The sequence below is a fragment of the Macrotis lagotis genome, chromosome 1 (assembly GCF_037893015.1).
Source record: "Macrotis lagotis isolate mMagLag1 chromosome 1, bilby.v1.9.chrom.fasta, whole genome shotgun sequence".
In the NCBI taxonomy this organism is placed as follows: domain Eukaryota; kingdom Metazoa; phylum Chordata; class Mammalia; order Peramelemorphia; family Peramelidae; genus Macrotis; species Macrotis lagotis.
This window is the reverse complement of record NC_133658.1, coordinates 85613556-85685644: the sequence shown is the minus strand read 5'-3', so window position 1 is coordinate 85685644 and position 72089 is coordinate 85613556. Positions and strand designations below refer to the sequence as shown.

At 36.6% G+C, this 72089-nt stretch overlaps 1 protein-coding gene across 1 annotated transcript; it reads right to left on the bottom strand.

Annotated features, from left to right (window-relative positions):
- Positions 1-18241: 18241 nt before the first annotated feature.
- QPCT (glutaminyl-peptide cyclotransferase) lies at positions 18242-57465 on the bottom strand. The gene is made up of 7 exons (XM_074203967.1): positions 57299-57465; positions 40613-40759; positions 37169-37447; positions 24747-24923; positions 23170-23266; positions 21550-21666; positions 18242-19893 (listed from the first exon to the last, which is right to left on the bottom strand). Exons 1-7 carry the CDS (start codon positions 57437-57439, stop codon positions 19748-19750), a joined length of 1104 nt encoding a protein of 367 aa, XP_074060068.1. The 5' UTR covers positions 57440-57465; the 3' UTR covers positions 18242-19747.
- Positions 57466-72089: the final 14624 nt, after the last annotated feature.

The following is a 72089-nucleotide window of genomic DNA, read 5'->3' as shown; positions in this document are numbered from 1 at the left end:
GACTAAGGCAGACAGAGCTTAAGTGATTTTCCCAGATTTTAAGCATATGTAATTTTTTTTCCTAAGAAGGTTGAAAACATCAAGTCTACCCAGAAACATATATTCAATTAAGGATCACATATTAAAGTTTCTACAGACTCATAGATCTATCACCTGACTACAACAATGGTTTAAGCATATATAAATTTTTTTTCTAGAAAAATTGAAAGCATCAAGTCTACCCAGATAGGTATGTTCAGTTGAGAATCACAGATTCAAAGTTCTACAAACTCACAGATATATCACCTAACTACAATAGTTGTTCCAGCATATGTAATTTTTAAAAATTTTTTATTATTTAAGGCAATGGGGTTAAGTGATTTGCCCAAGGTCACACAGCTAGGTTATTATTAAGTTGTCTGAGGCTGGATTTGAATTCAGGTCCTCCTGACTCAGGGCTGGCGCCCTGTCCACTGCACTACCCAGTTGCCCCTTATCTGTAATTTTTTTCTAGAAAGTTTAAAAACATCAAGGTAATACATGTTCAGTTAAGTATCACAGACTCAATATTGGGACTCTCAAGGTCATTTTGTCCTTTATCCCCGGACTTGAAAATCAGGAAATTGAAGCCCAGATTGGAAAAGGGATTTTCTCCAAATCACACCAGTAAGAAGTATCAGAGAGAGAATTTAAGCAAGGCTCTCCGACTCTCAAATCTTCTATTCTTTCCAAGGCAGCCTTAGATTTTACTAGGGGTGTTATCAAAACCAACACTAGAGTATCAAGTAGACAAGCAGATATTTCTCTCAAATAACTCTCATTTATGTCAATTATTAGGGAATATGATTGAAGTTGGAAGCCAAGCACGAGTGGCTCAGAGGGGACTCTAGTTAAAATTGTTTTCATCCAAGACTTTTAGAAATTCTTATAATTTGAGATAAATAGGTCATTCTTGCAACCTTGAGGCTAATACACCATCTGCTGGCCATATGCAGCCTTAGCAACACTCCCAAAGCTTGACTGCCTTGACCAACATGAGAAAATCTGAGCCTGAATAATCATTTTATATCTGCAAAGTTCTCTCTCTGACCAGGTAAAGAGAATGAGTTTCTCTTAAAGGGAACACTAAAATAAGTAAATTAAAGTCAGTACTTCAGAAGTCATGATCTAAGAGAATATAATCATGGATGTGTGTGTATACCTTTATTCAGGAATAGACCAGTCACTGTATAGAAACAGTAATAATAATTAATATTAAAGCACAAATTATTGATTATAATATAGTATAATATAGAATATAAAATAATATACAACTACATATAATATAGAATAATATATAATACAGTATAATATATACATACATATGTAATATATGCAGGGATATGCTAGTAACTATATAACAAAAGTAATATGAATTAATATAATATGTGTATTTATATTTTATTTATGTACATGTATGCAGGAATATGCTAATAACTGTATAACAATAGTAATATTATTTAAAATTATAATATACCTACTTGTACTATATATATATATATGTACTTGTATTCAGGGATAAACTGATAAATATATAACAATATTAGTGTTAATCAACATTATAATATATAATAGTTATCAATGAATATTAATAATATTCATGAAACTCCAGAGGAAAATGTGCACAAGACCCACTTTTAGATTCAATTTGCATTTTTGATATGTTCTCCCTCAATTTCTTAAACCTAGACCATCAGTGAAACAATAAATCAAACTCTGATCTATAGAGCTGACCAATTTCCAAGGTAGAATGCTCATTCTGAAAATTTAGCGATTCATTCTCCTTGACAATCTAACCAATCTATTATTTCTTCTTTTATATATAATCCCTAGGAATATCCCCAACTCATGTAAGGACTTCTCCAGAAGAGGAACCCTGAATTCAAGGTATTCTGTAGGAATACATCTGCTTAAAAATATTGTTCATCAAAGAATTGGAAATTGAGTGGGGAATGGCTTAATATACTAGTTTATTAACTAGTGATGGATGTGATGGAACACTGTTCTATTAGAAACCAGGAGGGATAGGAATTCAGGGAAGCCTGGAAGGATTTGCATGAACTGATGCTGAGTGAGATGAGCAGAACCAGAAAAACATTGCATATTCTAACAGCAACAATGGGAGTGATGATCAACCTTGATGGACTTGCTCATTCCAACAGGGCAACAATCAGGCGCAATTTGGGGGTATATGCAATGAAGAATACCATCTGTATCCTGAGGAAAAAATTGTGGATTTTGAACAAAGACCAAAGACTATTACCTTTAATTGTTTTTAAAATGCTTTCTTATTATGTAATTTTGCTATATTTCATACTTTATGTTTCTTCCTTAAGGACATGATTTTTCTCTCATCACATTCAACTTAGATCAATGCATACCATGGAAACAATGTGAAGACTAATAGACTGACTTCTGTGGGGGAGAGGGAAGCAAGATTGGGGGGAAATTGTAAAATTCAAAATAAAATCTTTCTTAAAAAGTAATTCATAAGACCCTCCTGAGGCATTTACTTCTATTAGTCATCCAAAAGACACAATTTCAAGTAAAGCTATTTAATGAAATAGCATAGTGAGAAAAGGAGAAATGGAATATTTCCTCACAGAATATGGTGTACATTTCTACAAATGTATACAATATCAATGGGAAGAGTAGACACATCCAGGGAGCAGGTGTAGATGGACACATATATATTGAACCTTTGTGACCAGGATGCATATATAAAGAGGTGAATACATATAAGTAGCACATATCTAATAGCAAACATAGCCAGAGACTTCATAAAGAATGTACGGCAACTCATATCTCCATGTATCCAATACCGATACCTTCTGATGATGTTATCACACCTTTCCCACTGAGCCTTTTTTCCTTTCTTCCTCTCATATACACATTGCCAGGTTTATAATTTCTGTCTATAGGTGTTTCATGAAGGCTTTGCTGGACATTGCTCCCTGCTCATCTTAAGTGGTTACAACTAGATCATGTTTTGTTGCTCCCATGTCAGCTTCTAGGAGTGACTCCAATATGGTTCTTTGTGTTTCCAACTTTGGGAATTGGCTGGAGCCTTCATCTTTGCTGATCTCCATATATGAGAAAGAGTGGGGTTCTATTGCTTTCTTAAGTTTAAATTTTAGAAGTTTAAGCTCCGACTCTTAGAAAATCAGGACCCTCCCATACCCAGTTATCAGAATAAGAAAAAAATAATCTGCCTTTCCACTCCCACCCCAACCCTGCCTTTTTAAAATTCCTCAAGGAAAGCCTGTCAATTCTTGTAGCTTAAAGATTTTTTCTCTCCAGAAGGAGAGCTTTTATCCCAAGGGTCAAATTCTATAGACCTGGTCCCTTTTAGATCCAATATCTGCAGTTCTATCATCTATGATCTTCTGAGCACAACACCTAATTAGTATCCATAGAGCTGTAATCTCCACTCCCTGCTTTACTAAGATCAAAGCCCTTGCCTCTATTCAAAGTCCCTTTATGATTTAGAGTTAGAAAATCCTTGTAACTTTTTACTTAATGTCTGATGGCCAAATGACACCCATTGTTTTAAAGACTTCCTTTCCAAGGGTTGCTTAAGCCTGAGATAACTCATGATTTCTTTGCTCTTCTATGCAAATAAATCAAGGGGAAAGGCAGAGGAATGAAAACGCAAGTGGTACAGCTTGAAGTAAGCACTCTCTACCTGAATTAACCCTATCCTGTTCTGCATTTGTGCTTTTTCTTTTAGATTTGTAATATAACCTTTTCCATTCTGTGAACCTCACCCTACGTATAAAATGGACCAGTTGGACTTAATACTCTCTAATGACTCTTCCATGTCTAAATCTTATGATCCCATTACCATGTCCTATCAAGCTATACAGACTTGATCTCCAGGATCTAGAAACAGAATGTTCATATGGAAAAGGGATTTACCTTGTTCCATCTGGACCTAGAAGACAGAATTAGAAACAAGAACACAAATTGCAAAGAGGCAAATTTAATGTCAGGAAAAACTTTCTATCAATTAGAGCTATCCAAAAGTGAGATTGCCTGTCTGGAGAGGCAGTCGAATCTCCTTCCTTCAATCAGAAGCTGGTCTGCCACTCAGCTGATATGTTATAATGGGTATTTCTTTCATGTCTGCTAAGCAGTACACTAGACAATCAGAAAGACCTCATATCAAATTCTGCCTCATGCATTTACTAGCTTTGTGACCCAAGACGAGGGACTTAATTTCTCAGGGTCTCAGTTTCCTGATTTGTAAAAACAGATGTATAATAATAGCACAGGATTGTTGTATGAGGATCAAGTGAATTAGCACATGTAAAATGTTTTGTGAATCTTAAAAAGCTCTATAGATGGCAGCTATTAAAATTATTATTATTATTTGGAGGAGTTGGACTAGATGATTACTAAAATCTGTGATTCTGTACCTGCAATAATTCTATTTCTTTGTTCCTTTTCACTAATTTTTTGCTGTTGTTGTTATTGTCCTAAATATATATATATATATACATGCATACATACACATATATGCACTTTGCAAGCCACTTCAGATCTTTTTGTTCTTTAGAAAATAGGTTCTAAATCAATTTTATTTCTGTAACTTTTCTGTCATTATTATATATCTTGCATTATCCACAGAACCTAGTATGGGTGAGGCTCCTTAATGAATCCTTATGTTTCATAAATTGTTGAATCTTAGCACTAGAAAACAGTCTTAGAGACTCTGTAGCTGATATTCTAATTTTATAGATGAGTAAAGAGATGTTGACTTACCCAGGACTCAAGAATCAGTAAACAAAATCACAAACTGACATTGCAGAGCATCCGTGTATCTTTTATAACCCTCTAAGCATGTACTATTCAAAACTAATCTAGTCAACAAGCCTGTATGTCTACCAAAAGGAGATGTCAGATTCATGACAATGTGATTGTGGGGAAAGCACCATGCCACCATCATCAGTGCACATACTCCCACTATGACTAAATATAATGAGGTCAAAGAAAAATTTTATGAAGATCTGGAGATTCTCATCAGATGTGTGTTGAAAAAAAAGAGAACCTTATAATTCTAAGTGACTTTAATGACAGAGTAGACATGACTATCAGACTATCAGACATGAACAGAGAGAACTTGGAAGGAATGGAGTCAGCAACAACACCAGTCACTTACTACTGAAGACTGGGGTATGTCATGACCTTCTCATCACTAGCACTGTGTTATATTTGCTTAAACACAACAAAACTTCATGAATATATCTTTGCAGCAAACGTTCCTTTACCTGGAAGATGGTCATCTATCCAAAAGTTAGTGTGGCTTCAGAAAGGACCAAGGAATATTCAACACAGTGTTTGCTGCCTAATGACTCCAGGAGAAATAGCAGCAGCAGAATAGAAGTGTGTACATAAAATTTATTTATCTACCAAGGCCTTTTGTGTTGTCATTTGCAAGGGATTATAGACAATCATGGCATTTGTAAGGAGAAGAGACAGACAGAATATGAGGGTGACAAAGGCAGTGTATGGCACAATGTTGGAGCAAAAATAGATTTAACCTCTTCAAACTACATACTTGTATTCAACAGAAGTAGCATCCCCAAGGCATGACTACTATATAGCATCAGCAGATTAGATGTTTCTCCTTACATACATAATTTGTTGCTGACTTGGAGGGAAAGGTGAGCCAGTACACAGTTGACAACAGTGGAGCAGAAAAAGAGTGGGCACTTTTCAAAGATTTGGTGTACAGAATTATATTTATCATCTAGGTCAAAATACTCACAAACATCAGAATTGGTTTGATGAAAATAATGGGAAAATTCAGTTTGCTAAGAAAAACAAGAACTCCACAAGGTTTATCAGCAGATAGTTCAAGAAGTTCTAAGAAGGCATTGTTTAACTCCATCAAAAGTAAAGTACAAGAGACCTTAGGGAGGTACTGGATTCTTGGCTCAGGAAGAAGTCAGATGAGATTCAGTTTTATGCTGACAATAGCAATTCAAAGCACTTTTATGATGCCCTGAAGGTTGTGGGCCAAAGACCTATAGTGTATCTCAATTATTCAGTGCTGATGGAGCCACATTGATTAAGGACATAATTGTGGAAAGACGGGCTGAACTCTTCCATAGTGATCTCAACAGATTATCATTAGCCAGTGCTGATTCCCTTGACGTTATACTTCAGATTGAAGTCAATCTCTGTCTAGCCAAAAATCCAACTGAAGAAGTTTTGAGTGCTTCTATAACAAAGCACCTGATGCTGATTCTATTCCAGCAGAGATTTGCAAGACAGGGAGTCCATTGTTCATATATAAACTGTCTGAAATCTTCCAGGTTATATGGAAAGAGGAAGCTATCCTCTAGGAGTTCAAGTATCCACTGATCATCTCTATAAAAGCAAAGGAAATAGATCTTTCTGTGACAATCACAGAGGGAGTCTCTTTCTTAGCCACAGCTGACAAAATTCTTGCCAGTGTCCTCCTTAATTATCTTATCCTTTGTCTGAAAAATGGTGAACATCCTGAGAGCCAGTGGGGCTTCTGAAAAGGCCAAGGAATGGTCAATATGGTGTTTGCTGCTCACAAGTTCAAGAGAAATGCAAAGAATAGAAGTATATACACAATGTTTGTCAATCTGACCAAGAACTTTGATACTGTCAGTCATGAATGCCTGTGGAAGATCATGGAAAAATTTGGTTGCTCAGAGTTCATAGTGCATGCTTACTCAAGTTCTGGATATTGGACAATGTTCTCATCTTCTCAGTTATCGATGGAGCATGCTCCCATGCTTTTTTAGCATGATGTTTTCAGTGATATTATCAAGCACCTTCAACAAGGACAAAAATGGCATCAAGCTTTAACTACCATACAGTTAGTAAATTATTAACTTGAAAAGTCTAAAAGCCAAGACTAAAATGGAGAGTTGATGTGTGACTTTTCATTCACAGATTGATTGTGCATTCAGTGCAGCCTCTGAAGTTGAGATGCAAAAAAGTATGTATCAATTCTCTGCTGCTTGTGCTAATGTTGTTTTGTGCATGTGTGGAAAGGTTCACTTAACTTGGTAATATATCTTTCAGGATTTCACCCATAAATGATGAGTTTGACACATGAGTTGTTAGAAGTAGCTTAGCATTTGTGAAGTTCTGAAATTAAGTATGGGAGAGAAGTAATATTAGGCTGCCTACCAAGCTGAATGTCTACAGATCCACTGTGCCAAGTTCATTACCATAAGCCAGTTACTAAGAATTCACATTACACAGGCACTCACAAAGAGGTCAGAAGAAGTGATATAAAGACACTCAAGGTCTCTCTAAAGAACTTTGTAATTGATTATGCAGCACGGGAGACAATAACTACAACAACCTTCTGCCTAAATTTCTTGCCATTTGTACTGCCTGTGGCAGCCCATAGAATTTCAAACCCATTTCTGGTCTTAAACTCAGATTTGAATAGACTCAGATCCCTTGGACCCAGCTCCTTTCCCCAGGTCTGTGTTTTCTGAGCATGTCGGAGACCGGGAGAACTATATCTAAATTAGCTGACCCTCCTAGTGTACCAGTTTCATAATATTTTCATATCTCTTAGAAATGGCATTTGGAGGTCTTCATTTGTATGAAGTGCTCTGAACACTCCTTGGAAGAGGGCTGCTAGAATGTGAAATGTCCATGGCAAGCCAAACACACCTCCCTTCCTTTGGCAACACAGACTGGGCTGGCTTCATTCGTCCCTGTTGCAGACAGAATGTCTTGGACTAATATCCTTCCATGACTGCCAACCCCCTGAAGGGCAGACATTTATATTCTTCAGTCAATTTCTAATGATTGCCAGTCTCTTTCGGAGGTCTAAGCTCTGTGACTATTGCCAGGGTGCCATGTTAACAGATTGCTAGACAATCCCAAAACTTCTCTAAGTTGAACCTTTCCCAGCTCTATCGACATACACATAAATGTTGGAAAAGAAACAAAATAATCTTTCATTCAAAAAAAAAAGCCAAGGTTAGTTGAAGCCAGTTCATTTTCTTTTTGGCAAACTCTTAATTTTCTGATGCCAGGAGACAAATGTAAAGCAATGGAGCTCAAGGAGCCACACTTTGGGAAATCTTACAGTCCTTTTCTCAGACCCCTAAGGCACTGTGTATTCTTGTCAAAAAAAAGGTCATGGATTCCTCTGAGACAACTTCAATAATTTGCTTTTTTGAATACAGTTGGAGAGAAGTTGCTTATCCATTCTAGGAGGCTCATGATAATAAATTATATATAATTTAGAAAAAAATTCAGTTGAAACTAAGAAATGTGACAAAGTGGAAAAAATACTGAAACCAGAGGAATGTAGTTACTGTGAGAAATGTCCTTAACTCCCCATGCCTTCTTTTCCTTAGCTGTAAAAGGGATATATAGTAGCAATTAAAATGTTACCAGATCTATCATATTTTATGGTTTTCAAAGCACTTTCACTTGTTAAGCTTACTTAAATCTCATACTAACTACCTGATATGGAGATCATTAATTCTATTTTACAGATAAACTGAGGGGTTTGGTGACTTGTCCAAAGTCACAGCATAGGAAAGAACTCAAATTCATCTATACTAACTTCAGCTATTCTAAATTCAACTATGCTAACCAAGCTTTTTCTACTGTAGGTCAGGGTCCTTCACCTTGTTTGAATATAGACCCCTTTGGTAGTTTGGTGAAACCTATGAACTCTTAAAGGTATAAAATATGTGGGATCACAATGGGGGAAGGGAACAAGTATTTATTAAGCTATTACTCTGTTAAGTACTTTACAAATATTATCTCATTCTAACCTCACCACATCCCTGGGATATTTACTGTGTTGCTACTATGATTATCCTCATTTTCAATTGAGGAAACTAAGTCAGACAGAGGCTAAGTGACTTGCCCAGGGTCATTCAGCCAGTAATTATCTGAGACTAGATTAGAATTCAGGTTTTCTTGACCCCAGAATCAGCACTGTGCCATCTATTCCTTTGAAATAGTTGTTGATTTTTTTAACTTTGGACTCCCAAGTTAAGAACCATTGTTCTATTTTAATATAGTTATGTATTACTGTATAGTCAGGGGGAGGGGTGAGGGAAGGGAGGCAGGGAGGGAGAAAAATGTGAAACTCAAAACATTACCAAAAAATGATTGTTGAAAGCTATCTTTGCATGTAGTTAGAAAAATAAAGAAATTATGAAAACAAAAAAAGAACCATTCCTCTATTTAGATTAGTACTGGGTTAGAAGAACTCAACTGAGATCCTATATATACCAGAATAAGTGAAAGGGACTCCCACTAAACCTGGTAGGGAAGGAGCAAGTAGGGAAGTCAGTTTTGCATTGTCTTTTGGGACTGGTCAAAATAGCCCATCCTTTGCCTGAATCACTCTATGGTGTGTAAGAGATTGAGAAACAGATGGCAGGTAAGATGGCAGGTGAGATGTTTTCATCTGACTACTCATGTGGGTCTTGGATCTCTCCTTCAGTGCTGTGGTATCTAGCCATGGCTGCTTCTACAAGGGAAGAGTTAGGAGCTTATGGACTTTGTATATATTTCTCTGGCTGCCTCTCTTGGTGCCCTATTGAGCCCTGTACTTCTTGGGAGTACAACTTTAAGAAGATCTGAGCAATATTGACATGTCTGGCAGACATTATAGTCAAAATAGGTGACTTTCCAATACAGATCACATTAGATAGTGGGTCACTATTCATGACAAAATTCAAAACTTTCCAGAAAATATTAAAAATTAGTTTACCACCCTCAGACCAACAACTATAAAAGTTTTACCAAGAGACAAAATAATTCTTGTGCTTTATCTTTTTTTTTTCAAAGCAATGGGGTTACATGGCTTGCCCAAGGCCACACAGCCAGGTAATTATGAAGCTTCTGAGACCGGATTTGAACTCAGGTACTCCTGACTCCAAGGCAGTGCTCTATCCACTGTGCCACCTAGCTGCCCCCTTGCTTTATCTTCAATACTAGATCCTATATTTGCCCAGATGTGAATTTTCTCAAAACATACGTTTGTTTGAACATGTCCTCAAAGCAATGAGATGGTTGAGTATTATTTATTTCACACCTGTTATATGCTTTGTGCTAAATGCTGAGGATATTAAAAAAAATAAAAGCAATCCCTGCCCTCAAGGAACTTATAGTTTAAAAGGGGAGATAACATGCAAACTACTCTGTACAAAAAATATACTTGCTGAATAAATTAAAAATAACCTCAGGAATAAGACATTAAGATTAAGGACAATTAAGAAAGTCTTCTTGCAGAAGATGGAATTTTAGCTAACATTAAAAGGAATCCATAGAAGTCAGGAGATGGAGATTAGGAGAAAAAGTATCCCAAGGATGGGTAAAACTCAGAAAAGATGCCTAGAATCTACAGATGGAGTATCTTATATAGAGCAGGAGGGAAGCCAGTGTCACTGGATCACAGAGTATGCGTTTAGGAGTAAATTAAAGAAAAACTGGAGGAGGAGTAGAAGGTAAAATTATGAAGAGTTTTAAATGCCAAAAAGATTTTATTCTGCAAACTGGAGATAATAAGGGAGCTACTGGAATTCAGTGAATAGTTGGTGGGGTAAAGTTAGATTTGTACTTTAGAAAGACCACTCTGATAGAACACCAGCCCTGGAGTCAGGAGTACCTGAGTTCAAATCTGACCTCAGACATTTAATAATTACCTAGCTGCAGGCCACTTAACTCCATTTGCCTTGCAAAAACCTTTAAAAAAAGACCACTCTGACAGCAGAGTGGAGAAGAGAAGGGATAGGGAGGCAGGTAGACCAGGTTTGGACCAGGCTGGTGGCAGTGTCATAAGTATCAAGGGAACAGAAGATAGAAATGAAAGGACTTGGCAACTGATGTGATTTAGTGGCAGGATTGAAGGGAGGGGGAAAAATGAGGATTTGAGCCTGGGGGACAAGAAGAAGAATAATAGTGCTCTTGAAAGTTAGAGAGGAAATTGGGGTTGTGAACTGGATAATCTTTAAGGTCTCTTTCAACTTTGTTGATCTGACATTCTTAGTTTGAAGCAAGATATTGGGCCAGAAATTTCCCAGGAGTCTAGGATGACACCTAGGTTGTGAGCTGGGTAACTGGGAAAATGATGAGATACTAATAGGAAGCTAGGATGTGGGGAGGATTTGGATGTACCTTGAAACTCAGTTTAATTTATATTTTGGAGACACAGAACTTTTTTTTTTTTGCTTGAAAGTCTGGAAACTATATCTACATGTGGGTCTCCATGCAATTCAGCAGACCCTAGTCCTCTCACAGGAGGAGACCAATGCCAGAAGAAACAATGCAAAGTGAACATTCCATTTCTGGGTCCAGGTGACCATGACTAGAGAGTAAAAGGACCTCTATAAAAACCTCTCATTTATAAAGCATGTATCTTGTTTGGAGGGGCAACTGGATGGTACAGTGAATAGAGTACTGACCTTGGAGTTAGGAGGACTAGAGTTCAAATCCAGCCTCAGAAACTTCCTAGCTGTGTGACCTCGGGCAAGTCACTTAACCCTGATTGACATCTCCAGCTGTCCTGATTCATATCTGGCCATTGGACCCAAATAGTTCTGGAGAAGAAAGTGAGGCTAGTGACTTAGCACAGCACCCCCCACACACTCAAATCTAATTTATGTGCTTGTCATGGCATCACCTCCCTGATGTCATGGTCTTCTTTGAAAATGAAGGACAGGGGCAGCTAGGTGGTGCAGTGGATAAAGCACCTGCCCTGGAGTCAGGAGGACCTGAGTTCAAATTTGACCTCAGATACTTAATAATTACCCAGCTGTGTGACCTGAGGCAAATCACTTAATCCCATTGCCTTTAAAAAGCAAAAAAGGAAAAAGAAAAAGGAAAAGAAAAGGAAAGGAAAGGAAAGGAAAGGAAAGGAAAGGAAAGGAAAGGAAAGGAAAGGAAAGGAAAGGAAAGGAAAGGAAAGGAAAGGAAAGGAAAGGAAAGGAAAGGAAAGGACAGGACAGGACAGGACAGGACAGGACAGGACAGGACAGGAAAGGAACGGAAAGGAACGGAAAGGAAAGGAAAGGAAAGGAAAGGAAAGGAAAGGAAAGGAAAGGAAAGGAAAGGAAAGGAAAGGAAAGGAAAGGAAAGGAAAGGAAAGGAAAGGAAAGGAAAGGAAAGGAAGGAAAGGAAAGGAAAGGAAAGGAAAAAAGAAAGTAAAGGACAAATATCATCATCATCATCATCTTGTTTGGACATAGTTGTTTGTATGCTGTCTCTCCCATTAAAATATAAACTCCTTGAAAACAATGACTGTTTTTTGTTTTTATTCCCAGTGCTTAGTATAGGATTTACATATAGTGCTTCAGAAATGCTTGCTGACTTACTGCCTAATTTAAAACAGTCCCTCATTCTACAAGTCAGGACACTCAGATCCAAACTGATTAAATAACATGCCCAAAGTCCCAGAGGGTAGCAAGCACAGAGCAGGAATTCAAACTCAAATCCTGTGACTCCAAGTTCCATGCTCCTTCACCCACACAAGACTGCCTCTGGGGTTTGGGGTGCAATTATTTTCAAAGCCTAAGGTTAATGTCATCTCTTTGAAAAACTTTGGTATCACTTGTAAGACATGGGAAACCCTGGCACAGGACTATCCAGCATGGTGTGCCCACATCAAAGAAGACACTGTGCTCTATGAGCAAAACAGAATTGAAATAACTCAAAAGAAATATGAGGTGCGCATATTTAGGGACCTCTCCTTCCCAAATGGCCATAGGGACTATTTGTTCCTAACTTGTGGTAGAGTCTTCTGAGCTCATATTGGTCTGATCACCTACAGCCAAACACATTGTACATTGACCCTGACTGACATCATGATGTCATTTTGGTCCACTTTATTTTTTTTTACTTAATTTATTTATTTATTTTTCTAAAAGATAATATCAATATTCATTTTTGTAAAGTTTTCTCCCTTCTACCCATCCCTTCCTTCACCCTAGAATAGCAAGTACTCTGATATATGTCATACATGTACAATTATGTTATACATATTTCCATATTAGTCATACTGTGAGAGGATTAGAACAAAAGGGAAAAACCATGCAAAGGAAAAAACAGAAAGCAAATTTTTAAAGGTGAAAATAGTATGCTTTGATCTGCATTCATATTCCATAGTTATTTCTCTGGATGTGGATGGCATTTTCCATCACAACTCTTTTAGGTTGTCTTTGATCAATAGACTAAGTCTAACATAGTTGATCATTACATAATGTTGCCATTAGTATACAATGTTCTGGTCCTGCTCACTTCACTTAGTCTCAGTCATGTAAGTCTTTCCAGAGTTTTCTGAAATCTGACTGCTTGTTTCTTTTGGAGCAATAAGATTCCATTTTATTCATAGACCACAAATTGTTCAGTTATTTCCCTTTTGATGGTCATCTCCTCAAATTCCAATTCTTTGCCAACATAGAAAGAGCTGCTATGAACATTCTTATACATGTGGATCTTTTCATCTTTTTTGTGGTCTCTTTGGGATACAAATCCAATAGAGGTGGTAGCGAATTCACAGTTTTATTGCTTTGGGGGCATAGTTATTTTAGTCCTTTTCAGTCAGGAAGGAAGAACAACAGTAACCATGGAAACAATTGATTATCACATTTAGCAGGCTACTTTAGTTTTCCCCAAAACTGCAGCTCCCTACTTTTTCACCTCTTCCTCTTAATTTGCATGACAATCCTCACTTTGAAAATATATGGCTTTCATTAATGGCCACGTCTTTCTCTTAATTTCTAACTTTGTTCACACCTTAATTTTTTATGAATTGGTATAGGGCTTACAGTATACTGTCCAAAAGTAACACAACTCAGTGATTTCCCATTCTCCCATCCATAAATTCCATTGGAAGTTAATGATGACTAGGTGGTGTACAGAAGTCTCTTACCACCTAAGGTTTGTGGGCAAAATCACTGCCCCTAGGAATTCCATGAAGTTCAATTAGCTGGTGATGGCAAAAGAGTTTCCCAGATTATAGGAATTTAGAAAAATTGTATCTAATCAAGCTTAAAATGTGTGTGCCTTTAAATAAGACTTTGAGTAAGGCATTCTACATTCACTTGTCTTGCCTAGCTCCACTCTCACTTGTCCATAGTCATTAAATCCTTTGATCCTAAAATCTTGACTTTGCCTCTTGTTGGCCCCCTCTAAGATAGCTAGTAAATCTCTGGTTTCTGCCATGCCTCTTACTTACAATATTTCTAGCTATTGACTGGGCTTTCTAGTTCTTGGTGTTGGTACATTTCTTCATGGTTCTCACCTTTATCTGCAATGGAATCCTTCTATATTCTTTCTTCTCTATTTTCAGAGCCAAGGATGAAAAGTTCAATGCCCGCTATGAACTCTGAGCAGAGTCTTTCCCCATCCTCAGTCTAGGTAGCACAAAGGGGCCAGTTATAAAGCAAACTACAATCAATTATTTTCTATGAAAGGAAAGCTAGAGATTATAAAAATATCCTTCTCAGTTCAAGTTTCCATATAATATGAGGAGCAAGGTTAGCATTTAACATTCAAAAAACACTATTCTAAGGGCGGCTAGGTGGTGTAGTAGAAAAAGCACCGGCCCTGGAGTCAGGAGTACTTGGGTTCAAATCCTGCCTCAGACATTTAATAATTACCTAGCTGTGTGGCCTTGGGCAAGCCACTTAACCCCATTTGCCTTGAAAAAGAAAAAGCCTATTCTAGATATTTGACAAGTCAATGAAAGAAATATGACCTGGATGATGATGTTAATCCTTTATTCTCAAAGAAGACCATGATATCAGGGAGATAATGCCATGACAAATACATGAGTTGGATTTGAGTGATGGGGAACTGTGCTAAGTAAGGGAGGTGCTTGCTAAGTCATCAACCTCATTTTCTCTTCCAGAGCCATCTGGATCCAGTGGCCAGATATGAATAAGAATGACTGGAGATGATCCTGGATGCAGGGAAATAAGGGCTAAATGTTGCCAAGGTCACACAACTAGTAAGTGTCCAGGGTCTGAGGCCAAATTCAAACTTCTGACCTCCTGAATCTAACCACTGTGCTACCTAGCATCCCTGACCCAGGCCAGGCCTACCTGTTGAAGTTACTGCCCACTCCCAGAAGGGCTCTGAGTTGGAACCTCCAGCAAGAAGGGAAAATGGTAAATAAAATCAGACAAGTCCATAAAACTTGTTGAATCCAAATCATTCTGGTCAGTCTTCACAGTACCTTCCTTCTGAGATTACCTTCAGATATAGACTAAGTCTTTATTTTGTGTGTTTGTATATATACCTGATTTGAATATTGCTTTTACAATTTCCCATTAAAATGAGAATTTCTTGTTTTGACTTGCTTCATGTTGTCTAACACAAAGTTTACCATAACGCAGTGTTTAATCAATGTTTGTTGATTTGCTGACAGCATATATAATCTCAATGAGGAGGAAGGTAACCTAGCTATAGTTGTAATTTATCAAATAAAACTAAAAACAGTAGTCTGGGAGAAAATGAAAAATTAGTAAGAGATTTGCAGTATGGGAGGGAGTTGAATTATTTTTAGAAAATAAGGTTGGAGTTGAAATAGGGGAAAGAGAGAAATTAAACAGCTTAGATGGCTGAGTCAGTCATCACGATCTGGGACACTTTGGTCTTTCCAAATCTTTGACTCATTTCTGATTCTGCTACAGAGAATAAAGTGATACAAATGTACCTTTCAGCTCCCCAAAGAGACTTCAAATAGTCTAATCTATACCTGAAAATGTTCTTCACTGTAACATATTTGACAAGTGATGACTGCCAAAGGTTTTATGAAATTCAATGCTGCTTAACATATTTGAGAATGACCTAGAAATTATTATTCATGGTATAGAGGGTATATCACCACTTTAAAATTTTCTCCTTTTTTGATTCCAAACCTAGTGTTCTACCACCTGGCTGACAAGTGCAATTATAATAATATTATCTTACATTCTTATAGTTTTTTACAATTAACAAATAACTCTCCTTGCAACAACTCTATGAGGTGATTCCTCCAAGTATTATTGTTCACGATTTTCAGTTAAGAAAATCGAGACTCAAGAGAATGGCAATACCTTGCTTAAGGTCACCCAGCGACAAAGCTGGGGGGCGCAAACTCAATTCTCCATATCAATGCTTAAAATGTTCCCTTATTAATATTTTCATTTGAACTAATTTTCCCTTTAAACGTAAAAAGGGCTCTGTTTATCATAGACTTGAAGATAATATAAAATTGTCCTCTTTTGAGCTATAAACTGCTAAAAATGCACACAGAAATCTTTGAAATATAGTATATTTCTTACATACTGCTTTTATAGCTATAAAGAAAAAATAGTAATTTCTCTGGCATGAATTACATGGAGCTTATTTCAGATATTAAAATCAGTGTTACCAACTTAACATTTCTCTATTTAGGATGTTTTTCTACATTACTGCATAGTTTTACATAATAAAATTTTAGGAAATGCCATTTGTACAATAAAGCAGTAAGCTACCATCTAAGCTGCTTAATTTCTCTCTCTTTTCTCCCTATTTCATCTCTGGCCTTATCTTCTAAAAATGATTCAACTCACTTTAACTCAATGGATTACTCCAAATCTCTTACTAATTTTTCATTGCTTCCCAGACTACTGTTTTTAGTTTTATTTGATGAATTACACTATAACTAAGTTACCTATTACATATCCTTTTCAATTTTATTTTAATATCAGCATTTTTAAAGTTTCCCAGAATGTAAAAACAGTAATGTATTATCCTTGAAACTACTCCAAATGTTCCTCTTCTCAAACAAGGATTTAAGGGTAAGCCTCCTTTAATCCTATCCCATAGCTTAGATTCTTTAGCCCTGGAATCATCTGTTGATATGTACTATGCCTGTTCTGATAAGATAATACCTTTTCTTTTGGTAGAAAAAGAATTCTAAACACAGAAATTCTATGGTTTGGAGACAGGCAACATATGGGATTAAAGAGGTCATTTAGTGCATATTATTCTTAAGATAAGAAAACTCAAGGCCTAGAGGTCTTGTGACTTGTCCAAGTTAACACAGGTATAAAGTGGCAGAAATGGCACTTGAACTCAGTAGATCTACCTTATTTTCCTCTATATTCCACTACTTCTAAACAAAATATATATTTAACTTTTTCATGACAAAGAAGAAATTATAACATTTATTTTATAAAACAACATTATATGGATTTCTACATCTTCTAAAGCAAACTTGCTTTTAAAAATTGTGGGTTCTGTATAGGGCTAGGATTCAGGAACTCCATATTGTGTAGAGATCCCCAATCTTTTATATAATGTGCAATTCCCAAATCCCAGCTTCCAAATGTAGTAAGTGAGAACTCCTGAACACCATCATTCCAGAACATAGAAAAGGATTCCCTGTACAATATCAGCTTTGGGGCTTGCCTTTCTATCAATCCCAGCTTTAAGAGTTCTAGAATACACCCTTCAAGCAGAACCACATTAGTCCTGAGAAATGCCAGCCTCTGGGGGTTGGGGGGGGGTGGGTAAAGGAGGGGAAGGATGTGCACATGACCCTTGAAGATGAATGGAAAAACATCAAAAAAAATCCTGTGTGAGAGAGCAAAAAACATGGTTTTTCCCTCTGACATTACAATAAATTATTTATGTTACCGTGTGGTAATACTCTAAAGCTGAATATCTTATATCCATATCATCTGTGAAAGAGGACTCATTGGAATGTTGGGTTTTTGTCACTCAAGCAGCAAAGGTGAATCCACAACATAGAATAATGCTGGATCTGGAGGACTGTATGTATTCCTGTGATTTACTAGACTATTGTGAGGCTATCCCATTAGCAAACCCAAATTTGTCTCTCTTCCATGAAAATACCAGACTAGAAGGTGATGATAGAAGTATGCAGAATTTTAGGACCCTGGGGAAAGGTAAGATTCACCAGAGAGAAAGGATAGCGATATTCTTATATATATAGCCTTATACAGTGTTGGAGTTAAGGGATATAATTTATAACTCATGTGATAGTGATAACATATATGACATGTGGTAGCTTGTGTTTTATGTATTTTATGTGGTTTGGGAGAAAAAGGTCAATCCTACAACTGGTGTATAGATTATTATAACTTGAGAGCTTATGACCTAAGAACCCTTTTATTCACATCTGTGGAGATTTATACATATGTATTTTAATTATATTTAAAGATTTCTTGAATGGGGGCACATAAAGCTGAAAGCCCCTCTCCCTCTATTAAATGTGGTCCATGTAACTACAAGGTTGGGGGATATTAAATCACCAAATTACATGAGCAAATAAACTTTTATAACTGTCCTCTGAATCAGTTTTATGACAATTTCTGAGTCCCACTTTTCACTGAGAACAGCCTCCAAAGAACAAAAAATTCTTCAGGATATGAGATGCCTATCCAATGACCTTTGTCTTTCCTGATCTGATGTTTATTGACAGCATAGGACAGAGACAGTGTAAGAGTGAGAAAAAGAAAACACCAAAAGAGAAACCATGGCTTAATGCAGCTGTGATTATTTCTGGTCTCAGGATTAATGCTTCTCTTCTGATTGAGAGGCATTTCAGGTCAGGGGAAAGAAGACTGAATCTGAAATCCAAACATCTTAGTTCAAATCTTCTCTCTGCCATTTATAGCCCAACACCTATCAGTTTTTTTCATATGATCCAATGATACTCCTGTCCAGCAGCATTAATGAAATTAGCATTTTTAAGAGACCACTCTAAATGGCAAGAACAAGGTTCAAAGTACTTTGTGGCTCCAGGATTCTGATGGTAGTCCCAGTGGCCTCAAAGCTGCCTATGTGGCAAGATTTCAGAGATCATAAAATGAATCAAATGCATAATTTAAAAAATTCAATTTCTATTTCTAAATTTCCAATAGACAGATGTCTGTATCTGTCTATAGTGCTATACTTGAGCATGGAAAACTTCTTCTAAAGAAATGTACTTTATTTCAGCTTGAATATATTTTACAGTAATTATAAAAACTTTACTTAAGAGGAAGCAAAGAGTAGGGGTAAGAGGTTTGGACTTACTAGGTTTTTGTGACCTTTGGCAAGTCATTTCTCTTCCTGAGGCTTCAGTTTTCTTATCTGTAAAGTATTAGACTAGATGATATTTTCCAACTCTAAATCCTAAATCCTAATAAACAGGGGAAAAAATAGTTCACAACTGCTAAAATTATGCAATTTAATTCTCCAGTTTAAAAAAATTCACAACTCAGGATTTAATTCTGATTTTAATTTTCACATACATATACACTCCTAAAAACAAAACCCCACAATGATTTCTCAGAGAATTTGTGCCTTCAACTATACCTCTACTTTGTGACATATATGAAATGAATTTCAATGTGTGAAAAAAATCACAAAACTAACTATGATTTGCACATAACCATCACCATTCAGCATTATTTTGGAGACCTTGGAACTGAATGTGTGCACTTTATTTTGTCCAGTTGTTGGATGTCTGAGGAGATGTAAGGTCATTCTTTTGAATGCTTTATATCTTTACCTCTAGGAAGAAACTAAGGAATGAAGCTCACTTAGGACCCAGAAAGAGTATAGGTTTTAAGGACTACACACTCAGGAGTATCTAGAGAATAAATTTCTATGAGACTTATCCACATAGAACTTTCATAGGGTAAGAATTTAAAATTGAATACAATTGTCTGACACCGTATTCAAAGTAATTAATCCCCTCTCTCCATAAAGTGCACAGCATTTACAAATGAAGGTACTCTGACACAAAGACTTGTATGATTTTGTTGAGATTGTCTATAGTTGACTTATCCAAATTTTCTTCATTGTCATCCATCGTATGCCAGACTTCAGGAAAAGGGAAGGGTATCAAATGTAGAATTGGAACACCTAAAAAAAAAAAAGAATTGATTTGTAAACAAGTGAGTATTTCACACAATGAGAAAACTAAAGAACTGTTCCACTACAAGTGGAGTTTTAAATAGGGCTACTTAAAGGACATAAAGACAGCAGTTAACATAGATAACATTCATTCCTTCACTCACATACACAAGATCATTCTTATATCCCTGATGGCAGGGACATAACAGTTTCTTTTTTTTACAGAACTGAATGAAAATGTTAATTGCCTACTATGTTCAAAACACTCTGAAATGCTCTAAAATATAGATTAATAAAATACTTCCTGACCTCACAGTTTAGAACCTAGTAATAAGAATAGTTAAAAAGCATTCATATATCACTTTGCAAAGGCTATTTCATTTTAATTTTGACAGCCCTAGAAGTGAGTGTTTATATTATTATCCTTATTTTACAGATGAAGAAACTGGTGGTCAAAGATTCTTGATCCTATTAGGGGTTTTCTTGGCAAAGACACTAAAGTAGTTGGTCATTTCCTTCTCCAATTCATTTTACAGATGCAGAAATTGAGGCAAAAAAAGAGTAAAGTGACTTGTGCTGGGTCACATATATTAGTGTCTGAGGTCAGATTTGAACTTAGCAAGATGACTCTTGCTGACTCTAGGTCCAGTGCTCTATCCATAGTACCACTTAGCTGCCCCAAGCCAGAACTATCACTGACAATTTACATGATACAGTGACTGACCAAGCAGATCATGAGAAAGACTAAGAAACTTCAGTTCCTTCCTTTTAAGGCATTGGATCTCCAGCATCTTCTCCCTATAAAAAGGGTTTCTATATCTTGCCTTCACTAACAGAGCTATACACTAACTTTTGTCATCTAAACACGTGGCATCTCTTGATATTTTCCAGAAGCTTTCCATTAACCCATAAGTTTTATTGGAAAAATGACACATTATAAATTCCCTCTTTGAAGACCTTTGTGTATGAGTAGAAATTGTGGTATTTGACAGTTATTGCTGGAATAACTGGAATTCTTCATGAGAAATCTAGTCATCGAGAGGCTTCTGAGAAGTCAAACAATTGTTTGCCTTCTAGGGAAGTCTACATTGGCCAGAGCTGGGCAAGTAACAGGATGATCATGTTGGTCCCTCTTTCCATACACTCTCTTCTGGAGTGGATAAGGATTGAGCTGATATGGAAAGGAGATAATTTCTACCCCTCATTCTAAGCTCATTCTCTCTAGCCCATCCCCAGCTATGCCTTTTCAGCAGCTAAACTCTTCATTGGCAAACCATCAACCACCATATGGCAACTGAAGCTGAGTCAAAAATATTTAATTTCAATAGTTCCTTATTAAATCTGTGTTCTCTGCTGTTGTTTTATTGTGTTATCATTCAAATCTTGTTAGAATACTTTGTACAGTTAAAATGTTTATATGTTTTTATTCATCAACTTGTGATATTAATTTGAATTTTGAATACATTAAAATTAGTTCTTTTCTTTAAACTGTGTTCTTTTCTTTAAACTAACTATACTTTCCAGTACCATCTAAAAACTACTATATCTGGTTCCACCAACTTTGTTTTGGTTTTATTTGTTATGGAAAATTTATGTGCCAATCACAAATCATAATCTGAATCCTAGAATAAAATGGAGATTAATAATGTTATAAAAATGTGTTACCTCTTCTTAAAAATGGAATATGGTCATCCTGGATTTGTTCTCGGTACATATGACCCTGGAAATACTGTGTCTTCACAGAATGATCCTGAAGTAATCCCAATTCATGTAGCTTTTTTTCTGCAGATCACAAATGGAACACTAGTTAAGCAAGCTGCAGGAAAATCCATTCAGAGCTTAAAGTGAGTTCATAAGCAGGAAGATTTGTATCTCTTCAGTAATCCTGACATTATTCTGAAAACTTTTATTATAAATAGATAGCATGATCAACCTCACTACAATAACCACATGAGGGTTTTTACTTAGAATAGACTCTTAACAGTTTTGTGTTGTGGACAGACCTTTGAAAGTCGAGTGAAAATATGGGCTCCTTCTTAGAATAATACTTTAAAAATGCACAAAAAAAATCCAGAATTACAAAGAAACCCAGTTATATTGAAAAAATATATGATTATATTTTCTACCCATGTTCAGGGACTTCCTAAAATGTAACCACAGACTCTTCATGGATTCCAGGTTAAGAACCCCTGAATTAGAATGATGGTAGTGGGAGAACACAAAAGATATCAGATTAATAATGCATACATATAGAAAAAAACCAATGGTTTATTTTTCAGGTTATAACAGATTACTAGATGGACGGTCCATTGAGTTATCAGAGGCACTAAGATATGTGAATCCCAACAGAAAGACCATCAGTTCAGAAGAAAAAGTGATCTAAAGAATGACAGGTTTGCATTTGGAAAATTTCACAGTAGTCTTTATTTTTTTCAAAACTGGGTCTCCCATCTCACCAAGATGATAGTGTAGCTGCCATTTTTAGATCTAATTCCACTGATGATAAGCAGAAATGCTTTGAGCATTTGACCATTTCCAATCCACACCAATTTACTTATTCTTAGACATTCTAATATCTGCCTATTAGAATTGTGCTCTCTGAAGTTCATTTAAATGCTTGGAAGTTCAGTTCAAGAGAGGACCTCACTGTCCAGAATCTTATCCTGACAGATCATCTTCCTAGGACACTTCAAACAGAAGTAGTTTCATTTCCTGCCATGGCACTGGTAGACCATTCAGGTTTTATAGGCATACATTGATGAAGTTAGAATTATTGGGAGTTAAAGGAAGTTAAGGAAGCCAGTAGGTGGGGATAAGGAGGGAGATCATTTCAGTGAGGGGGGTCAACCCAAGAAAATGCCCAGAACCAAGAAATGGACTGTGTTGTTTGTGGAATAACCAGGAGATGTATCACTGGATTATAGAAAATATGGCAAGGAGTAACATGTCAAAAAGAAGATGACCAAAAACAGGAGGGGGGGAAGGAAGGAAAGAAAAGTCAAAGAAGATGACTGATCACAAAAAGAATGGTTAGACATTCTATGCTCTCCATTGCTGCCCTTTGGATGTGAGGAAAGCTCAAGGAAGGTCCTTATCACATTGGGTAGGACTCCTGGGTCAAACTTAAGGATATGGACAAGAGTCCTACAAAAAGATAAAAATGAACACTTTGAGATCCATATCATTGAAAATAACACCATGCTAATGAAATCCCATCCACTTGAGCAATGATTTGTTTAGTAAGAATCTGTCTCATTTTAATATGGAATGCTAGAAGCATCTTACCAATTGCTTGAAGTCTTCCAAACCATCGAGAATTTTGAAAATATTTAGGAAACCTTGGGTGTGGTGCACCTATTAAATCCAGTAATACAAGTAAATCCTATGAGAGGGGAAAAAATGTAGCATTATCTTGTCATTGTTTTAGACAGTTCTTACATACAGATGATGTTTTGTCCTTTGTGCTCGAAGACGATGATGACATCTGGGAGGTGATGTCATGACAAGCACGTAAATTGGTTTTGAGTGAGGGGGTGCTGTGCTAAGTCACCAGCTTCACTTTCTCCTCCAGAGCCATCTGGGTCCAGTGGCCAAATATGAATCAGAATGTTGGAGATGGCTCTGAATGTGAGACAATCAGGGTTAAGTGACTTGCCTAAGCTCACACAACTAGTTAGTGTCTAGTATCTCAGGATTTGAACTCCCATCCTCCAGACTCAAGGAACTGCCATCTAGTTGCCCCTCACCTATGAATACAATATTTTAATCATTAGTAATCAAATGGGGAGGAGATGTAAATGAACCAATGTATTATACATTTATTATCACCAGTTTATATACATATGTTTCACTTCAATATTTGAAGAGTGTGATGTCATCAATCCCCACATTTGCAAACTGTAACCTGTCTATACTTCAATAGAGCATCTTCATGAATATTGGTGGCCTAAAGAATTAATCATCTAATGGTCAGTCTTCTGATGAAAACCTTTGCATCCTCAGGTCCTGCAACAACAGGTTTAGGTAGCTAGTCCCAAGCTCTTCTATTTCAGATTGAAGGCAGCAATAGAATTTCTGCTCTGCTGGCATAGCTAGCTTTTAGAAATAAGTATCCCCTCCACATCTTGATAAGATACCAAAGTAGGAATTAAGTGGTGAAGAAATACCTCTTATTTTAATTTAATCTGGAATGGCAAAATGATATCCCATTTTGAGGTTAACATAGAAATAACTTTGCTGGCTATGGCCTAGCCAGACATTTTCCCCTACAGATTCTCCTTTCTGATTCCAGATACTTTGAAGTCTATATACTGTTTGTTCCTGCTAGATTTTCCTATCTCTAAAAGGACTAATAAGAAACTAGTGACAAGGTATGTGACAGAGTCACAATAGAATTTTGAAGTAACTTAGAAATTTTTAGTTTATGAACATTCCATAACTGCTACCCTATACACCTCCCATTCTTTTCCACATAACCCTAGATTCAAAGTAAAGAGAACTCGTTCACCCAAGGAAGGTCTTAAAAGAAGTGGGAATATGTTCTTTCTACATTGATATATAAGGTAAGAATGGGGTTCTATGGAACAAAATTAGATTTTCTTTTTCTCTATGTAGGGAAATCAGCAAGGTTTCTATAGTTCAAGGGTTTCGACTACATGACCTCAAGGTATCTCCCAATATGCACCCACATGTTTATGAACATGTATATATTAATAATGTATATATATATTTATATATATATATGCATGTTGTGGGTATAAATGTATGGCACAATGCACATGTGTATACATATATGTGTCTATAAGTAGTGTATGCATAAGTGTATGCATATGTGGATGGATGGATGGATCTTTTCCACTCACAATGCCATGCAATTGGTTTGTATTTGTTGCTCCAGGAGGATGTGGAGTAGATTCCATTTTTGCTGCTAAGTGCCGAGAGCCATAGAGGGAATCCTGAGGAGACCAGTGAAGAAAAGCCTCTTCACCATCAAAGAAAATAAGCTGGAGAGATAAATCTGGTCTGGAGACTGAAGAGTTCTGGTTTAAAAAAATAAACAAAAAAAATAAAGATTATTTACAAAAATAATTTTACTACCTAAAGTTTTTTATTATGAAAATAAAAATGACAAAAAATTAATTTTACAAACATATACACACATAGACAGTCCAGAAGTATAGATCCATTCTCCATCAATCCAGACCCCCAACTTCTCTTCATGTTCTCAGTTTATGCAATCATTGACCTTGTTTTGCCATAAATTCTCCATATAGGACCTATTCAACATGCTGGGCTGCACATCTGTTAGCTCATGTTCTAACTATGTTAGCAGTTGACCTTTTCCAGGTATATGTGTTGCATATTATTATATACATAGATTCAGGTAGATGTCATCCTTGCTGCAACTTAACAGTAGGTATTTTTCCTTTGTCTTTTGGCTAACTTGTAATTTTGATTCCTCTGAGAACCTAGTCTGCCATGATTCTCAGCCATATAGCACCACTGAAATAATATTAGAGCTTAAATAATGGGCTTTTGCGATAGTAAATGGTTTGGCGATTATTGTCTTTTGGAACATTTTTCCTTAGAGTATTGTCCCTTAGGAACTTGGGGTGTTTTCTCTCTCTCCCTGTTATTTCTTTTGCCCTATGATTAAACAAATCCCAACCTCTAAATCAGGAATATTAACCTTTTTTAATAGCATAGATCCATTGAGCAGTCTAATAAAACCTAAGGTCACTTTTTCAGAATAATTTTTTTTAATTTATGCTTGGAAACGCTAAATTTCATTAAGAGTTTAGTGAAATAGGGGTGGCTAGGTGGCACAGTGGATAGAACACTGGCCTTGGAGTCAGGAGTACCTGAGTTCAAATCCAGCCTCAGACACTTAATAGCTTTGTGGCCTTGGGCAAGCCACTTAACCCCATTGCCTTGCAAAAACGAAAAAAAAAAAGAGTTTAGTGAAACGAAAGATAATTTTTTTCTCTTCTGAGTTCACTGACCAAGGTGTGGATTATAGTTATAGAAATCCTACTCTAAAATTCCATTAGAACCAGTTCCTACCTAAGTAAAAATCCCGTTCCTCTACAGTTCCTCAGTGACTTCAGTAACTGAATGAGTAGTCCTCTGCAACTCAACCCTTGCCATCAGCTTTGGTAACTTCAGCATTAATATTGATACTAATACCTTATCCTTTCTTTTAGTTCCCCAATTTCCATGAGCTCCATCTCCATCCATAAAGGTAGCTAAACTTCGTTAAACTATCACCTGAACCTGCTCTCCCTCCAAGATGCACAACTCTGAACTATCCCTTTTATTACTCACGCCTATCTTTCCACCCCTCTCACTACTTCACTCATCCTGCACCTACTCTTCACTGTCAGTGTTCTAGCCAGTCCTTAAAGCACTCCCTCTTTTCCATTCCTATTACCCCATATTAGTTTCATTTCTCTGTATTCACAGTCTAGATGCTGTATTATTGTTGTTATTTGTCCTTCATTCTTGAAGAAGACCATGACATCAGGTGATGCCATGACACGCACATGAATTGGATTTGAGTGAAGGGATGCTGTACAAAGTCACCAGTCTCATTTTCTCCTCTATATCTGAGCCCAATGGTCAGAAATAAATCAAGAAGACTGGAGATAACCCTGGATGCCAGACAATCAAGGTTAAGCCACTTGCCCAAGATTATACAACTAATAGGTGTTGAGTATCTGAGGACTCTATAATACATCATTTAGAAAAGGCATTGTCTATTCTTCCTATTATTTTTATTGTTTTTATCGATGTCCTTTTTTAAATCATGATGGTTTTCACTAGGATCCCTCCCCTTTCTTCTACTAAAGAAACATTCCGCAAAACAAATAGTATTTTTTCAGGCCAAACCAAATACAAAAAGAAAAAGAAGAAAAATTTGCACAGCCAATCATTGAAAAATCATGAAAACATGTTATATGCAACATATATACATATATATATATATATATATATATATATATATATATATATAAAACCTTATGCCTCCTCAAAGGGCTTAAGGTTGTTTTTTCATAACTCTTTTTCTGAGTTCTGCTTAAATCTTCATAATTATGCACTTTTGATTTTCTTGTGTGTGATTGTTCTTTCCATTTACATTATTGAGTTTGATATATATATATATATATATATATATATATTCTGTTTTTGACACTGCTTACTTCACTCTGCCTCAGTTTGTGTTTCTCTACATTTATCACACACATCCTTTCTTATAATATAGTAATATTTCATTACATTCAGATACCACAATTTGTTTATCTGTTCCTTGAATGATGAACATCTACTTTGTTTCCAATTTTTTTCTATCACAAAAAGTGTTGCTAATATTCTGGTGTATATGTAGCCTTTGTTATTAATGATTCCTTTGGAATGTAAACTCAGTAATGGAATTTCTTGGTCAAAGGACTGGACATTTTTGTCACTTTGTTGGTATAATTCCAAGTTGCTTTTCAAAATGGTTGTATCCTTTCACAACACCACAATACATTATTGTGTCTTTCTTCCCTTAACCCCTCAGATATTGACTATCCATTCCTTAATTGCTTGCCCCTTTGTGTTTTGAATGTTCCCCCACCTTGCTGATCTCTAGGGCAAGCAATAGCTTTTTTTCTTTATTCTATAACTAGTACCAAGCACTTGCCCTTATTAAGTATATATACAATAATAGAAACCATATCTTCCATATTTGGAATTATACTCCCTCCTTGCTTCTGCCTTTAAAAATCCTATTCTCCATTTAAAGATTAGCTCTTTTGCCACTCGCCACCTAAATTTTCCTAGAGTCCTTTACCAGCATCACTTCCACATTCCTAGTAGAATATAACCTCTATGATTACAAGTATTTTTATTTTTGTTCTTGTATGCCTAACTCCAAGCATAGTATCTTACATACAGTAGAAAATCAATTGAACTGAATTCGTGTATATGTGTCTAAAACAATATATACATACTTTATATTATATAGATGTATGTATATAGAAAATAAGCAACAATTTTTTTAGGTTTTTGCTAGGCAAATGGGGTTAAGTGGCTTGCCCAAGGCCACATAGCTAGGTAATTATTAAATGTCTGAGGCCAGATTTGAACCCAGGTACTCCTGACTCCAAGGCCGGTGCTCTATCCACTGCGCCACCTAGCCTCCTCTACGCCACCTAGCCACCCCAACAATTTTTTTTTAAAAGGAAAGAAATATGTTAGAACTTATTTGTCACCTGGGTTGAACAATAGATAAAGTTTTGGTCCTAGAGTAAGGAAGATCTGTGTTCAAATCTGTCTGAGCAAATCACTTAATATCTGTAGGCCTCAGTTTTCTCAGCTTTAATAGTGTCTACCCTATAGAGTTGTTGTGAGGATAAAATAAGATATTAGTAACACAACAGTGTCTAGCAAGTTGTAAGTATTTAATGTTTATTGCTTTCTCTATTCATCTTTCCTTCTATTCACTAATGAAAATTCAGCTATTCCCTGATAATACCACTTCATCCATTATCTTCTACCAATTGCCTTCCATTCTACAAATTGTTCTTAATCAATGGATGTCACGAAATGGTATTGATTTTCTCCTTACTCTTCAGTGTCCTTTCCAGACTTTTAAAATTCTGTTTTCTATTTCTCATCATTTGAAAGCCATGTTGTTCCTCCAAACTATCTTTTTCAAATTATTATTCATTTTATATAGTCCAGCAGGGATAATTTCAAGATATGACTTTTTTTAAATTTTCTGTTTCATTTCCCACTATCATGACTTTACTCCTCATATTGATTTCCCCCAAATGATGTTATGACCCTAAGGTTCTTTATCCTTCTTGATTTGACCATCTCCATTTTTATACCTATCAGCCAAGAACCAGCAAAGCCATACCTTAGATCTAATAATCATCCCTAAGATCTCTAAACCTGGCACTCTTCCCCTTGGTTTGGATCACTAACTATCCTGTCTCACCCCATTCAGTTCATTAGCTTTATCCTGGGTGCATTTTTTATACTCATTTATCCAACTATTCCAATGTAGTTTTTATCACCCTCCTAGTCTCCCATATCCTCTAAAATCTCACCATGTCCACCTGATTCTATTCCATCTGAGACCTACAAGATGAGGAGTCCATTGTTCATCTAAAAGTTGACTGAAGTTTTCCAAATAATATGACAAGAAAGAATTGAAGGATGCCTCCATTGTCCAACTCTATAACTACAGAGGGAATAGACTGTCTTGTGATAGTCACAGGGTATTTCTCTTTTAGCCACTGCTGCTAAGATTCTTGCCAGAGTCCTTCTCAATAGGCTGATCCTTCACCTGGAAGATGGTTACCTCCCTTAGATCCATGTGGCTTCAGAAAGGGTTAAGAAACAGTCGATAAGGTGTTTTGCTCCCCGTCAACTCCAGGAAAAATGTCAGGAAAAGATAAGAGGTCTGTATACAACATTTGTAGATCTGACCAAGACCTTTGAAACCTTCAGTCATGAGGGTTTGTGGAAAATTATGTCAAAATTTGGTTGCCTGTAGAATTTCATCAGTTATTCTGCATCAATCTCATGACATCATGCTTGCCTGGGTTTTGTTGTTTTTGTTTTCTTTAGGTTTTTGCAAGACAAATGGGGTTAAGCAGCTTGCCCAAGGCCACACAGCTAGGTAATTATTAAGTGTCTGAGACCCGATTTGAACCCAGGTACTCCTGGCTCCAGGGCTGGTGCCCATCCACTGTGCCACCTAGCCTCCCCTTGCCTGGGTTTTGGATAGTGGATGATGCTCTCAAGATTTCCCAGTCACCAATGAAGTGAAAGAAGGTTGTGTTCTTGTTCCTATACCTTTTAGTTTGATGTTTTTAGTCATATAATCAAATGCCTTCAATGAGGATGAACACAGCCTCAAGGTCAGCTACCACCCTGATGGTAGATTCTTCAACTTGAAAAGGCTACAAGCCAAGACCAAAGTGGAGGGAATGTTGGTGCATGACCTTCTGTTTTCAGATGATTGTGCATTCAATGCAGCCTCTGAAGCTGAGATGCAACAAAGTATGGATCGATTCTCTGCCACTTGAGCTCATTTTAGTCTAACAATAAACAATCAGGAAAACCCAGGTGCTCCATCAGCCACCACACCATCTATATGTGGAACCATCAATTATAGCAAATGAAGAAGTTTTGGATACTGTGGACAAGCTCACTTACCTTGACAGTGTCCTTTCCAAGGTGGTACACATTGACAATGAGGCTGAAACTCATTGTCAGAGCTAGCTCAGTATTTAGGAGGCTCCAAAAGAAAATGTGAGAGAGAAGTATTAGACTGACTACCAAAATTAAGGCCTACAGAGTCATTGTGCTGACCTCTGCTATACGCCTATGAAACCTGGACAATCTACCAGTGCTATGCCAGGAAACTGAATCACTTCTATTTCACTGTGTTAAGAAGATTCTGAAGATCACCTGATAGGAGAAGATACCAGACACTGAGGTCCTTTCTCATGCTAAACTGCCTGGCATTCCAACATTACTTCAGAGAGTACACCTTCGCTGGACTGATCGTGTTATTAGAATGCCAAATGTATGTTTACCAGAAAGACTATCTTTATAGCAAGGGCTCAGAAGGGAATCAGAAGAAGCAATACCAGGACACCCTCAAGGTTGCTCTTAAGAACTTTAGAATTGATTGGGCAGCATGGGAGACACTGGTACAGGACTGCCAAGCATTGCGTGCCCTCATCAGCAAGGGCACTGCACTCTGTGAAGAAGGCAGAATTGAAGCCGATTAGAGGAATGACATCAATAAATTTAGAGTACTCCTCCCCCCAAGTGTTTACATGGACTATTTGTGCCCTTCCTGTGGTAAAGCATTCCAAGCATTGTATTGGGCTAACATTCAAACCCATTGTAATTTGTCTCAAACAGTGATGTCATTTTGGTCTTCTTCATTAACAAAGGACAAGAACCTGCCCACCATCACTAACTCTGGATCATTTCCATCATTATCTCCTAGGTCAAAGACAACTTCTGAAGAAAGAAACACAACTCTGGAGTCATAGAGTTATAGAGTTACAGAGATATATATTGCCTAACTTCAACTGAGCTCTTGCTTCTATTATTTATTTCCTTCTTGTTTTGTTGATTCTTTAAAAATTCTCCTCATTGACTAATCTAGATCGATTCTCCCTTCATGCCTGTCTAGCTATTTCTCTTAGTTTCATGGTTATCAGATGCCCCTAACTCTTTTTCACTAAGAAACAGGCAATCTAGCTCCAGTATTCACATTTACTATCATTTTACATACTCGTCTGGAGTACCTTAAGTCATGCACTCACTTGTGAGTAGGCAGTAGAGAAAAACATATTGAACCAAATCCTTTGTCATGCTCTACCAAGCTTTACAATATGCTCACCATGATCTATTTCCAAATCCTCCATATTTGTGGGACTCTGTTTTGCTCATTTGATTAGGAATTCTGTATTATCTCTGTCAGATTATGCAAAGTTTGGAAACTGTTCATCTCAAACTCCTCTTTCCATATTTCTCCTGCATGATATCCAGTGGAAGATGCCTACTTGAGACCTACCATGCTTCAGCTATCTCCCCTGTACTGCCTTACTTACTCCCTGTAGAAGAATTACAGCTAGAATATTGCTCATTCCCACATGGTACATCTCTCTCTCTATATATATACACACAGAAGAAAGTTTTCTAATGAACTTTAAGCTACCAAATTACATTCAAGCAATACACTTGTATTACATTTGGGGAGGTAGCAAAGTGCATTGGAATGTGCTGAATCTAGAATCAGAAAACCTAAATAAGAATTTCAGTTCTGTTTGGCCTTTGTTAAGTCACTTGGCTTGGATTGCAATTAGTTTGATTAGATTATTTCTTCTGGGTTTTGATAAAGTCAATATACAACTCTACTAGCAAGGGCTTTTTGAAGACTTCATCATCTATTGGGAATCTCTCTTTTGGAATCTCAAGAGGATTTCCTATTTGACAGTAATAAATACATTTAGCAAGCATATGTCTCCTTCTTTCATGCTTCTCTTGTTAATAATCAGAGGGTCATCAGACCAGTGTCTGTGGTTGTATTTACAAAGAGATCTTGGAAGATTCTAATAAACCCATGCAAGGCTCTTTGTTGAAAGAGAACCTTCAGGACTACATTTTGCTGTACTTGGGCTACTTTTTTAAATTAACAAAAAAAATGATCATAGAGGAATTTTATATTTCCTGTACCATTTAGTAAATTTTGTGAGTATAAATATGTGGTCTGTTGCAGAAAATCATTTCAAGAAAAGACCACTGCTTCCCTTTCATACTTCCATAAAAAGATATCTATAAATATTATATAAAGTCATTAACCAATTATTGTCTATTATATGTGTTAGACACTTGTATTATGTTATGATAATAAAGGAGGCTTGTAAGTTAGTAATTGTTCACATTTGCTTCATCACCTTTTTTAAAAATAAGAATATAGACTTCTTTTTTCATTACTTTGATATGTAACCCTCCCTGAGATATATTGTAAAAATAATCCCTTAAAAAATAAAAAAATAAAATAAAATAATCCCTTAACATCTCCAAAATTGTGTTACCCCCAGCACATATTTCTTTAGTGTGTTCTTGGTCTGATTCTCTAAGCTTTATCAATTTCTTATGTGCTATTTCCATTTCTTCACAAAGCATATCAGGATTGTGGATATAGATTGATTATAAATTTGATTATAATATATACAATTTGATATAAAATTGATCATAAAAATTGTTTATTATAGAAATCCTGACAAACTTACTTCATTTTATATTCATGTTCTATCCCCATTGGTCCTCTATTAATGTTCTTGGGATAATATAACTTGATTGGGTTTCAAGACAATTTTGCTATAATGTTGCTTGTCATTCCACTACTTTTTGAAATTTTATGAGACAATACTACTTGCATTCATTTATCATCATGAATAGGTTTTACACATGAATCTGCATTCTTAATTCCACCTATTTCCTCCCTTCCTCCCCCCTCTCCTTGCCTCTCTTCCCATTCTCATTCTCTCTCTCTCTCTCTCTCTCTCTCTCTCTCTCTCTCTCTCTCTCTCTCTGTCAATTTGACAAGTTCAATAATTGCTGGGTGGAACGGCTTCTATTATGCTCTTTTGGTCTCCTCATTATTATAATTATCTTTATGTGGTTTAAATTTTCATAGGAAATAGTGATCATCTCTGAGTCAATATCTTTTTTTTTCATCTTCCTTCTGTTGTCACTGATGACTTGGTTGACTAGGTCAGGTTGAAATTGTTGCAATTGCATGCCATGTCTTCTTATCATTAATCTTTCTTTTAATTTGATGCACTTTTGACTTTTAGTTACTCAATAATTTGACTGCCTGCCAACATCTGATTCTAACATGACACCTACATTCATAATTATTCATTTCCTATCTGTTGAGGCTTAGCCAATTCATTATTTTATCATGTTGCTAAGTGCTCACCAGGACCTTCAATTCCTCTTTTTTTGTGTGCAGCATTGAAGACACAGTCATGAGTCTTCTGAAGATCTTATTCAATTATATCTCAAAATCTTGAGCCATGTTTTTCAATATGAGTTCATCGTTTCCCCCTGTACCCACCTCCACAATAAAGTCACTCAAAACATATATCGATTTGGCTTAAAGAAACTTGACAATCTCTTCAAAGCATTTCTCTACATCTTCATTTTTCTACAGCAAATGTTGATATAAGAACTACAGACATCTTCATGGAGGTCTTTTTTTACTTAGACTTATCATGAATATCACAAAATAAAAGAATTTATTGTCCCCACTATCTTTGGATAATGATGAAATAAAATCCACCAGTACCTTAGTATGCTTCCCCAAGAGGCAATTTGTTCTCTTCATTCAACTTTTTCCCAGTTTCCATATTTATTAGAATGTCAGTATTAATGTGGACCAATTATTCTAATATCAAGTAATGAAACAATGAACATTTATTACTATATGTTTGCCAACAAGTCAAAAATAAAAACAATCCTCATGGAGTGCATAAAATCTAGCTAGGAGCAACATGTAGATCTAAAAAAATAGGTAAAAGGAGATGGGAAGGAGCACTAGCAAGCAGCAACAGGATAAAGGAGAAAAGAATCAAAAAAAATCTCATATAGAAGGTAGCACTTGAGTTGACTCTAGAAGGAATCTAGAGATTCTGAAAAGTGTAGGTGATAGTGAAGGCATTCCAGGTATGGGGAACATCTAATTAAAAAGACATGGAAATAGAAGATAGAATTGCATTTTAAGAAACAAGAAGGAGAGTTTATCTGAACCACATGGATGGAAGTAATATATATTATCTCTAAAGGATGGATGGGACAGAGGGAGAAAGTCTTTTCATAGACTGTTTATCATATAAATAATAGTTTATATTGACCCTAGAGGTAGTAAGGAATCACCAAAGTTTATTAAGTAAGAGAGTGATATGGTCAAATTTGCATTTGTGTCAAATCAGTTTGGTAGATATTTGCAGGATGAATTGGAAAGGGGAGAGATTTGAGGGAAAGATTATTACAATTGTCTAAGCAAGAAATGAAGCTCTGATCTAGGGAAATGTCTGTATGATTGAAGAAAGAGGAAGGAAATGAGATGTGGCAGTAATAACAAGTTATGGTTACTGATTTTCTGGGGTTTTAAGGAATAAGTCAAGGGGGGGGGAAGCATTATCAAGCCTTTATTATGTGCCAGGTACTTTGTTAAGCCTGTGAAAGTAAGATGTTGATGATGATTCCAAGGTTGTAATCCTCATCTCCAGAAAATCATCATTCCACAAGAGGAAATCAACTCAGAAATTCATATTTCCTCAGTATTCCCTGATACTAAGATTCCTCCTCTGATTGGAGAGAATGGGAGGTAACATCTGGAACCTTTTCTCTAATTCTCCTCCATTTAAGAATGGCATCCAGGGGAATTCTCCTAGTCATTTCCTACCCACCTACTTTTATGGACTTCATATCTCCAGAAACTCATTATTCTGCAAGATGAAAAGAAATGGAAAACTCATACCTCCTCAGATCATTTCCCACTCCAATTTTATGACTTCATCATACTCCCTAGAGGATAACTCTACCACTCCTTGCTCTTTTAATTTTCTTTTGTGTGGTGTTCTGATTAGATTGAGACAAGAAACTGACTTAGTCTTTTTTTAATATCCTCAGTAATTAGCACAGAATCTGCTAGATAGTGTATAATAAATATTTATTGACTCAACTCTGACAGTGAAAATTATGGAGCCTTTGATAGAAAAGGGGAAATTAAAAAGGAGGCAATAGGTTTGATGAAAAGATGTAAGTTCAGTTTCTAAGTTTAAGATATCATTGAGATATTCAAAAGCATACTGACTGGACAAAGATAATTGGATTCATCTTTGGACAAATACCTCAAATTTGATATATTAAGAGTTAAGTTAGTGGCAACAGTCTAAATATTTGATAACTCAACATTCACTTGTCCTCTATTTTTCATCATTTCTGCAGATGTAAGATAGGTTACAACAGACTGACCATTTACATTTTTTTAACTCAGATTTCCATAGTCAAATAATCTATCACCTAGTAGCCACCCTTCTAGTAATGAGCTGCTCCACAATCAATTAATTTGTTTCTCAGACAGAAGTTTCGATTTGTTTTTAGGATGATCTCCAGAGTCTTTCCATTGGGTCAAACCTGCCACAGTTCATATTCTGATTTGCATAGTTTTCAATAATCCTGCTTATCAGCATAAAAGGATAAATAATAGCATAGTAGATTTAGAATCAGAAGGCACTTCAGGCAATACCTAGTCCAGACCTCTCATTTCACGTTTGAAGAACTGAGACCCTGAGACATTAAATGGCTTATTCAAAGTCTCACAAGTAAGAAGCTGCAAAGACAGAACTGAAACCTAGGTTCTGTGTCTCAATATCTAACAACCTTCCCATTAGCCCATACAAGCTTTCCCATGATGATATTATGATTCTGGGGATGAGATCTGAAAGATATTTTTAAACTTCTCCCATGTTTGGTCTTCAAAAACTAGATTTTCACCAAATCTAAAGTATGATGAATCAGATCTTGTTTAAGTACCAGGCAAAACTCTGCCCCATTTAAGATACATGCATAACCCAATATGGATCAGTTTTCAAGTTCCTCTTTCAGGTCCCTATTGCTCAAAATGGAATGATAAAAATGAAAATATACTCCATCGTCCCCAAGTTACTCACTTAGGTCTTACTAAATTCAAAAAATTCATGCTATTAATTTGGACAAATAGGAGAATGATACTATAACTAGACTAAAGAAAAAAAGCCAAAAACAACTCAAAAAGAAATGAAAAAACATGCTATCTACAAAAGTTTTGTGTTTTGTTCAAGTATAGTATATCCAATAAAAAAAAGAGCTAAATGTCTTTATTACTTCTATTACATGATAAGTTTTTAACCTCTTTTCCCCATTAGGCAAAGAGAAGCATCCTCCCTCAAGTTTCAAGAAAACAGGTCATTTATTACCCATGAACAAAGTTAGGCTTTTTTTGCTTTGTTTTGTTTACTTTGGTTATAAGTGATATTGGAACAAAATACCTTCATTCATTCTAGTACATTTTATTTTTTTCAATATGCTCTTAAGAATACAGAGACAGAAATCACATCTGAGAGTCCCTAGGGTATTTTGAGCTGAGAGCATAACAAAAGCTCTGCTATACTACCCATAATTGAGCTGAGATTTCACAGATAATAGCAATGCCATACTTTTGCTTCATGCTTTCCATCTAGATTAAGTCTGAAAGTACTTTACTAATGATATAACTTAGGAATTGCACTCAAAAGTTTCCACCTCTTGGATCAAAAGTTTGAGATAAATAAAGTAGTTGCATAAACAACATGAAATGAACATATTTTTCTGAGTCATAACCATTCCAACCCACCTCATTGTGTTCCCTTCAAAAATTTTTCACATTTAATTCTGGCAAATAAAACTGAACAATGTAAAAGTTATTAACACCGCCCCCTTTTGAAAATTAAATGAATCTATTCATAGTGGAAATTGCCTCAAAAGATATAGTCTTCAAATTAATATTTTTCAGTAGTACTTCATATCATTAAGTCATTTTTTTAAAAATACAAAATGTACCTAAAGACTTTAAGACTAAGTTTTTGAATACCCTTTCTAGTCTCCCAGGACTCTAGAATTCACTCTGAGCAACTGTTAAGATAGCTGTTCATTTAAACCAACAAGAGGAAACAGATACCTTCAAGGAAAGAAGCTGATTGTCTAAAGCCCGGGCTGCCTCCAACAGCATTGCACAGGGTACCGCTGAGTCTGTAGCTCCCACAAATACTCCACTGTCCCATTGTGGAAAATACTTAGAGTCATAGTGGCAAGCGAGTACCAAGTGGCGCTTGGCAGTAGGGTCAAGGGTGCTGATGATATTTGAAAAAGTCCGGTATCCATAGGGTGTATAACTCAAGAAAGTATCCACTTCTAAGTTCCAGTTGGCTTGGAGTCTTTGAATTCTCTGCATGATGTGCTAGAAGAAAAACAGAGAGAAAAAGGGAGAGAAAGAAATTAATGCCTATAAAGAGTTTTCAGTTGCAAAGTGTTTCAATGCTCACATTTAAGATCTTAGGAAGCCAAGAAGAAATATTTGAGAATTTGAGAATTCTGATACCTTTTCTTTTTTTCCCTTTCTTTCTTTCTTTCTTTCTTTCTTTCTTTATTTATTTATTTATTTTTCCAACTACATTTAATGATAGTTTTCAAAAATCATTTTTTTACATTTTCTCTCTCCCCTTCTTCTCTACCCCCTCCCCTGAAAGAAAGCAATTTAATATATACTCTACATCTATAAGCATGCTAAACACAGATCCAATATAATCCTTTTCTATAACATCTCTGATGAGAGTCAAATTAATTTCTGACAGCAGACTCTCTCTATTAACCTTTTATCTCTCCAGTTCTGAGTAGCATTTATTAAATGAATGTTTGTTGACAATGATGCCATTAATGTGGGAGACAACAGATGCAGTGATTCCCTAAATTTATAGTAATTAAGGGAGAATGGGAAATTTTTCAGGGAAGAAAAATGGCAGAGGTTGAGAGAGAAGGGAAGGGAAGGCACTACATGATATAATGGACCAAGAATCAAGGGTCTGTGGTGTGGTTTTAATTTGGTTAATAACTTGCAGTATGGCTTGAGAGGTAAATCACTGACTTTCTATGGGACTTGGTTTCTTCATTGGTCAATGAAGGGGTTGGTTTAATTATTAAATGAAAAGTCAAATGAGATATTTTCTAAGACTCTTCATGTGTAAACACTCTTATGAGTCTGTATTTAGTTCTATGACTTAGACATTTGAGATCTGAGTAGCTTGCTAATGTTTCAGGTCATGTCATAGATGTGACCCCTCTATGGGAAGTGCGAATGGGACTGCAGTCTAAGGCAAAAAATGCAGAAGAGTACACTCAAAAAGAAGTCCTTTATAAAACTACTTTTTAAAAAAAAATAATAGGGATAGGGAACAAACCTGTGATATCACTGTACAAGGAACTCAACAGTTAAAAGAAACACCCTCTATCAATTCAGGTCAGAACCTTGATTTCTAAAAGGTTATCCACCTAGTTAATTAGTTGAAGGGTTTTTTTTATTTTTTCTGATCTGATGGATTTTAGATAATATACTCTGCATCTGTCACCTATAACCAGAAGCCCTTGAATAAGGAAATAGCTGTCATTATACCTTACCATAGACAAATTTGGGCAAAGCCCAGAGCATTCATACTGTTCTAGACTCCTAGAAGTAAAAAGAAGAACTCTGGGAAGTAGGAAGAACAGATTTTATTTTAGAATCACTCTAAATCTATAAAAAAGAAAACAATGAAGATTTTCATTATAATAACAAGAAAGTATCTTTTCAAAATTTGAACTTAGATATTAGCATTAAGGGGACTTGAGAAAACCATCTTTCCAAAGGCAGGATATCAGTTGATATTTGAAGAAAGCTAGGGGAGTCAAGGGACAGCAAAGTGGTATAGTGGATAGAATACTGAATCTGGAGTCAGAAAGATTCATATTCCTGAGTTTAAATTCAACTTCAGATGCTGACTGTATGATGCTGGGCAAGTGATTTAGCCCTGTTTGCCTCATTTTCCTAAACTGTAAAATAAGCTGGAAAAGGAAATGGCAAACTTCTGTATTTTTACAGAGAAACCCTTCCCCCCCCCAAAAAAAAAGGAGTCAAAAGGCAGAGGAGAGAAGAAAGAGCATTCTGGGAATAGAGGGCAAGTTTGTGAAAATTTATGGAGTAAAGAGTTGGGAGTGTTTTGTATAAGGAGCAACAAGGAGGTCAGAGTCACTAGATCAAAGTGTGAGAAAGACAGTTAAGGTATGAGTATACTAGAAAGGTAAGAAGAGACTAGAACATGAAGATATCTATAGAACATCCAAGTTAAGATCATCTATAGTCAATTTAATATTGAAATGGTAGGTTAGGTATGGACAAGTAAATCTGAAAATCAATTGCTTAGAAATAATTACTTAATCCATGGGACTTTATGAAATCAGAAAGTGAGATAGTACAGGAGAGAAAAGAAGAGGAATCAGGGATACCCATGGATTATTGACATGTCAAAGAAATGCCAAAATATGATGAAGTATAGCTATTGAGTCAAGCCAGTCCATCACCTATTTTTTGTTTGACCCATGATCTAAAAAAAAAATCATGGTTTTAAAGGTTTTTTTAATTTTAAAATGTAAAAATCACGCTAAGCTTGCAGGCCATATAAAAATAGACAGCAGGAGTTGGCCCTTAGGTCATAGTTTACTTACCCCTGACTTAAATAAAGATTTTTCAGAGAAACTGAGGAATGATCAGACAGGTAGAAAAAGAACCAGGAATGAGAAGTATCACAAACAGCTATAAGAAGATCACATCATGGAAAAGAAGGTGATCAACAGAGTATAGAAAAGGTTATTTGATTTAGCAATTTAAAAAATCACTTGGTAACTTTGTACAAAGTAACTTTAATTGAATGTCCTCCAGATTTTTTAAAAAAATCACTGAAAGTTAAGCATAAAAAAGTCTAGAAAAGTAATTAAAATTCAAAAATATTGTAATTTTAATTTATTCTATCATGTATATGCTATAATATGTTAATAAGTTTGTGATACCATCAATGTGTAAATTTACTCCAGCAGTACAAGAATACATATTATTCACAAGGATAGTACTGTGGGATTCAATATGATTCTTATGAAAGTACTCTTATAAGTCTTCTACAGGAAATTCAACTAAAATGGGGCCTTCCCAAAGCAGTCTTGGCATTTTTGTTAATATAAATGAAGAATCTACATATCAGACAAAGTCTAAAATTAAGATTAAGTAGCTAATTTAGTTGCTAATGTTGAACATGATTTCACTAATTTAGCAATTCCAAATTTCACTATGGCTTTGTTGACAAATAAAATTAGAGAGCTAAATGTTCTCCTTTTACAAAACAAAATTTCAGAATATATTATTGCGTGCTTTGGCACTTAACTGAATCATTTTGGTGATTGTTGAGAAAATCTAGATAATATAAAACATTAGGCAATTTGGACATTAGCCCATATGTTCCTTAAATCAGAACAAGATCCCAATTTGACTTTAAAAATATGTACAATATATTCAGCATAAAATATTCACAGAAGTTCTTACCTGGCGAGCAGCATAACTTCCTGGTGATCCTGGATATCTCTCTATAAGTAGTGGTTTTAAGTCATTCTGCCACATTTCAGAAATATTTGTGCCTTCTGCAATTTTCTGAATATCAGTTGTATTCAAAATAGCTGGTTTGTGTTGGCTCTGAATATTAAGAAAAAAAGTAAAAATGGGTAACTGCATACCAAAATGTGCTTAAGAATTTTATTTAAACTTAGAATTGCAAAATTATTCCTTCTACATTAAAAATAGAGAGGCCATTTACAAGTGAATTTTACCACTAAGCAATAAAAACTGAAAATTCTAAAACTAGACCTTTAAATTGATCATTTTAGCAATTTGTTTTAACTTCAAATACATGATCTACTAAACTCATAATTATTAGTTGATATTTGTAATAAGGAGTTATCTTAAGTGAGCATAGTAAGAATTTTGTTCCTTTGTGAGAATGAGTTAAAAAAATAAATACATTGATAGACCCTTTGAAGGAAGCTAAATACATATTTCTAAATACATGAATTTATTTTTTAAAAAATTAAGGAATGATTCATTACATAATAGGAAGATAGGTGATGTACTGTATAGAGTGCCATATCTGGAGTCTAGAAAGTTCATCCCCCTGAGTTCAAATGTGAACTCAGACACTTGCTGTATGACCCTTGGCAAGTCATTTAATCCTGTTTGCCTCAGATCCTAATCTGTAAAATGATCTGGAGAAGGAAATGGCCAACTACTCCAGTATCTTTTCCAATAAAACCCCAAACAGGGCCACCAAGAATCAGACACAACTGAAAAAAATAACTGAACAATAACATAATCACATAATAGAAATGATTCTTCACTTTACAAACATATTTATAATAGTATTCTTTTGATTGGTGATTTTTCCAACTCTATATAAAATATGATTCAATTATAAAAGTTCAATTAACATTCAGTCTTTTGGGGACACATGAATTGAGGCACACTTTTATTTAAAATACTAGACATACACAACATTCAAAGATGTGATTTTTAACAATACATTGCATTGACTAGAGATCATGATGAAGTAATTGTCAATACCTTTTAATGACATTTATTAATTGCTCAATTTTGTATACATGTCTGATGAAGAACCAGAAATTGTATAAAGAAATATAAAAAATGTAGTTCTCTTCTTTCTAAATGCTTAGTGGAGAACCTGCTTTCTTCCCAGAGAAACAGGGAGACAAGTGAAGGAATGAGTTCAAGTCACCTGATCTAGAATGCTTCCAGTTCTGAATGATGAAAACATCATTGGAGGTGATTACTGAGCCACTATGAGTGATTTTTGGAAAATCATGGAAAATTAAAGAGGGTCTGTAAGAATGAAGAATATTCAATGTTCTTCTGGTGTTCAAAAAAGAGGTCAGAATTTGTAAATATAACCCAATGGACTGGACTTTAAATCCTAGGAAAATCTGAGAGCAATTAAAGAGATGACTCGTAAACATATTTAAAAAAAAAGGAATCAATTGATCATCAAAAACTACCACAGCTGCACTCAAAATGAACAAAGGGCATCAAGAAGTTAAAAAGTGTCCAGAGAATGATGAAGATGAATGTAGAGAAATAATGGCATATATCACAGGTTCTTCACTCTTTTTACATGATGTACCTCCTTGACTTTCCAGTGATGCCTATGGACCCCTTCCTCAGAATAATGTTTTAAAATAATCAAAGAAAATTTTTAAAAAAATGAGTTGGAGTTTGGGGAAATAAAGATGTAATTTCTTTCCCATCCAAGTTCATTGAACCCCTGAAGTTCTATCCATAGATCCCTTGGAGATCCTTGGATTCTAGCTAAAGAATCTTTGACATATAAGAATTGACTGAAGTATCTAAAACTTTTCTATCTTGGATAAGAAGATACTTGGGGAGGCACATTACAATGATTTTCAATGATTTAAAATATAGTCATGTGAAAGAGACATAAGACTTGTTTGACCTGGTCTCCCTCATTGCTAAATAATAACAATTGGTTAAAGTTATAGGGAGGCAGATTTGGGTACAAAGGAAAACTTCCTCATAATTAGAGCTGTCCAAAAGTGGGATGAGATCTTGAAAGACAGATTTTTCTCACATCAGAAAAAAGTCTCAATGACCATTTATTTGTGAAAAAAATAAGATTTGAATTAGATGACCTACGACATCTTTCCAATTCTGGGTTTCTGTCATTCATTTTCTAACCCCCTTCCCTTTCTTGAAAGTACAGATTAAGGGGCAGCTAGGTGGCACAGTGGATAAAGCATGTCCCTGGAGTGAGGAGTACCTGGGTTCAAATCTGGTCTCAGACAGTTAATAATTACCTAGCTGTGTGGCCTTGGGCAAGCCACTTAACCCTGTTTGCCTTGCAGAAAATCTAAAAAAAAAAAGTACAGATTAACTGCTATCTCCTTTATAAAGCCTTCATGAGAAGTGATTTGATAAAACACTTCTGTTACTAATCATATGCAATGGGAAAGTCGTCTAAACATTCTAAATCTGTTTCCTCCTTAATTTGGGGATAATAATAATGATACTTATACTTCATACTTCACCAGTTGGTTATAGAGAAAGTTTTGTAACCATAAAGCAATATTTAAATATGAATTGTGATGCTTTCTCGGATCCTAAAAACTAGAAATAAACTTTAAATTCTATCTTCTCTTATCCATTTAATCATTCTCTCACTTGTATTATTTGTGTAAAGGTCTTTCCCTTACTAAATTTAAATTTCTCAAAGGTAGGGGCTGGTTTTTTTAATCTTTGTATCACCAAGTGCCTTGCACATAAAGAATATTTAATAAATATCAGCAGAATGGAATGAAATTTAATTAAATTTAATCAAGTTGAATGAAGGCTAAGCCAAATTCAAAATTAATGAAGTGTGTCTTTGATCCAAGAGCTCCAAGTGTTCTTCTGCTACAATACTACAGAAGATGCTTTGCATCTCAAAATTAGTTATCAGGAAGTCCCCTTCCCTCCATATCTATATTCCCATTCTTTCAATGAAGCTTCATAAGATAGTAGAAAAGATATGATTAAATTACTGTGTGCTTAGGTATGAATGGGTAGAAATTGTAGATCAACAAACACATCTACCTTTAAAAATAAGGTTAGTAAGAGGAAATAAAGCTTTCCTCACAGAAATTTCTTTTAAATCAAGGGAAGTGAAACATTTCATGCAAAGTGAGGAAATATATTGGGGTTGATGGAACTGACACAGTATGAAGTTCTTTTCACAATTATCTCACAGGCTTCAGTTACAAGTATAATCAACTGTGGCAACACTGCCTCATATCCCATTATCCATGAGATAAGGTGTGTGTTCAAAGTTTTCCAACCTATTTATTATTCATTAAGTCTTATTCACATATTACAGTAAAAAGAATACTAAATTTAGAGTCAAAGACCTCATTTTAATTCTTGGCTATGCTCCTTACTACTTGTAACTGGTGGTGGGCAAGCTACTATCTTTTTCTGCCTCTATTTTCTCATCTTTTAATTCCCAACTAAAATCCCACCATCCTCCTGACCTTAGAAATTTCCACTGAATGGTCTCACCATGCCTGGGATTATCCTCATCTCTACCTCCTGGCTTTCCTGTCTTGAAGTCTCAGTTAAAATTCCATCTTCCACAAGAAACCTTTCCCAATACCTCTTAATGAGAGTTCCTTCCCTCTGTTAATTATTCCCAATACATCCTGTATATAAAAAAACTTTGTATGTATTTGTCTTTCCCATTAGATTATTTTCTTGAGGACATGGACTGTCTTTTACCTCCTTCTGTGTTTCCAGTGCTTAGCATAGTGCTTTGTACATAGTTGGCTCTTGATAAATGTTTATCGGTTGATTGATTGATTTTAAAACAAAGAAGATGAGTATTTTGAAAGTTGAGTTAAAGATAAAAAATTTAAAGATAGATGTAAGAAAAAAAAATCAGGAAAAACTAGGGATAAGTGGTGCACTTAAATATTATCATCTCCCCAAAATCATTCCTGTGAAGATTTTCTTTACATAACTGAATAACAAGATACAATTGCTTTTAATATTTAACTTTCTGACCATCATAATAATCAAATTGAATGGTTTCATGGTTGATATACACAAATTCAGTTATAAAGACAATCAGAAAATAAAATTAGTCAATCTTCTGTCTATTTAACAGCTGTGGAAAGAGTCTACCCTAGCTATTCAGAGCAATTTTCTTCCAAATTCTCTCTGCTACTAAATTGTTCTGCGTTACTGCAGGCAAGTTATAGGATCATCTATTTAAAGCTGAAAGGGACCCTTGGCAATGCCCTCATTTTATGAATGATGAAATATTTCCAGTACAAGAGTAACAAACTTGCATTCCAAGATGGTGACAAAATCATTCTGAGATTTGGATAAGGATAAATCAAAAACAAACTACAATTGCTCAAATGAATGTTAAGATGAGGAAGTAGTCAATCATTATCAAGTTCCACAGACAAGTCCAAATTGATTCATTGTTTTCTTAGATGCTTTGTTACTCCCTGGGAGGAGGCTGGTGGGTAAAGATGGAGATTCACTAATCCAAGTAATTAATTGACTGTTTTCATAATGTTTTCAAAATCTGAAGCACTAAAACATGTAAGTAGAGTTTAATTCAGTTCGGTTCAATTCAATTCAATAAGCATTTATTAACTGCCTCCTGTACATCAGTGCTGGGGATAGAAGGACATAAAAAATAGCCTCTGCTCTCAAGAAGCTTATATTCTTTTTTAAAAGAAAGATTTTATTTATTTTGAGTTTTACAATATTTCCCCCATTCTTACTTCCCTCCCCCCACCCCCCACCCCACAGAAGGCATTCTATTAGTCTTTATTTATTGGTTTGTCAGAACTCAAACTTTTCTGTTCCCTCTTCCATTCTAGAAAAAAGACAAGGCGATATTCTTCCAAATGTTGTGTGTTGCGGGGGGGGGGGGAGTTCTAAGGTGATTTTTCCCTCCAATTCTTTCTCTCTAGCAGTTTTATCAGGGAGTGACAAACATTAACAATTATACCAATTTTAGCCTAAAGTAAATAATAATGACCTTGAGTTTCATGAGATTTCTTTCTCTGTCATTACAGTTTATCACAAATGAAAACTGTCATATAATCACAACAGCTAAGAGTCCTCATCTGAGAATATTCTAATTATATTTGGGACAAAATCAGGATACAGAAAACATTTAGGGAAGGGGAAGGGAACAAGGAAAGAGAATAAGTATATCTATGACTCCTAGTATCTGCCAGGTTCTGTGAAGCACTTTTTTACAATTATTATCTTATTTGATCCTCACTCCCTGAGAGATAGGTACCATTATTAACCCCATTTTACAGGGAGTTGGAGCAAAAAAAAAAAAAAAGATTAAGTGACTCGACCAGGATGACACAGCTAGTAAGTATTTGAGGCTGTATTTGAACATGGATCTTCCTGACTTCAGACCAGAGGCTCTATCATCCATCCTAGGAGACATAGTTGGGTGAAGAGCATCTTTCTTTCAACCTTCTATTAGTCCTTAAAGAGGACTACCTCACAAAGAGGATTAGCTCAAGTCCCAATTTTCTACTTTGAGATGCCTAATGACCCTCCTTAATCTCTCTCTCTTCTTCCCTCAAAGCTCAGCCCTCATTTTCATTTCTCCTTTTGGTTTCCTCCTTTAGATTCTCATTTCAGTTTCTTCTGTCTCTTCTATTTTCTTCCATTTCTGGACTGGGCCGGATTGGTAAATGCTATCTGCCTACTTCTTTCTATCAATCAGGCTGTCTTTGGCAGACTATATGTGTATCTCTTTAAGAACTCTCAGGCATGACTCAAGTCAGCCCTCTGACTCAAAGTTGAAAATAGTCTGCAACCAGATCTTAGGATTTAGACAGAATCATTGTCCCTCTGAACTATAAAATTACAGGTTGCCAGTCTGTTCTCCAACCCCTGTTACATTCATGAAATACATACATAGGAGTTTCTTAGCTGGGGGTGGGGTTGTGGGTAGAGTGGGGCTGGGAGTATTAGCAAGTTGGAAGAATTAGGAAAAAACTTTGTAAGGGGCAGCACTTTTTTTTTCTTTACTCCTGAATGTAGTAGATAAGAGTTCCTAAAGGAAAGGAGAGATAAGGAAGAAGGGCATTCCAGTCTTGGGCAACAGCAGAAGGGAGATGGAATGTTGTATACCCCATTCAAGCAAATCTGGCTGAGAAAGAGTCATAGATAGTCAAGCTAGAAAGATAGCTTGGGGTCAGCCAAATATAGGGGTTTGTATTTTTATCCAAAAATCTTTAGGGACTCACTGAAGATTTGTGAGTATAGAACCAATCTGATCATATCTGTGCTTTGGATTATCGATTTGATAATGGTAAGTAGAATGAACTGTAGAGAGAGGTCAATTAGGAGGTTACTACCATTGTCCAGGTGAGAAGTGATGAGTTTCTAAACTATGATAGAAATTATATGAAAGAAGACATAGATACAGATGCGAGAAATATTGCTGAGATTGAAAAAGAAAGATCTGGGATCTGACTGGAGTGAGTCTCAGGTTGGAGTAAAAATGAGGGAGAGTGGGGTGGAGCCAAGATGGCGACATGAAGGGATCAAGTCTTAGGAGCTCTCTGATAAAATGTGAAACTAAAGACTCTAACTAAACTTTCGAGAGACAGAACCCACAAAGGGACCCAGTGTGGCAGTTCTCCTACTCAAGGTAACCTGTAAAAGAGCAGAAAGGCTCTGCTCCCCGGGGTTGGAGGGGCAGCCTGCCAGAGGAGTGGCCCACCAGAGCGAAAGAACTTCAGCCTCCCTGAGGCAGCCCCAGGGTGCTGGAAACCATGGCTCACAGCGGCGGGGGAGTCTCCTGAGCTGCACCCCAGGGAGCACCGGGCACAAAGTGGGGGAACAGCGGGGGACCTCTGCCAGAGTGTGCATGTGGAGCCCAGCCCTCAGGGCACACAGCCAGCAGCTTGGTCTTTCAGCAGCCCAGACCTGGAAACAGAAGCAGGCAGAGCCCATAAGCAGGAGTCCCCAGGGCATGAGCCCATTGAGCTGACGGTGGGGAGTGAAGAGAGAGAGACTGCCCAGCTCTGTCCTCTGCCTCTGGAACAGGACTCTGGGGCTCTGACCACATTCAGATCCTGATCCCAATCTAGGCCCCCCCATAGAACAGCAGGGGCCCCCCACCTCAGCCCTGTGGCAGAGGGAGGTGCTTATGGTCATTCACAGACCAGGAGGGAGGACAGACCCTCACACACTGAGCGCCTTGTGGTAGGGTCCTAAAAGCTAAGGAAGCACCCCAAAACCAGGACCAGGCTGGGAAAATGAGAAAGCAGAGAAATAAGAGGAAGACTATTGAGAAATATTTTGCAAATGAGCCCAAGAAGGATCAAAATACTCAGTCTGAAGATGAGGAAGCACAAGATCCTGCATCTAAAGACTCCAAGAAAAACAGAAATTGGGCTCAGGCTATGACAGAGCTCGAAAAAGACTTTGAAAATCAAATGAGGGAGGTGGAAGAAAAACTGCGAAAAGAAAGGAGAGAGAGATGCAGGAAAAACATGAAAATGAAGTCAGTAGCTTAGTCAAGGAAATCCAAAAAAATGCTAAAGAAAATAGCATGCTAAAAACCAGCTTAGGTCAAGTGGATAAAATAGTTCAAAAAGTTATTGAGGAGAAGAATGCTTTAAAAAGCAAAATTGGCCAGATGGAAAAAGAGATAAGAAAACTCTCTGAGGAGAACAAATCCTTCAGACAAAGAATAGAATTCAGGGAGATTGATGAATTTACCAGAAATCAGGAATCAATACTTCAAAACCAAAAAAACGAAAAATTAGAAGAAAATGTGAAACATCTCATTGAAAAAACTACTGATATGGAAAACAGACTTAGGAAAGGTAATTTAAAAATTATTGGAATACCTGAAAGTCATGATCAGGAAAAGAGCCTTGACATCATTTTCAAAGAATTACTACAGGAAAATTGCCCTGACATTCTAGAAGCAGAGGGCAAAATAGAAATGGAGAGAATCCACCGATCCCCCTGAGAAAGAGATCCCAAAAAACCAACCCCTAGGAATGTTATAGCCAAGTTCCAGAACTCCCAAGTCAAAGAGAAAATATTACATGCAGCTAGAAGGACACAGTTCAAATATCGTGGAGCGGCAGTCAGGATCACACAGGACTTAGCAGCAACTACATTGGAAGCTCGTAGGGCTTGGAATACAATATACAGGAAGGCAAAAGAGCTTAGAATGCAGCCAAGAATGAACTACCCAGCAAGGCTGAATGTCCTCTTCCAGGGAAAAAAGATGGACTTTCAATGAACCAGGGGAATTTCAAAGGTTCCTTTTGGAATGGCCAGAGCTGAACAGAAGGTTTGATCTTCAGATACAGGACTCAGGTGAAGCATGGAGATTGGAGGAGAGAGGGGAAATATGAGGGACTTAATGAGGATGAACTGCATGTATAGAAAAATGAAACTGATAATATTCATACGAACCTCCTCAGTTAATAAAGCAGGTAGAAGGAGCTTTTATAGTTGAAGCACAGGAGAAAGCTAAATTCAAAGATAAAATATGGTGTAAAAATGGAGTCAATAGAAAAAAAGGGAAATGGAATGGGAGAAAGAAAAAGGAGAGGGGGAATAGTCCAAGATATTTCACATAATAAGATTTTTTTTATTACAATGAGCTACTGCAATGATATGGAAGCGGGGAGGCAAGGGGGAATGAGGAAACCTTTGCTCTCATCAGAGATGGCTAGGAGAGGAAACAGCAAATATACTCAATGGGGTATAGACATCTGGAGTAAGAAGGAGGGGGGAGCAGGGGGAAGGGGTGGGGATGTGAATAAAGGAGGAGAGGATGGACCATGGGGGGAGAGTGGTCAGATATAACACATTTTCTTTTTTACTTCTTGCAAGGGGCTGGGATTGGAAGGCCTGTCCAGGACCATAGAGCCAGGTGGATTCTGGGCCTAAGGGGTGGTATGGGGGCTCAAGGCTTCTTGGCCCCAGGACCAGGGATCTGTCTGCTGTGCCACTCAGCGACCCTACAGCAGAGTCAGAGTGAAAGGAGAGAAAAAATATAGTACATGGTAGTGGAGAAATACGAAAGGAGGGAGTTGCGATCAGCAATGGCAACATTGGAAAATTATGGAAGTAACTTTTGTGATGGGCTTATCATAAAGAATGTGATCCACCCGTGACAGAGTTGTTGGTGTTGGAACAAAGACTGAAGCACATTTTTTGTTATTATTATTTGGGGGAGGGTGCAGGGCAAGTGGGGCTGGGTGGCCTGCCTGGGGCCACATAGCAGGGTGATCTTTGGGTGTCTGGGGCCGGATTTGGACCCAGGTGCTCCTGGCTCAAGGGCCAATGCTCTGTCTGCCACCCAGCCACCCCTACTATCATTACTATTTTATTTTATTTTGGGTCTTTTTCTTCTTTTTGGTTTTTGCAGGGCTGTGGGGATCGGGTGGCTTGCATGTCACGTGGCTAGGTGATTGTTGGGTTTACGAGGCTGGATATGGACTCGGGTGCTCGTGGCTCCAGGGCTGGTGCTTCGTCCATTGTGCCACCTGGCCATACATACAATTATTACTATTATTTTTTTTAATTTTAATTTTTTTCTCTCCCCTTTACTTTTTTTACCCAAGCAAGTCTATCTATACTCATGGGGGGAGGGGTATTTTGTTTACTTGTAAACAAGAATATTTTATTAATGTAAAAAAACATTTGCACAAAATGAGAGTAAAAAAATAAATTTAATTAATAAAAAAAATGAGGGAGAGTGACAAGTCGAGGATGTATACTTGTTTCTAAACCTGGATGAATGGAAGAATAGTGGTGCTCTTGACACTAGAGAAGAATTTCATAGAAAGTAACCCAGACCCTTGAGGGCAGAAATGGTTTATATTTGTCACTGTCCCTAAAACCTAGCACAGTTACCTACACATCAAAGAAGTTTAAGAGGTGGTTCAGAAAGACCTGAGCTCAAATGCTATGTGAATCTGCACAAGTCATTTCACCTCAATCTACCTCAGTTTCCTCATTTGTAAAGTGAGAATAATAATAGTACCCACCTTCTAAGGTTGTGAGGAGCAAATGAGATGTGAAAAGCACTTTGTTTTACAAAGCAATAAATAAATGCTAACTATAAATATTTATCAGATTAAATTGAAAAAAGAATAAATACATTTAACTATTTAAAACACAATTCTAAACACATTGCAAATAAAGAATATTTTGATTTGTCTTTTTTTTCATTTTCAAATTTGTCTTTTCCCAGAAGGAATTAAGAAATATGAAAATTTCAAACCAGCACTAAGTCTTCATAGAAGAAAGGGGAGTAAGCAGGAATAAGAATAAAAGGAAGGAGGGGCAGTTAGGTAGTACAGCAGATAGAACAGTTAGGAGGACCTGAATTCAAATCCTGACCTCATACATTTAATTATTACCTAGCTATGTGACCTTGGGCAAGTCACTTAACTCTATTGCCTTACCAAAAAAAAGAAGAAAAGAAAGAAGAAGAAAAAAAAAACCAAAAATGGGGAGCTAATATGTAAGAGATGTGAATGAGTGAACTAAAGAATTGTGATAGATGGTAACAGAAAACTGCACGTAATCTTAGCTCCCTCTCAGCCAGGAGGTACATTTTTTTCAGACACTCTTGTGTCAAGGTCCAAATAATTAATCAAGTAATCAACAATCAATAAATAAATATATTATTAAACATCTAATGTGTAAAGCTTTTCTGAAGGGGCTCTTCTGAAATGGAGAAAGTATGCTGAAGTCTGAGTGGGGCAAGAACTCATTTTGTAGTACAAAGCAAGGAAAACCCATCTTCTCTGGTTCAAACACATAGACCCAGTCCCAAGATAATTTTAATTACATAATTTGAGGAGTCAGCCCAGTTTGTGAAAGGATCTGTGGTTCCAGATTATGAACTCATGGGGAAATTATTACAGAAATGCAGCCAATTCAGTCCCAGCTATCAACTATTGTCCAATCTGAGAAGCTCCTAAACAGCTCACACATTGATCCTATTATTTAACTCTAAACTGTAGTCACTACATCAAGTATCTACTGAGACCAAACAAAGCATCCTGCCCTGAGCACCAGAAATATTGCTGCTGAAGAGCAAGGAATGAAGAAGTTAAAGTCCTTCCCTTTTCCTGTCCCTTAGAGAACAAACTGACCACACTTACCAACAGCCCACCCTGCTCTCTCTCATCAGTGCTGTTTCCATAAATACCATTTATGGGGGAAAACGGCTTTAAGCTTTTTTAAAACAATCTGAAGGATCAAAAATGGAGATGGGTATGTGGAAAGAATGAAAGTTGAGGTTCTGGCTTATTCATAGAATTGTAGAATCTCAGAGTTGTAAAAGTACCTTAGGAGTTAAATAATTTAACCCCCATTCCCAACTCTGCCACTTGAAGAATGAATTCCTTTAACAACATCCACAAGGAGTTATGTAATCTTTGCTTGGACATACCCAATGATGTGGCAGCCCATTTTGTTTTCAGACAGCAATGATTGTGACACAGTTCTTTTTATTGCTAGCTTTTTTCAAAGTTCAGATCAATATCTAACTCCTATATAATATCTTACCTGATTCATATATATATATATATATATATACATATTATGATATGGGTGTGAGTGTATATGTACATATATGTATATATATTACATATACAAATGTATATATACATTGTATATATATACATATACAGTATGTAGGTATATATTTATATATACATTACATATACAAATTACTTATATATATGTATGTATATATATTTATATATACATTTATATATATTACATATACAAATTACTTAGATATATACATATATCTAAGTAATTTGCATGCTCTCTACTTAATCAACATTTAAAGCAACTACTATGTGCCAGTCACTGTGCTGAGCATCCCCAGTTAGGCGCTCAAAATGGAAGACCCTGTTCCCAAGGTAAGAGTTACTTATTAATCCTCTTAGAGTTCCAGGAAAATCACAAGGGATTACAGTTTATAGTATCATATAGCTCATAAATTCCATGTCCTCCCAAACAATTATCAGTCAGAGTTTATTTGCTTTTATAAAGGAAAAACTGGTATAACAAATTCAGGTTTTCCAAAAATCATGAGAATATACTCCCCTCATACACAAGATCCTTGAAGAGAATAAAATTAAAATTAAAAGGTGTCTAGAGCTTAAAGTCCCTAATTCTTGGAAGTCCTTTTCTCCCTTTATTTGATTGATCGATGGCTTGTTGTCCTTCATAATTGAAGAAAATGACGTGAAGTGAATGATGACACGACATGCACAATATGTTGGTTAAAGTGCCCTGATAGTATAGGATAGTGGAGTCCTCATGAAGCTCTCCTTAGGTGTAGCTTTCTGTTGGACTTCAAGGGTCAGTCCCTTTATAGAGTCCAGTCAGGGCACCCAGTTTGACTTCAGGGTGTCTCACATTTCTCAAAGCAGACCTTGACAGTAGTCTACTACTGCTCCAGGGAATCCTCCTCTAGGCTCTAATGGGAACACTAGATCTTTCAAACTTTTATAGTTACAGAGTGAAGTGACTTGTCCAGCATCACACAACAAGTGTCTGAGGTCATATTTGAAGAGAGCAGTTTTCCTGACTCCAGGCCCGGCACTTTATCCATTGTACCAGAATACAGTCACTACAAATCTTAAGTCATTTCAAAGAGGTGGATATGACTGAAATGACTCAACAAATAAACTAAAGGAATGAGAGTTTTGATTGAGTGGTAAATATATTTAGAACCTAGATCTCCTCAAGGTAGAAATTTCACAAAGAGTGTTTTAAAGTATCATGAGGTTGAGGAGAAAGACTTTGGGATATGTAAGAAAAGTCCAGAAAGGGAGATAAGAATGTGCCAAAATAAACTTTGCATTTTTCAAAATATGACCCTGGACTTAGGATGAGAGAGAAAATTAGGTTGCTCCTCTTCCCTCCTGGTAACTATTTTCAGGATTCAGAATTATCCTATGTTCTTTAGTTGAACTAATAGAGATTAAAAAGGGTTTTATGGTTAACTTTAAACTTATTCATCATCTCTACTGTTCTATCTATGGGAAAAAAATGCCTTTTTTATTGTTATTCAGTTGATTTCAGTCACATCTGATTTGTCATGACACTATTTGTGGTTTTCTTGGCAGAGACATGGGAGTAGTTTGTCATTTTTTTTCCAGCTCATTTTTACAGATGAGAAAACTGAGGCAAGCAAGTCACACAGAAAGGAGGAGGGAGAGAGGGAGAGAGGGAGAGAGGGAGAGAGGAAAAGAGAAAGGAAGGGAGGAAGGGAGGGAGAGAGGGAGGGAAGGAAAAGAGAAGAAGTAGGAGAAGTAGGGAGGGAGGGAAGGAAGAAGAAGGAAAGAAGGAAGGAAAGGAGGGAGGGAAGGAGGCAAGGAGGGAGAGAAGTCCAACAGAAGAAGTCTTCCTGACTCTAGGCCCAGTGCTCTATCCATTGCACCACCTCGTTGCTCCTATCAGCTTCCAATAATCAATTCCGTAGCAAATTTTTGAAACAAAACTTCATTCATAAAGGGAAGACTTCCAATATTTTCATATTCAAACAGAAGGAAATTTCAAAATCTGTTTTCTTTACCACACCTTACACAAAATAGATACATCAATGTACCTTATCTTAGGTTGCTTCATTAAAATGGTATGCTTGGTAAGATAGATTTGATTATTTACCAGATAAAGATAATTAAGGGATCTTTAAAGAGCCAAAAGAGAAAATGAAGTAAAATCTTAAAAGGTTACTTTGGACATTTGGTTACACTATTTGATAATAATTTTTTGCTCATTCTGATTTGAAATAAATATTTTGTTGCTCACATTTATATGCCATTTTAGAGTTTTAACACCCTACATGTATTAGTCTCATTTAATTTTTAGGAAATTGAGCTAATTAAGTTGCAGCTCAGGTAAATAACTTGTCTGGGATCATACAATTAGCAAAAGTTGGCTGTGGAATTAGAACTAAGATCTCTGGTGACTCCAAGGTCAGCACACTGTCCAGAACATTTTAAAGTTATTTCAACTATAATTATTATTAATATCTTTAATTTTGTTTGTGCTTTAATATTTAAGAAAGCATTTTCCTTATATACCATTATGAAGAAGGTTATACAAGTGGCATTATTTCTGTTTTGTAGATAAGGGATCTGATAAAATAAGGTATAATAGAGAGGGTGTCAGAATTGGAATCAAGAGACCTGCCTTGGAATCTTGATTCTTAGAATGTATGGAACCATTAATAATTAATTAATTTATCACTCACTTTCCTTATCTGAAAGGGGAGAATAATAATACTTAGACTTCTTAATCTAGAGAGTGGTTTTACGGAAATTGATATGCAAGCCTTAAAACACTGGACATGTGAGTTATTAGAGAATTTTATGGTAATAAAAAAAGTCAGAGCTTTGACTTGAAGTTTAAATATCACAAAATCACAACAGCTTCTTTCAGTACACAAGATTGTTATGTGTGTACCACATCTGAAAATGACTCATATAGAAAAAAAAAATACTCTTTATACTGGCCAACATTAAAGAGACTCTGTGTATTGCAAAGAGTAGTTATGTGACTCCGAATTCTAACTTTCGTAATTTCCTTTTGCCAAGTTTTTTCAGGAGGTTAAAGATGGTGGCAAACATGGTGAAGAGAGATTGGAGGGTTTCTTAGAGATGTGTCCATGCCTTGTAAGTTAAAAATGACAATATATCAGGGTACTACTGAAATAGTAGTAATACCTTTTGACTACTCCTACCCTCACTCTTGTCAGAGCCTCCTTTAGCCAATAAGATAAAATTGTCAATAAGGTAAATTTGCAATAAGATAAGACTGCAGAATGTCACTATTGAACAAAGCAGACCTAAATTAAAACTCAGGAATTAGATATCCCTAATAATTTTCACAGAGCACATGGTAGATTTTGTTAGATTTTGAGTGAGCCACTAGTGTGGGTGAACACAAGTCTCTGTGTGTCCCAACAAATTTATCTTCTGTATGTTGTACTTTAAAAAGTTGAAAAATGTATTGGGTTAAAGTATAGCTCTTTTTTAAATGGCTTGGTTTGTGTTCAAAAAAATAAAAAACAATTAATGTAAATAAAAATCCTTTAACCAATAAAATTGTCTCAAAAAGATCTTTTACTTTTCGATTTACCTTAGTATCTTTGAATGTCTTGCCACAGCATGGGGTGTTTACCACAATGAAACAACACCTCAAGTTTCACAACTTTTATAAATATAATGCAATTTCAAAATCCAATTGCATAAATAAGGAAATGAGCATAAAATTGCTTCATAAGCAAAAATTTTTAATGGTTTTCATCCAAGCTTTCTTAAGTTTTCTGTCTTCCAGGACTATAAATATCTCTGAACTTTATCCTACTTCTACTAAAAAAAAAAAGTATTTCCTCCTCATACCTCCAACTTCTTGTAAGCATCATAAATTGCTTTTAAATTAATATTTCTCCAGTTGATATGTTGAAAAAGAAAAAATGGAAAAAGAAAGGGAGGAAAGAAGAGAAAAGAAGGAAGAAAGGAAGGCAGGGAGGGAGGGAAGGAGGATGCAGGGAGGAAGAAAGGGAGGGAGGAAGAGAGGAAGGAAGGAGGAAGGGAGGGAGAGGGAGAGAGAAAGGAATGGGGGAAGACAGGGAAAAGGGAAGAAGTAGGAGAGGTAGGGAGGAAAGGAGGGAGAGAGGAAGAAGGGGGAGAAAGGAGGAGGGAGAGAGGGAGAGAGGGAGAGAGGAAAGAGAAAGGAAGGGAGGAAGGGAGGGAGAGAGGGAGGGAAGGAAAAGAGAAGAAGTAAGAGAAGTAGGGAGGGAGGGAAGGAGGAAGAAGGAAAGAAGGAAGGAAAGGAGGGAGGGAAGGAGGCAAGGAGGGAGAGAAGAAGGAAAGGGAGAAAGGAAGATATAAGAGAGGGAGGGAGGAAGGAAGGGAGAGAGGGAGGGAAGGAAAAGGAAGAAGTAAGAGAAGTAGGGAGGAGGGAAGGAGGAAGAAGAAAGGAAGAAGGAAGGAAGAGAAGGAGGGAGAGAAGAAGGAAAGGAGGAAATGAAGATATAAGAGAGGAAGGGAGGGAGGAAGGGAGAAGTGAAGGAGGAAGAAATCCCACTACCTGAAGACTAACCTAATGGAAAGTTCAACAATCAAAGGGAAGGTTTTCTTTCATCAATGAAAGACCCAGAGAGAGTGCTTCCTGGAGTACCTCGCTTTTGCTTAGGGTTGTGCGCGCACTGAACCCTGCCATCGGCCATCATCCAGAGTGGGTGGCAGAGCCCAAAGACCAGCTCTTCTCTCCCCATCTTTCGCTGCCCCCCCAGTCAAGGCAGACTTCCTGTGCTCCCAATCGAACCACAATAAGGGACAGCTCCATGACATCATCTCAGAACTGTCTGGATCGAAAACAGTCAAATCACCCGCCTGTGATTTGGGGCCCAATTCCCCCAGTGGCTGATGTCGGAGTGAATGGTGTGGGGGTGTCTCTCCATGGCTGGGGGGGACCCATAAAAGCCAACACCACTTCCCTCTCCCCCCATCCCCACGCAGAGAGAGCCCGTCCTCCCCCCTTCCCCGGCCCCCCGCCCCTAATCTGCAGCCAGCTGGGCAGCGGGCACTCTCTCCCCTGGGTCACCGCCGCCCTCACCTTCTCCTGCGTCCAGGTGCCGGAATCCCCCGTGTGCCCACGCACCTCGGGGAGCAGGGCAGCCGCCACCAGCAGCAGGGAGACCACCCCCGCGGGACGCCCAGGCTTGGCTGCCCCATCCTCGCGTGCGCCCCCCGGCATCTCCGACGCTGCCCGCCCAGGCTGGACTCGGCTCCCGCAGCCGCTGACGCTCGCGAACCCCGGAGAACGCGCCTCCTCCTCCTCCTCCTCCTCCTCCTCCTCCTCCTCCTCCTCCTCCTCCTCCTCCTCCTCCTCCTCCTCCTCCTCCTCCTCCTCCTCCTCCTCCTCCTCCTCCTCCTCCTCCGCGTCCCCTCCCCTCTGCTCCCCACTCCGCCCTTGGGGCCGGGGCCGCTCCCGCCTCCCCACGGCTTCCACCCCACTCCCTCTCGGGGTCCCGCCCGAGGCGCTGCCTCGCCCCTCTTCTCCCGATCGTAGCGGACCAGGGGGCCCAGGAGTGGGGGGGGGGGCGTCAAAGGTGACAAAAGCGCCCACTTCCCCTGTGCATCAGTTTGGAGAAAGGCTGGGACAGGGGAGATGGAGAAGAACCACTTAGATGCCACGTCTCTTTTAGCCGAGTCCAGAGGGGATGTTCCGACTGCAGGGAGCACCACTCACCCATTCTCCTTCACATATTTTTCATCAGGATCTTTAAGGACCTCTGATTAAGGCTAACTTATACACATACACACACACACAGACACACACAGACACAGACACAGACACACACACAGACACACACACACACACACACACACACACACACACACACACGGACACGGACACAGTAAATCCAACTCGCGATTTCAGAATGGGTAGAGACATCTTGAGGTATCTGGTCCAAGCTAGGATTGAATAGGAATTCCCTTTACTTTATCCTCCACGAGTGGCTATCATTGACTTGGAGATCTCTAGTCAACAAGTATTTATTAAGTCCTGGAGTTTTACCAAGTGCTGGGGATGCAAATAAAGACAGACAGACAGACAGACAGACAGACAGACAGAAAGAGAAAGACAGAAAGACAGAAAGAAACAAACGAAGAAGGAAAGAAAGAAAAAAAGACAGACAAACCAAAAAAAATATATCCTTCTCTCTCCAAGAGCTGTATGAAAATAAAAAATAGAGCAAAAAAAGTACCAAAAAAATAGGCAGGGATAAATTGGAGATAATCGCAGAAGGGACTAGTATTAAGAGAATAAGCCCCCATCCCAAAACTCCAACTTTTCCGTGTCTTTCCTAAAGGTGATGCACAGGAAAGAACACAATATTCCAGATGTTGTCTGATTACAAAGGCTATTACTTCCTGTGTCTCAGAGACTTAGACTTCAATACATCTTTATTTATGAGAATGGGTGAAAGGAAGGAATCTCTGGATTCTCCTGCAATCCCTGTGACTATCCAGACAGATCACTGATCAACTGCCACCAGCAGGGCAGAGGAGTCATACTGGATGAATCAGCAAGGCTTACTTAGATAGTGGCATATATCCGCTAGATCAAACCACTATTACCTCTGATGTGGATGAGCAATCAATCATAACTGCCAGTTCCTTCATTACAATAGGGTTCTGTTCATCTGGGTTTAATGACTTATAGATAGACTCTCTTTTATTATCTTCCAACTTATGTTGGAAAACAATTCTTTATTAAACATTTTAGTTCTGTTCTTTCCAGTCCAAATAATTTTCTCCATGGCAGGTAAAAAAAAAGAAGCAAAATTAAAATTAAGAAACTCTGCCTTTTCTCTGTTGTCTGGTACAGTCATATCCAAAATAAGAAATTGTATCAATCAACTAATTAATTGAGCATTTATTAAGCACCTACTATTTATCCTATATTCAGCTCATTTGAGTACTGTCACCTCACATGTAGATTGTGAATTCTTTATTTTTTTAGGGGTTTTTTTTGCAAGGCAAATGGGGTTAAGTGGCTTGCCCAAGGCCACACAGCTAGGTAATTATTAAGTGTCTGAGACCAGATTTGAACCCAGGTACTCCTGACTCCAGGGCCAGTGCTCTATCCACTGCACCACCTAGCCACCCCTAGATGGTGAATTCTTTAAGGGCAAGAATTATCTTAAGCCTTTGGCAAACAGCAGTAACAATCCTCAACACCTAACAGTATCTGGTACATCATAGGGGTTTAATACAAGTTTTTTGATTGATCTAATTGTGATTAGCACTGTGGACATATACACAAAAATCCAAACAGTTCCAGTTCTCAAGAAGCTTACATTCTATCAGGTGAGATAACTTATATATAGGGAAGTTTATTCAAAATAGAGACTAGGTAAGAGGTGACTTGAGTGAAAAGAATAATAGTGGCTGGAAAAATCTGGAAAGGGTTTTTATGAAGTGTCAGTTGAGTTGAGACTTGAAAGAAATCAGGATTCACAGATGTAGGAGAGGAGGAGCTACATTCCAGTTTTAGGGAATGGATAGTGCAATGATATGGAGAAAGAGAAGGTCACACATGATGTGAAGTGAAGTCATACTGACTAAACTGTAGAAACCATGAAAGGGAATCATATGTAATAAGGCTGGAAAGGTAGCTAAGGCCTTTTTGTGAAAAGTTTCAAAGGCCCAGCAACAGAGCTTTTATTTGTTTCCAAAATAGGGACTTTGGGAGCTTACTATGAAGGGGAGTGACATGGTCACACCTCTGGTGACCGTGTGCAGGAGGATGGATTGGATTAGGGTCCATCTTGAGTCAGGAGATCAATTAGAAGATATTGCAATAGTAAAGCAGAGAGGTGATCAAGGCATTAACTAGAGTGGGGGGTTATATGAGCAGAGAAAAGAGGAGGGTTGGGAGAAATGGAGAAATAAAGTTTGGCATCTAACAGGAAATTCAGAATAAGGGAGAGTGAAAAGTCAAAGATGACATGATGGTTGTGAATTTAGATGGTTACAAAGGGAAATTCAGAAGAGGGGTGAGTTTAGGGGAAATATTCTGAGCTTGGGATACTTAAAAGACACTGAATTCAAAATGTCTGGTTAATTAAATCCAAGGAAACTAATCAGATCATTAAGAGAAAAGGGTTTAGAAATTAAGGAAAAGAGGGTTTAGGACACAGCTTTGTGGAGCAACCATAGTGGGCATGACATGGATGAAGATACAGAAGAGGACATTGAAAAGTATTAGCCTCACAGATGGGAGGAGAATCAAGGGACAAAGAAGCCTTAAAATACAGGAAGAAGATAGTATTCAGGAGGAAGAGATGGTCAACAGTGTCAAATACTGTAGAGAGGTCAAGAAGGATGAAGACTGAGAAAAAGTCATTAGAAAGTAAACTGAGAGTTTCAATTTTTTTTTATATTTGTACCCTCAGGACCTAGAAAGTGTTTGGTATGTAGTAGGTACTGAATTAATGTTTGATTGATCTCTTTAGGATCAATCTCTCAAAAAACTCAAAATCATGCTCTTGCCAGCATTAATTATTTGACTTGATCCCATATTGACCTTCCTTAGTGCCATTTCCTTGTCTTCCTATATAGAACATTGAGGATGGAAATTTCAAGATCTGTGATAATAATGTTCAGTACACAATGTCTCTCTCTCTATCTATCTATCTATGTATCTCTCTCTCTCTCTCTCTCTCTCTCTCTCTTTCAATTTTGCAAGACAATGGGGTTAAGTGGCTTGTCCAAAGCCACACAGTGAGGTAATTATTAAGTGTCTGAGGTCGAATTTGAACTCAGGTTCTCCTGACTCCAGGGCCGGTGCTCTATCCACTGTGCCACCTAGCTGCTCCACATGTCTCTCTTAATGCTTCTCTTAATGAAGTAAAAGTCACATTAGGTCACATTTGGTTATCATGTTATACTATTGACACCTATAGAGTTTGTAGTTCATCAAACCCTGAGATTTTCCTTTCATATACATTTAACAATATCCATTGTCTTCAAAATATATTGTGGACTGAGTAAAGAAACAATTTCAGAAAAGGTTAGGAATCATTTTCTAATATATTATTGCAGTTTTCCATCATAATCTTTGTCAACTCCAGGACTTTAATATATTTTAAAAGACCAATAATTTCACGTATAAGAGTATTCCACCAATGCAGGTCACAATCCCTCCCCATCTTGCTAATAGAGTCTTCATGAATTGCTGTGGTCTCCCCATTAAATTCATCACTTAGTGACCAACTTCCTGATGATAATCCCCTCCACACATTGACCCATTATAGGAGATCAGATATATAATCCACCTCTGAGATGGTCTTCTAAATTTTTCTAGGTTGGATGCTCTACTGGAATAGATATTAGGAACTAAGAGGTCCCTTCCATGACAAGAAATTGCATCACAAGGAACTTCAGTGGGAGAATCTGGAAAAACAAGGCAAAACAAAACTAACCAAGAAATCAACCTTCCTGCACTCTGAGATTTTAGGGCAAAAGATTTTTTTCCTTGCCGTTTTGATCAGTCTTTTCTCAAAGATAAGTGAACCAACAGATTTCCTTCCTAGACATTCACACTTGAAGTATGTAGTCAAGTAGTTATACCTGCCCCCTGTCTTTCTCTACCCCCCCCCCCAATCAATCAATCAGTAAGTATTTGCTGCTTACCTACTATGTACCAGGCTCTATGCAGGATCTAAAAATACAAAGATAAAAATGAAATAGTCCCTACCTTCAAGAAGATGCTATTCTACCTGGGGAGGCAACCCAAATATATATGTATACACACACACACACACACACACACACACACACACACACATATTCACATACATATAACCTATGTGGGTATATACATATATATATGTGTGTGTGTGTGTAAATATATAAATATTGTGTGTATGGGTATATGTTTACATATATATGTTTATATGCATACATCAATGGTAAAGTTTTGAGGGTTGGAACTAGCAACTTGGAGTGACAAGAAAGGTCTTATATAGAAGGTGGCAACTAAGGAGAACTTTGAAGGAAAAATAAGGGATTCTAATATAAGAAGCAAAGATAAGGCAAGAGTATTAATACTCTCAAACAAAACAAGGATTAGTTATTGGTAGGGATTAGAAATGGAAAGCAGTGGATTGATTATAGGAAGATAGCATTTTACAAATGAGGAAATGAACCTCAAGGATGAACACCAAGAGGTAGAATTAGAACCCTTCTCTGACTCCAGACTCCAGAATCAAGGTTTATTCCATTCCACCATATGTTCCCTGATTCCTTTTAGAGTTAAATGGAAGATATATTCTTACTCAAAAATTGATAATCCTGGTGTTGTATATTCTGAAAACTCTGAGTTGTAGTTCAAATCCATGATTGTGAATTCTCTGGGTGGATTGATTCAGGTGAACTCATTTCTTTATATTTTCCATGGGCAGCTCCTGAAAACATGTTATTTACTAATAGTTTTCTTACATTTTAAATCTTTAAAAACCCTTCTGTTGCAACAACATGTAGCACAAAACCAGTATCTGAAGCCCTGTCCTATTTCCTCCCTGGTGGCTCACTGCCAGCTGTGAAGGAACGGATTTCCCGAGCAGCTGAGTAATAGACTATTTCTGCTCCTTACTCTCTTGCCACCTTTGTATCTTTCCTCAGATTAGTCCTTGTTTGGAGGGTGTTGGTGGGTGGGTGGATGACAGCGAAGATGGTAAATCTCTATAAAATTAAACATCAGAAGTGAATTTAATTACATGCAAAGCATAAGCAGTTGAAAACAAAATCATGAAATGCTAGAGTATAAGTTTTAAAAAATAAACTTTTAATCCCATTCAGGTTCCTTTGCTTTCTGCTTATCACATTTAAGTGAATTGAATTTATATTTATGAAGATATTAAATTTAATAAAATAATTCAAATTTATTTTCAGTTTCAACAAAACATTTATTAAGGGCTTCTAATGAGCAGGGCACTATTCCAAGACTTAAGTATACATTAAGGACCAACCAGAAATAAGTTCTGGAAAGACTTCTATGAGCTGATGCAAAGCGAAATGAGCAGAAACCAGAAAATCAATTCTACCAAGAGAACAATTTGCACAATAACACAAGCTTTGCAAGGAAAAATGACTTTAAAAGACTTCAGAATTCTTAGCAGAGTGATGATAAACTACTATTCCAGAGGGGCCTATTAATGAAGCAGGCTGCGCACCTCTTGACTGAAAAGTAATGAACTTAAGACATAAAAGAATATTTTATCTTGAACATGGCCAATGTGGAAATTTGTTTTGCTTGGCTATTCATATTGATATTAGGCTTTGTTTTCTTTTTTCAAGGGGGAAATGGGAGACATGGGGTGAGGAATAAGGCAGACACACACGTACACACCAAAAAAAACAAACAAAAGAAAAGATGTCCAGTGATGAATTTTTTTTAGTGCACAGGAAAAAAATAAAATGGAGGCCAGAAAGAGTCACAAATAAGCAGGACAGCTTTAACTGTTGTACATTAAATATAGTATATATTTCAAAAGAAAAGCAAGTTGTACATATTAGGGATGTACATTTCCCATATATGATCCTCTTTGTTCTAGTAAGTGTATGAAAATGTTTTATTTGGTGTTGAGGTTCAGAATAAAAAAAATTAAAATGGTAAAAACTGAATTCTAAGACATAATGTCCCTTCAGGGCTCTCGCTTGCTATCAGCTCTCCTTCTACCCATTCGAAATCAAAAACTAGTTTACATTTGTCTTTTATACCTCAGTATGAATAAAACATATTTTTTCTCCTCAAAATATTTGTCTTTTAAAACTAAAATCTTGGTGTGGCTAGGTGGCATAGTGGATAAAGCACCTGCCTTAGAGTCAAGAGTACCTGGGTTTAAATCCAGTTTCAGACACTGAATAATTACTTAGCTGTGTGGCCTTGGGCAAGCCACTTAACCCCATTTGCCTTGCAAGAACCTAAAAAAAATAAAAAATAAAAAAAAAAACCCTAACATCTAATAGTGGGAAATAAAGATTCTATTCCCTAAAAAAAGCCAAAGAAGTATGAGAGCTAATTGGAGGAAAAGAGAATTAATGTCACTGATCACACCGTATTGGTGGTACTCTACATGTAAAGTTAGTACTACCAGCAATTTTCAAGGAAAAAAGTCCAGGAAAAAAATGTGCATTGTGCAATGTGAAATTTTTTTTGGCACTTAAGTCTCCCCCCTCACTTTTTAAAGCATTTTCCCGCCTTAACCACTCTTAAGCATCTATCCTGAATTCCATTTCCTCAAGACTTATGGACCAGTATCAATAAAACTTTTCAGTAAGAGCTAATAATATCTTAGAACAGTTATTTGCATTTTCATATCATGAAACCAGAGTCAGACAGCCAATCTTAAGGTTAAAATAAGACAGACCCTCTAGTTGTACTTCTTTATTTTACAAATGAGGAAGTGAAGGAGGGGAGGGTAAGAACTTTATAATGTTATACAATTATTAGTGACTAGAATCCAGGTCTGAATTTCTAGTGCTTTTCAATGTTCTCTGATTATCTCAAACTTAAAAAAAGGAATCTCAAAAGATCATGTGGCAACATAGCATCATATAATTTTATTTTAAAATTAATTAAAAATCAATTAAAAATCCTGTTCCCAGACCTTATTGTGTTTTGAATAGTCCTTCGGGCACAGCTACTTAAAGAAACTTCTCACCAAGGAAGTCCTTGTCATTGTCAAATGGTTCAATGGATATAATTTTATTAGTCAATCAATGTCACAAAACATTAAGCACCTACCATATACCCACTTAAGAGGAAAAAAGGCAAAAAAAAATGCTTGCTCTAAATGAACAATCTATTGGAGAAAGACAGCATTAAAAAGAAACAGGAGGGGCAGCTAGGTGGCGTAGTGGATAAAGCACCGGCCTGGGAGTCAGGAGGACCTGGGTTCAAATCCAGTCTCAGACACTTAATAATTACCTAGCTGTGTGGCCTTGGGCAAGCCACTTAACCCCATTTGCCTTGCAAAAAACCTAAAAACAAACAAAAAGAAACCCAAAAAGAAACAGGAAAGGGGATGGTACCTGGAGTACAGGCAGGTAGCTGGGGATGATAAAATTCTGAACCTGGATTGAAAATGATCACATGGTTGCTCTGAGCCCCCTTCTTAAATGGAGAATCTGGTTGGAATACTCCACATCCATTCTATACCATTTCCAATCAGAGGCAAGGAGAGACCTCAGGGACAAAGAGTACTGAGGAGATGTGAATTTCAGAGTTGTCATCTTTCATGGTGTATATTAGGGTAAGAAATGGAAATAACATTAAAGAAGATTGATTTTTTCAGTGCCATACATATCACACTACTAAAGACATTTTATAGAATTAGATAAAATAATAACAAAATTCATCTTGAAGAACAAAAAATCAAGAATATCAAGGGACTCAGTTAAACAAAATGTGAAGGAGTGATGCCTAGCAGTACAGGATTTCATATTACATTACAAAGTGATAATCATCAAAAAAAATTTCCACTGGTTAATAAATAAGAGTATAGATTAGGTATACAACATAAGGAAGTAAATGACCACAGTAATCTAGTGTTTGAAAAACCCAATAATTCAAGCTATTGAGTAAAGAACTCATTTTTCAACCAAAAAAACTGCTAGGAAAATCAGAACGCAATCTGGCAGAAACTAGGCATTTCACATCAAATATCAAAATAAGTTAATTTGAGTATGTTTTAGACATAAAGATAATATCATAAGCAAATTAGCAGAGTTTGGATTAGACAGATCTTTGGATAAGGAAAGAATTTATGACCAAATAGAGATAGAGAGGAACATGGGAGGTTAAATAGATAATTTGATTATATTAAATTAAAAAGTATTTGCACAACAAAACCAATGCATTCAAAATTAGAAGTAAAGCTGGAAATCAAAAAGAAAATTTTACAAGTTTCCCTGATAAAAGCCTCATTTCCAAAATATGTAGGAAAAGAGCCTAATTTGTAAAAAATAAGAATCTTCCCCAACTAATAAATGGTCATAGGATATGAACAGGTAGTTTTCAGAAGAAGAAATCAAAGTTATTAATAGTAATAGGCAGGAGGATCTGAGTACAAATGTGATCTCAAACACTTAATGATTGCCTAGCTGTGTGACCTTGGGCAAGTCACTTAAGAACCCCATTGCCTTAAATAAAATTTTAAAAAAAATAGTAGTAGGAAAAAATGCTCTAAAACACTAATAGAGAATTGCAAATTAAAACAACTTTTAGGTTATTACCTCACATATATCAGATTGGCTAATATGACTGAAAAGGAAAATCAAAAATGTTAGAAGGGTTGTGGAAAAATAAGTATTACAATATATTGTTGGTAGAGTTGTGTACTGGTTCAACTATTCTGAAGGACAATTGGGAACTATGCTCAAAGGATAAATACCAGAAATATTATTTAGTCTGTGTCCCAAAGAAAGTAAAAAAAGAAAAAGGACTCATATGTATTAAAATTTTTATAGTTAAGGGGTGGCTAGGTGGCACAGTGTGTGGATAGAGAACTGGCCCTGGAGTCAGGAGTATTTGAGTTCAGATCCAGCCTCAGACACTTAATAATTACCTAGCTGTGTGGCCTGGAGCAAGTCACTTAATCCCATTTGCCTTGCAAAAGCCTAAAAAAATAAAAAAAATTATAGTTAATCTTTTATGTTGACAAGAAATTGGAAACTAAAGGGATATATATATGTATATGTGTGTGTGTGTATTTACATATATATATATATATACATATATATATATAAATGATGGAATGACTAAACAAGTTTGGCACATAATTGTGGTGGAGTATTTATGTACTATAAGAAATGATGAAGAGGATGGTTTTAGAAAAAACCTGGGAAGACTTGCATGAATTGATGCAAAGTGAATTGAGCAGAAGAACCCTGAAAGTAGTAATAGCCTTCATAGGGGTTTTTTGGTCCATTTTTGAAGAAGACCACAACATCAGGGAAGTGATGCCATGAGAAGTGTGTGAATTTGATGGGGGGGGGGGGTGGAACTGTGCTAAGTCACCAACCTCCCTTTCTCCTCCAGAGTCATCTGGGTCCAGTGACCGGATATGAATCAGGATAACTGGAGACAGCCCTGAATGCGAGGCATCAGGGTTAAGTGACTTGTCCAAGGTCACACAGCTAGTAAGTGGTAAGAGTCTGAAGCTGGATTTGAACTCCAGTCCTACTGAATCCAAGGACAGTACTCTATCCACTGCACCATCTTGATGCCCACAGTAATAACAATGTGATAATGATAATGATAATCAACTACCATAGCTACTTTACTAATAAAATAATCCATGATAATCCTAAGGGATTTATGATGGAAAATGTTATCCACCTCCAAAGAGAGAAAAGATGAAATTTGAATGCAAATTGAAGCTTGTTTTCACTTATTTTTCTTACTTTCATTTTTTGGCTTTTTTTTTACAACATGGCTAATATAGAAATATGTTTAGTATGACTTCACATATATAATGGAAATTATAATCTTTACCTTCTCTCACCCTTCTTACTGTGGAGGGCAGGCTAGAGGGAGGGAGAAAATTTGGAAACCAAAATAAAAATTAATTTTAATAAAAAGAAGAGGAAAATTAATTATATCTACTTTTCACTTTACCCTAATGACCTTTCCATTTGATTTGTTGCTAAAACTTCCTATGTGTGAGTTATTAGAATTGAGAGCAGAGACAATCTTAGTTTTAAATTTGTGTCTCCAGAGCTTAGTAAATGCTCATTCATCCTTTCATTCTCTGCAGCTATTTGAGGAAGAAACAAGTTTTGTCAAGTCATACTAAGGTTTTAAGCATAGATCCAATAATGGCTTGGTTCAATCTTCCAATCTTTAAAGACATTTATTCCCAGAGACCTGGTCACTAAATGACACTAGGCTGGCTCTTCCTTTCTCTGGGTTATACCAAATTTGGTTAATAGCTGATTGAAATAAGCAATGGCATTAACAAAAGAGGCTGATGAAAATGTAAAAAGCTGATTTTGATATTTAAATGTTTTGTATAAATATGGATTATATGATGCCAAGGGATTGACTATACTGTGAAAACCTGAATAAATGAACCTGAATGTCTATTTTCCACAATACAAAAACATTGGGCCCAGAACTCAACAGGAGGCAATCTCCAAGGCAATGTTTTTAGCAATCTGCAATGAATGAAAAACCCAAAAGACAGAGTTTTCTAGGTAATTAATAATCAATTTATTAATTAGACTAACTAATAATCTATAAATTGATGATTAGTATCTTTTCTGGATAACCAAAAACCCTTAATGAAGACATTGAATGCCCTAAACAGTTTTTTGAAATGGAATGCCCGATAGGAGAAATCCATCACCATTGTGGACATTTAAATGAGGTGGTAGATTAAAAGTCTTCAGGTCCTCCTGCTGAGAATCATGGTTTAGAACCTGAGGCTCGCTGTCTCCCCAATAATCTGGACAGGGCAATCTACCTCCATCCATACCACTCTGGCTTGTTTTCTCCTTCATGAGCAGTTTCAGCTTAAACTCAAAGTCAAGGGTTTATTCATGGAGATTAGATTCTGTTTACAATATGAAAAGAAGTAAGGCATACTAAATGGGTGGGGTCCTGCCCAGATCAGAAGATTAGGGGAATCTCATCCAGCAGTCCAGTCCTTCAGTGTCTTTCTATATGGTATGGGCCCTAAATGAAGATAGAGAAACCTAGCTTTTAATTAATAATGGGTTACTAATTAAATAGAAAATAATAATTTCTCTCAGATCCCAAGCTTCTCTCTACAACAAAATTCCATCTTTTTTGTACCAATATTCTTCTGGGTTTGTTAAATGACAGCAAAATTACTGAAAGAATTAAAGCAGGTTATCCAAAAGGGATTGGAGAGAGGTATGGCAGGAGTAAATAAATTCACCTTTGAGTTTAAATCCAGCCTCAGACACTTTCCTAACTATGTGATCCTGGGGCAAGTCACTTAGCCTTTCCCTCAGTTTCCTCAATTGTAAAATGAAGTTATTAATATATTTAATAATAATAATAATAACTTCCCTCACAGTGATGTAATAAGTATCCAATGAATTAATGTTTGCAAGTCTGACAAATAGCAAGCACTGTATAAAAAATGTTGTCAATAATATCTTATATATGCTAATAATAATATATAATAATATAATGAACATAATTGTACCTCAGAAGCGGCATAAAATATTTCATCAAAGCGAGAGATGACTGGAGAAGGAGGTGAAGCATTCCTGAAGCAAGAACAGGGGGCAGAGTTAAGTAACCAGGTATTTATTAACCGCTTGAGAGGTTTCAGGGACTGTATTAAGCTGGGGATACAAAGAACAAAATAACATAGTCCTTGGATAGTATCACAGGGGCCAAGAAGGATGAGGACTGAGAAGAGGTCTTTATATTAGAATTGGCAGTTAGGAAATAATCACTAACTTTGGAGAGAGAGTTTTCAATTGAATGATGAGGTTGAAAGCCAGCCTGCAAGTTAAGACTTCAGTGAGAAGAGAAGTAGAGCACTGATGATAGATGGTGCTTTCAAGAAATTTAGGCATGAGAAGGAGGGACCTTAAGCTAGGAAAGGATGTTTCAAGGGAGGCTTTGGAATTTTGCTTTTTTATTTTTTATAAATATTTCATTCATTTTAATGTAATGTAAATTTTTCATTCATTTAGATTTTAAATACAAAAATGAGGGAAAAAAAGAACATTTTCATGTACACGATACTCATAAGAATTCAATATAAAACAATAAATTTCTATTTCAAGAAAGCCTATGTAATTAGTACTACACATTGTTTTCAAAGCTACCCAGTTTTCCTTCACTTCTTTTGCTGTGCACTTTTTACATTATAATTAAAGGGCCAAAATATGTGAAAAATGATCAACTATAATGGTGCAGAGAAACCTGGGCATGGGAGTGATGAGATCAGTTGGAGACAAACTAAATCTTTTGTTTGCATTGTAAAGGGAATCTTCCTTGACCTTCCACCTTAGGGCCAGACCTTCAACCAGATTTGGATTGCATTGGTTTTCTGGTGGGGCAGCCAGGGAGCACAGGTTCTGGAAGACCACCCAAAAGAGACCCCTCCCCACAAAGGCAAAATCTCCAATGAGGGACTTGGGTCACTCCCATGGACTCTGGGAGAGGATTTAAGGAGTTCTGAGGGAGGGGCCTGTCCTCTTTTACCTTCCAGCCTCCTGCTGAACCCTGGCCAGCTGGCCTGGTCAATTCAATCAGCAATCCATGTGCTCTTCTCTTTAAGCTCTTTTTAACTTTTTTATTACTTTTTTAATATGCTGTAACTTCCTTTAGTAAACCCCTATTTTGTTTCCAAAAATTTGCATTCATCATGGGGCAGAACGGAACCCAAGAAACAAATCAGTGGCGACAATAACATGCTAACAATATATGCTTTCAGACTGTGAGTCATGGGTCATAGAATAAATTAAAAGATATCAAAAAATGAGGTAGAAATACTTATATAATAATGATGATGATGATGGTGTGGTGGTAATAATTATGATTATAGTTAGCATTTAGTAACTACCCATATAATAATCATATAGTAATAGCTAGTATTTAGTATTTAATAACTAGGCATGACAGAGAGGGATATAGGACCACTAAGAAAGAATGTTTGCTTCAAGGAAGGTTTTTTGAAAGATGGCATTTTCTCTACAACAAAATTCCATCTTTTTTTCTACCAATATTCTTCAAAAGATTTCATGTTATCTCATTTGATCCTCACAACAATTCTGGTGGGGGGGTAGGTGCTCTTAATAATAATAATACCTAAAATTTTATGTACTATATTAAATGCCTTTGAAGTAGGTGGTATTATTCCCATTTTACAGGTGAGGAAACTAAGGCAAACAGAAATTAAATGACCAGGTCTGGATCACACATCTATTAAGTGTCTGAGTCTGAATTTGAACTCAGGTCCTCCTGACTTTAGGCCCAGTACTTTATAGACTGTACCATCTAATGCAAGTAAACCCCTTTTGGTTAACTGTTCAATAATTTATAAATGTCTCATTTCATCCCCATCTTATTATTTTAAATAACTTTAGTTTTACATGCCCTTAGAATCTGATGAGAAATGTAAAAGGCTGATTTTGCTATTAAATGTTTTATATTAACCTTACAGGGTACTGATGCCAGACCTAAAATTGGGGAAATACTATCTGAAAAAAACTATAGATAATAGTCTGGTAGATAGTGGATTTAAACCAATATAAAACTATACAATAGACCATGCAAGATAAACTCCTAATAAATATGAGACCTAGATACAAAAGGGCAATTAAACAAATTGCCTTTTCAGTAAATGAGGAAGAGTTTGTGATATCATAAGTGATAAAGAGGATTATACAAGCTGAAATGAACAATTTTGATTACATATAATTACAATTTTAAAAGTTTTATAGAAATTAATCTAATATAGTTAAAATTAGAAGGACAACAGTTGACAGGAAAAATCTTTACAATAAATTTCTCTAATAAAGATATGTTTAAATAAATATACATACACACACACACATAAGGAACAGATAAAATTTATAACTGAATTCTTATGCTCTAAATAGATAAACTAACAAAGGAGAGGCAGTTTTCAGAGGAGGAAATCAACAACAATATTATTTTTAAAAATGCTCTAAATCGCCACAGCTAGGTGGTGCAGTGGATAGAGCACCTGCCCTGGAATCAGGAGTACCTGAGTTCAAATCTGACCTCAGACACTTAATTACCTAGTTGTGTGGCTTTGGGCAAGCTACTTAACCCCATTTTCCTTGCAAAAACCTAAAAAAAATGCTCTAAATCATTAAAA

Excerpts from the sequence above, each read along its gene's own strand:
- QPCT (XM_074203967.1), bottom strand. The coding sequence starts at position 57,439 with ATGCCGGGGGGCGCACGCGAGGATGGGGCAGCCAAGCCTGGGCGTCCC. Across the intron at positions 24,924-37,168 it reads ATCAGCTTCTTTCCTTGAAG|AACTCTTCAGTCTCCAGACC; the intron begins GTATCTGTTTCC and ends TTTTTAAACCAG. Across the intron at positions 21,667-23,169 it reads TGGAAGACTTCAAGCAATTG|AAAAAAAGCTACATGAATTG; the intron begins GTAAGATGCTTC and ends TGTGATCTGCAG.